The sequence below is a fragment of the Camelus bactrianus genome, chromosome 14 (genome assembly GCF_048773025.1).
Source record: "Camelus bactrianus isolate YW-2024 breed Bactrian camel chromosome 14, ASM4877302v1, whole genome shotgun sequence".
In the NCBI taxonomy this organism is placed as follows: Eukaryota; Metazoa; Chordata; class Mammalia; order Artiodactyla; family Camelidae; genus Camelus; species Camelus bactrianus.
The window spans coordinates 60,239,319-60,311,407 of record NC_133552.1 but is presented as its reverse complement, the minus strand read 5'-3'; the positions used below and the strand labels follow the sequence as shown (position 1 = coordinate 60,311,407).

The following is a 72,089-nucleotide window of genomic DNA, read 5'->3' as shown; positions in this document are numbered from 1 at the left end:
GATAGATGTTTAACTGTCTATAGGTAATGAGGAAGAAACAAAAAACCTCCACAATAGTTCATATTCTTCAATTCTCCCCACTGGATGTGTAGTATCACTTCATATCATATTTTACTACATTAGCACTTAGTTAACAAACATTTCATTGATTCATTTATTTAGCAAATATTCATTGGACACCTCCCCGGTTGTGGGCACTGCTGGGCTGTGAGGATTCAGTAGAAAGCAAGTGGACCTTCACGGAATTTATAATCTTTTGAAAGAGGTCAGACAATAAACAAGTAAACGGGGTAGATAATTTCATATAGTGACAAGTGAGGAGAAGTGGATAATGGTTTCAAGGATGACCAGGGTGGAGTTGGGTGCTACTTTAAGGAGGGGATGTTTGAGCAGAGATTTGAATGATGAGACAAGTGAAGAAATGGGGAAAATTCCACCAAGCAGAGGAAACAGCGAGTCCCAAAGCCCCAGGGGCAAAAACTAGTCTAGTGTATTCCAGCAAGGAAAGAAGGGCACAGCTGTGGGGGAGTGAGCTGTAAGAAAGGGCCTGTGGGGTAAACAGGGGCCAGGTGACCTAAGACACTGTGATTGTTCAATAGTGTGACTTATTCTAAGTGGAATGGGAAGCCATTGGGTTAAGTAAGGGATCTGACCTGAAGAAGTTTCAAAAGATCATTCTGGCTGCTGTATAGGAAACAGACTGTAGGAGGGAAGCGACGGAGGTCATTGTAGCACCTGAAAGTCATGAGAAGACGGTGGCTCGGACGACAGCCATCAACAGTGTCCTGAGTGGGCAGATTTAGATACTTTTCTTTTGGAGACAGAGCAGGATGTAGGGTGCAGAGGCAGATCCTGGTTTTGTAGGACCTGAAACTCATACAATTTGAGGGCCCTCTGTAAGAAAAGTTAAAATCTGAACACAAAATGTGGTGCCTTGCAAGGCTTCAGTGTGAGGCTCCTGGCAGCTTAACCTTCATGAGATTCATGGTGGATCCTCCCTTGATGGGGGTTAGATGGAGAAATCCAGGATGCCTAGGTTTGGGGTCTGAGCAACGGTGATGCCATTAAGATGAGGAAGTGTTTGCGGTAAGGTCTGGAGAGAGGAGAAGAAGAGTTCGGTTTTATTCATGGTAGGTTTGAGATGCCTAGAAGACATCCAAGTGGTGATGTCCAGCAAGTAGTTAGACAGAGGGACCAGGAGATCAGGAAGAGGGCAGGGCTGGAAATATCATTCATCACATTCATGGCATTTAAAGCTTTGGAATTGGATGGCATTGCCTGGGGAAGAGAGAAGAGGGCCAAGGACTCAGCCCTGAGACATCCCAACACAAGAGGTCAGGCAGAGGAGGTTTCCGACTCATACATAATACAAGGAGAATCATAAGAGGGACCTGGCACAGTGACCATCAGTCACTTTAAATCTAACTCCCTTTCAATCTCTGCTTGCAAGGGTTCTTTAACCAAGGAATCCACTAATGAATGTAAAGAAATTTGGAAGAACAACTAGGCGCAAATGTTAGAGAAAAAGTCAATTGCACAGCATTTTATTTGAGGGGATTCTTTTTCTTTTTCATATATCAGGAGACATGGTATTTACTTGGTGCTTGAGGAAATACTATTTTCTCTAAATCTTCAACCATTCAGTCCTTCTACAATCTAATCTACTCCCCCACCTCACAGAAACCACACTTTAACATGGAATTAAAATAACCATTTAAAGATATTAGATCAAATTGATACTAAGATGTCAAATGCTGTCCTCTTCCCATCTTATTCTATAAGCCCTTGTCTAATTTTTATGCTTAAGTTTTTCCTTGACCATCGGAGATAGTAGTAAGGGTCTTTTAAAGAACGTAGAAAGGAAATGGGAAAAGCAGGAGTGTGTTTTAAGTTCTATCTAAGAGTGATATTGGAACCATGCTAGAAAAATGCTTGTGTTACATGGATTCAGCCAAATATTTCCTCTTAAAACATACCTACAGACAGAAAATCTTGATAGAACTCAGCTTAAGATGGGAATATTGGGACTTGTATCTAAACACCATCATCATAAAGGGATTCCATTATGTTACTATCCAGGCTTGTTATAGTCCGTTACATACATACACAGATGTATATGATTTCACAGGTGATAGCTTATAAGACATATGAAATCAAGGCACAGACAGAAACTGAAAGAGGCACTATTTTTAACAGGGTAGTCAAGGGAGACCTTTCTCAGGAGGTGACAGTTTAGCACCCAAGGGTGGCTTGCTTCATGGAAATTAATTTTCCAAAAGAGCAAAGTTATTTAAAAGATTCATACTAAAAATGCTCAACCATTTTTATGTCAGATTCTAAAATAATAGTAGCTAACGAGATTGTTCTCTTTCAGTGTCTGAGTGCTAATCTTCTGTTCTTTGTCTCCTTTGATCTTCACATTTAACCAGTGAGGCTTCAACTATTTTGTCAAGGAGAAGTGTATTGTGGCCGGGATAAAACTGGTGCCAGCTGCCGTTCCACTACTAACCAGCTATGATGCTGAACTGGGCCATCAGGGCTTCCCCAGGCCTCTGTTTCCTCATCTGTAAATTGGGAGAGTTGGACTGGATGCCTAGGGCATCTTTCCAGCTCCAACATTTGAGGATAATTAAGCCAATTACCTCTCTGTGCTGAAATAAATTACAGAGGCCACTTAGAGTTGCTAGTCCTGAAACAAAATTGCTCTGTATCTCTGGGACTTGAGGTCTTCTATCTACCTGCCTGCTTTTTAGAAGTTTTTTCTTTTTTCTCATTTTTCTGTTGGTCAGCTGCCACTTATTGTAGCGGCCAACCTAAAATGTCAGCTGTCACTGCTTGTCACCTGCTCTCATCATCTTGTTTGCTGTGTGCTTTGGAAACCAGATAACCCAGGACATTAAACGGTACATGAAATAGGCCGAGTGCTGACTTTATTTTCTGTAGAGTTCCGTACGTGAGCTTTACAACAATTGTTGGGCCACAACAATTTAGGGTTTCTTATCTGTGTTTCCAGAAGTTTAACTCTACTAAGGTGCTAACACAACGTGCTGGCACAGAGCTGCCTCCTACTGCTAATGACAGAGGTTCCAACATCTGTGCGTATGAACACTTGACAGAACAATGGACCAAAACTGTTTAGGAAGGCCTAAATTAAACTTTATATAATGAAAGCATTGCTATTGACAAGTCCCTTGTATCTAATAATTTCCTTTGTAATTTTGGTGTTTTCATACCTTGTTAGGGGATTAAGTTTTTAGGATAGATAAGTGGTTAGGTGCGGTAGTCCATTAAGTAAGTTGTCTTTTGACTACTTACTGATTTAGTTTTCCCACAATGAAAATGAATTGAAAATGAAATGATGCCTAGTAGACATTCCAGTGGTGATGTCCCTCCTTGACTTGACTGTGGTCTCTGAAAATTAAGATAAAATGTCCTCAGCCCCTGACAGGAAACAGCTAGAATGTATAGAGGACTAAGATGGGAACTTGAAAGATTTTAAACAGAACTGATTTTGAGTTGCTTGAGAAATTAAAACCCCTAAGGGTCGAGCTGCTTTTAAGTTTTGTTTTGTTTTGTTTTGTTTTCTATAGGAAAGTTGAGTAGAAAATCCTGGTGGATTGGATTTCACTTCATTGGTGAATAGGAAGTGAAATGATCAAGAAATGAATATCATCAGTGTGGAAGAAAAGAGTAGGAGCTTTTTGTTTAAAGGCAATAAAGAATGCAATTAGCAGTGAGCAGAGACAGAACAAAGTATTTCTGATAACGTGAGTCTTACTTGGGTGCAGCAAGGATCCTGATCAGGGGAAACAGCTGTGCCCATACATGGGTCCTGGGAAGGTTTCTCCCTGGAACCACCTAAATGAAATAAAAACACATTCTGATGCTTTCAGGATGGCTACATAGATGGCTAGGACAAGAGTCTACAGTCTTTTGGGTAACTCTAATCATGCGATGCTTCCTTAAGTACATGGAGTTGGTCACCAGCGAATCTAAGACACTATCAAGGAACAACTAGGCAGTCATGGAATTCTCATTCTTTCATTCTTGGTTTCCGTCTAGGACATTCTCAGAATCACTTTTTCTGGCCTTTCCTCCTTCGCCAGTACCACTGTGGGGACTCTGGACAGTGAGAGAACTCAAAGGCCCTCCAGAATGTCACACAGGAAGACTTTCTCTCCAGACTCATCCTAATTTGTCCCTCAGTATGGATTAAGTTCTTACATTTCTTCATCTAAATCTCAGGTCTGCGGATTACTTACCGTAGTCAAAGCTGTTCTCAGCACTGTGGTTGCTCCAGTTGTGGGATGTCATTAATCCCACAGTTCCAACCTCATGGCTTGAGATGTCACCATGGAGACCTGACTGCAATTATGACCCGCTGCAGGGTAAGCCATACCATGTGCTGGCCCACTTCAGTTTGCCCACCATACAAGCTTTCTGGACCGTTCAGCCATTCAGATATTATTGGCTGATCCAACTGTTCCCAAAGCCACAGGAGGAAGGGATAGGGAGCTCTGGCCTTTGAGACTTCAAAACTCATGCAGCTGGGGGTTACTCAGACTGGGTACAAATGTACTATCAATTTCAGTTTTGAAACTTCTCAGTTTCTTTGCATAGGGTTTCATAACTATTCTACTACTTAGTCCTGAAAAGAGAAACTCATCTCTCAGACAGACAGAGATAAATTTATATAGAGGCAAAAGGAAGTTCCCTATGAAATAATTTTATGGCATTTTGGTTTGTTCAAGTTCCTATACATTAATTTATCCAACTTGGCCTAGGTTGTCCTGGTCCTCAATGACCTAGTTTCACTCCATTTAGTATTTCATCCTTCTGTTTCTTACTTTTCATCAATAATTAACAAAAACCAAGCTTCTGGGTTTATAAAGTTGTTTCATAAGACATGATCCCTGTGTAAAGATCACATTTTTTTTTCTTGGTAAAATATGAGGTCTAAGCACTTTAAATGTCTCTCTGCAAATCCTGAAAGTTTTTTCGGCCCCCTTCCCTGCTTCTCTGTCCTCATTTCCATCACGTGTTGTTTGTTCTGATGTTTTTGCTTGTGAGCTGGGGTTGTGGCAGTGAGGTGTCTTCATGGCATTTTGCTTACGGATCCTACCAAGAGTCCCAAACCGGAGATTGTGCAGGTTAAGAATCAATGATTGAAGGATTATAAGGTGATTGTAAGATGTGTGAATAACATATTAAAAGAATTAATCCCCACCTTTCCTCCAGCCCCTGGGAGACTGAGCAGTTGCTGGCTGAACTCGGCTCTCCTGGTTGACCTTTGGGCATTTCAAACCTACACCAAAGACTGGAATCTGGGGACTGTCTATTGATTTCTTCATCAGCGGGTGCAACAGGTAGGAAAATAGTTGAGACAGAAGCATCACGGTGGACATGGGTAGGCTAGAAAATCTGGGGGAGGGAGAACTGCAGTAGATGTGCATTATGGCCATTTTTGCCTCACACCTGACTTTAGCCACAGGTGAGCCCTGAGAATATCTGATAATCAGAAAACTCCATGATCCCATCTTCTTCTCCTTATTTTTCCCCTCTAAGTTCATGAATTTATTTATTTTTGAGAATTTGTAGAAATTGAATTATAGTTGATAGACAGCATTATCTTCTCCTTTTTAAAAGTAAACCTTCCAATGATTACTTACCTGGGGTGTCCTTCTTCAGTTAACAATGGGATCCTTGGAGCTGTCCAGGTAGCCTTCACATTTCCTTTAGTACTATTTGAGATGACGTGCATGTGAGTGATGTAATATAAATGTCTTTTGTTTGTGAAAAAAGAAAAACTCCTGTCATTCATTCTTAAACACTCAGTGAGCTCATACTGTGTTCACGCGATCAACAGTGGTGACTTTAGCGGCACCTGAAGTACCTTTTCACCCTTAACTCCCAAACCTCAAACCACTCCATCTACCTACTCCCAAACTGGTACATGCTCATTTCCTTCCTACCATCATTAGCCTTATTTTTGGGAATGTTGAGTCCGCAGACCTTAAAAAATAATTTAAATTAAAAAAAAGTTCATCTTTAAGCAACATAGTAACTCAGAGATGAGGAAAGGCCTGGAAGCAAAGCCCTCCCAAGGCTGCACCCTTCACGAACATGTTCATACGGAAACACTGTTGAATTGCTTTCCAAGCTACACCATATATTTGTGAAACAACTTAGCTATGCTCTTAGCCATTGAAGATGGATCACCCCATAATATAATTCAGACAAAAGCTGGGTTTATTTTTTCAGGCAATCATTTCAAAGGCCACAGGAAATGAAGCACATTTGCCCACTGGCTCCTTTGTGGCCAGATTTTGCACCAATATGGAAAGTCTGCTTTGTAGGACTAACCATTCAAACAGAGGACTTGCCTGGAATGCGTCTACATAGCTCCTCTAACTTGAAAGCTCATCTCTATAGGAAGTGGGGAGCTTTTTCAGCATTTTATCCTTCAGTTTCCATTCTATAAAAATCAAACTTAAGATAGGGGAATTCTTCCAAATTGTAGATTCATGGAACTAGAAAGGATTGGGAGAATTCAAACTCATACAACTAGGACTCATATAGAGGTTTAGATCTCAAGCAACCCAGAATCCAATCTGAACTTAACCTTTCAAAAAGAAAATTTTTATGGGCAAATGATCTGAAGAGCCGTTTCTCCAGAGATGATATACAAACCAGCAGTAAACACATGAAAATCTGTACAACATCATAAATCATTGGGGAAATGAGAATCAAGACCATAATGATACCACTTCACACCCACTAAAGTGGCTATAACCAAAAAGTCATAATAACAATGCTGGTGAGGACGTGGAGAAATTAGAACCCTCTTACACTGCTGTATGTAAAATGATGCAGTGAATTTGGAAAACAGCCTGGCAGTTCCTTGAAAAGCTAACCGTAGAGTTATCATTCAACCCAGCAGTTCCACATCTTGGTATATACCCAAGAGAAATAAGAACTTATGTCTGTACAAGACCTTGCACATGAATGTTCTGAGCAGCATTATTCACAAAAGCCAAAGGTGGAAACAACTCAAATACCTATCAACTGATGAATGAATAAATGATATGTGGTATATCCGTGCAATAGAGTATTATTTGGTAACAAAAAGTAAAGAACTGATACATGCTACGACATGAATGAACTTTGAAAACATGATGCTAAGGAAAGAAGACAGTCACGAAAGATTACATATTATATGATTCTGCTTACATGAAATGTTCAGAATGAGTCAATCGATAGAGTCAAAGTAGATTAGTGGTTGCCTGTGGTGGGAGAAATTAGGGGACAGGGAATGAAAACTAAAGGGTATGAGGGTTTCATTTTGAGTGAAAATGTTCTAAAATGGATTACATTTATGGTTGTACAACTATGAATATACTAAAAACCACTAAATTTTACACCTTAAGTAGGTGAATTGAGTGATATGTGAATTATATCTCTAGGTTTCCTGTCTCAGTTTTTGATTATCTTGGCTACCAGAAAATTCTGTTTTATATTTAGCCTCATTCTTTTCACTCACTCTAATCAAAACTCACTCCCTTTTGTTTTGTTTTTGGTAGAGACAGAGAGAAGTAAAAAACTTCCTTGTTAAACTTCCTGAATCATGATTGTTCTAACACTCAGAGGTCCTTATTAAGTCAGCTGCTTGGAGGAAACAGTGTTGGTGCCTCTAACCTTTTCTCATCGGATACATTTTTACACCATTGTTTACCTTGGAGCTCCTCTGGGAGCTTAACCACTCTGGGCCTCAGAGTCTTCATCTATAAAATCTGAATGTTGGACTAGATTTCAGGGACCCCTTCCTGCTCTAAAGTTCTGTGAAGAATGTCAATATCCTTTGAGACAGAGTAGACATATGAAATAAGGATATTTTCCTGAGCCATTGTAGGCATACCTACAATCAACTATGAAGAGAATCTGGAAATGGATTCGGGTAACCAAGGGTTAAAATCAGCGACCACAGCATGAAGGGGCCACAGCAAAAGGCTAAGTCAGGAGACTTGATTCCTGCTTTTATGACGTGTGGTGAGAATTTGGAGAGGTCACGTGAGCCCTCCTGTACATTTCCTTTTGTGTAAAATGGGCTGCATCTAACTTGCCTAGCTCCCTCTAAGAAATGTTTCCATTGCATGAGTAAATGAGCAGATATCGTAGTGCAAAGATTTTAACAATAGTTTGTAGACCAAAATAAAAATACTGGCATTGAAAGACCTTGTTCTGTGGAGAAAATTTATGTCACCGAATTTTGGTGGGGGGGCCATTTTACTTTGGTCTTATCATCTCCTCTTAAAGCTTAACGCATACGGTACAGTGAAAATTGAAGTAAGCATGAAAATAAAAGCTTAATGAAATCATGACAAATGTAAAGCCAAGAAGAACCTAAACAATTAACAAAATATTTTTCTTTCAAATTTAGCCTAAAAATCTACATCAATTATAAAAATTGTTAAGCATATTTCTGGCTGACCCTCCCCCCACCTGTCTATTGATTTCTTTGTTAAGTTGTCTCACCTTTCTGGTCAGACCTCAGAAACCAGAGGTCAAGGGGCCATGTCTAATTTCTCCTTTGTAACAACATCTCAAGGCCTCTAACAGAGCGGGTACCTGCTATTTACTTATCAGTACTGATGTTATTTGTTGCCTTCTGACAGAGGAGGTTAAACTGCTAAATATCAATGTGACACTAAAAATTTTGCAGTCCAGGTAGAATTTCTTGATGGGGATAATGATTTCTGAGAACTGTAAAGCTCATTTAAAGCATCTTAGGCAATGCCAAATATCTTACAATAGTCATGAAGTCAACTCCATAATAACGAGACTTAGAAAACTGAACAACATGCAACTGAAGCATTGTGCTGTACACCAGAAATTGACACAGCATTGTAAACTGACTACACTTCAATTAAAAAATATATATATATAAGAAAACAACAACAGATACTAGAGTTTACACACCTGAATAAGTGCTGGTCTTCGAAGTAGAGAGACTGGATGCCTTTTCCAGTGATGGCACCGTTGTTCAAAATGGCATGTCTTCTCCTCAGGGAACTTTGTTCAGAGTTAGACTGCCATCTTTCAGGAGAACCAACCTCATCACTTACGGTCACACAATGTGGTTAATGGTGTTTCTCTTTCCTCTCTTTTAAGTGACTTGATTTATTGGCAAATAAGATGTTTTGTACAGGTGGCAATGTCACCGTACCAATGACTGTGTAATTGGAGTCAGAGATGGGCCTGCCAAAGTAAACAAACATCCATCTAGCTGAGGTTGACACTGTTCCGGATGTGTGATTGCATCCTTAAAACAACCCTTGGAGATAGGTGGTGCTCGGCCCGAGAATCGGGGTGCATTCAGGGACATAGACCTAGATCCTGGGCCCCGAGCGAGTCCAGATGGGCCGGACAGAGTCTGAAGCTGCTGATGGGTGTCCCTCCTGCTGAGGGTCACCTGGCACGTTGCTCTCTGCTGTTGGGAGGCCCTCTGGGGACATAGCAAAACCACTGCAGCTTCTTGGCATAGCAACAAGAAGCACTTACAAACGGCAATGGTAGTTATTTACTTTGGCTGAGGTCCCAGCCCACCTTCCAGGAGCCGGGACTCAAGGTGTTCACCTGGACGGGGGCCAGGCCATCCTAAAGAGACTCTGCTTCTGGAGGAGAGGAACCTCCAGGAGTGGGGGACTCCCCTTCCCCCCTCAACCCTTCCCAGAGTTCTCATCCTCTGCCAGCGGTCCTGTGAGCTCTTGTTTAAGGTTAAATTTCATGGGCAGCCTCTTCAAAGCTTTGCTTTTTGACTCTTTCAAAAAAAAAAAAAAAAAAAAAAAAGAGGGAAAAAAGCAAGGAGGGAAAGAAAGAGAAAAAGAAAGAAAAACCTCAGGTTTTGGCTTTTGAAACTACTGCTACATGTTTGGGTCAATCAGAAAAATTTGAATGTAGAAAGACAGATTGTGTACTCATGAAAACAGATTACAGAACAATCGTACAGGATAAGGCTTTTTTCAGCTCATTAAATGTTACATTGAGGGTCTCTGATGTTCATAGCAGCACTATTTACCATAGCCAAGACTTGGAAACAGCCTAAATGTCCATTGACAGATGACTGGATAAAGAAGATGTGGTTTATTTATACAATGGAATACTATTCAGCCATAAAAATGATAACATAACACCATTCACAGCAACATGGATATCCCTGGAGAATGTCATTCTAAGTGAAGTAAGCCAGAAAGAGAAAGAAAAATACCATATGAGATTGCACGTATGTGGAATCTAAAAAAAAAAAAAAAACATAAATACAAAACAGAAACAGACTCATAGACATAGAATACAACCTTGTGGTTGCCAGGGGGGAAAGGGGTGGGAAGGGACAGACTGGGAGTTCGAAATTTGTAGATACTGACAGGTATATATAGAATAGATAAACAGGATTATACTGTATAGTAGTACAGGGAAATATATACAAGATCTTGTGGTAGCGCACGGTGAAAAAGTAGGTGACAATGAATATACGTAGGTTCATGTATAACTGAAAAATTGTGCTCTACACTGGAAACTGACACAACATTGTAAATTGACTATAACACAATTAAAAAAATTTTTAAAAATGTTTCATTGAGGGTCTCTGGAAGGTGGAAATGTAAAAATTTTATGTATTTATTTTTGCATGCCTATTTTCTAATGTTTTTGATGCACAGATATTGCTCCTTTTTATATTAATAAAAGATGACAGTTGACCTTTGAACAGCGCGGGCTTGAACTGCACGGGTCCACTTACACACGGATCTTTTTCAATAAGTATAGCACCTGTATTTTCATTTTACAGATCTTTAAATTAACGAAATCTGGGGGAAAGTTTGTGTTTGACTAGGGGGACACAATACATAGAATCAAAAGAACTAGGATTTGAGTCCTGATTCTACCCGAACTGCTTCCTGCCCTTGGGTGAGTCATTTATCAATTCCTGTCATTAGTAAGGCAGAGAGAGCTATATGTTCTGGGTTCAATTTCCAGTATCGCCATTAAAAAATTAATAATTTTTTAAAAATTAAAAAAAGTTAAAAAAAACCTAATTACTACCCCCCCCCCCCAATAGGGCAACCACGAGTAAGACACTGAGGTCACCTGGCTAGTGGCAGGTAGCATAGGGTATCAGGTGTGCCTGGTATGAAGCCTGTACTGTTTTCATGTGAACACAGCACCTCCCTGTAAGACAGGCTTCTGAAAATCAAACCTCCTTCCAAAGCAAACTGACATGGAGTAGTTTAAACACAGGAAAAAAAATTCATTGCACATATGCATAGCATAGGAATTTCAGATACTGCAGAGGTGAACATTCATATCAGAAAAATCTGCGTAAAAAGGAGAAACTCAGTACCTCTTTTCCAGGTAGTTGGAAAGGGCTTTGAAGAAGTGGAAAGTGAAGAGTCCTTTAAAAGGCTCCTTTGGGTGCAGTGAGAGAGGGGACGGTGGGGCAGGAAGGTGTTACTGGTCATACTTCGGTGCTGCGTCTTACTTTGATCAGAAAAGAAAAAGACAGGACAGATAGAGGAAATTTGGCACAGTGTCTTGTATCCATTTTGTAAAGCCGCTGTCACAAAGTATCACCAACTGAGGGGCTTACACAACAGAAATGTAGTGTCTCACAGTTCTGGAGGTTAGAAGTTCAAAATCAAAGAAATTAGATTCCTATATCTAAGAAAGATGCAGCAACAGTTACAATAAAGTTTCACATCAATGTCAACAAAGTAACTTTTTATAGTTCCTTAGCGTATGATAGGTGCTGTATGAATCCCCCCCAGCTTTATTGAGATATAATTGACATATAACGTGTTACATGTGCAACGTGATGACTTGTTATGTGTATTTATAGTGAAATGATTGCCACAATAAAGTTAGTTAACACATCCATCACCTCCTATAGTTATTTTTTTTCCTTGTGGCGAGAAAACTTAAGATCTACTTTCTTGGCAACTTTCAAGTATACAATATATTTTGTTAACTATATTCATCAAGATGTACATTCGATCCCCAGATTGAATTCTTAAGATCTATTCATCTTTATAACTGGAAGTTTGTACCCTTTGATCCCAGTTCTGCCCAACCCCTGGTGTCACAAATCTCCTCTCTGCTTCTATAAATTTGACTTTTTTAGATTCCACATCTAAGGGATACCATACAGTATTTGTCTTTCTTGTATGAATGACATTGATATTTATCTTTTTTTTTTCTTCTAATATCCCCATTCTTCCTTTGACTTATTTTCTAAGGTAGACATATTTGGGAGACAGACATATTTGGGAATCACAGAGTTAAAGATGACTACGTTTGTTTAGAAATTATATAAACCATAGGAGTTGGCCAGTTGTTGGACTTTTCCTGTTGCTAGATTGATAAATGACCTAAAAGATAAAATTTCCTTGAAGAGACTACCCAATTTTCAACAATGCTGCACTATTTCCCTTGATCTGAGGCTAGGCCAGCTCTGGAGACATGAGCACAGAGATGTCAATAGGACTTGCTTCAAGTTCTGAATTCTGATATAATTTTGAACTTTGAAAAAAAATTTTTTCTGCTTCCAATTTTATCTTTGGAAAGTGATACTTTCGTCAGATCATGGCCAGATTTTGGTGGTGTTAACTCAAGTTTGATTGAAAATTAAACCGAGAATGCCTTCTGGAGATGGAGATGCCTTCTCGGATTTGATTTTTGCCTACTTACAAGCTAATAAGTGAGTCCGTTGCAGTTTCATGAGTGCTGACAACAGACAAAGATTCCTGGGACTGAGATACAGGACTTTTATTATTCATGGCAGAGCAGGCAGCATGTTCATCAGCATATTTGCTTCAGTTCTCTTTGCCCGGAAGTCCTGTGGGGATGATGTGATATGGCCCAGATGAATGCTCTCCACGCAGCGGGTTTGAGATGCAGCTGAGAAACATTGAGCTTGGGGAATCCACTGCTTTTAGAGCAAGCAGTAGGCAAGCCTGCTCCTTGTCCCTGGGGAGATATTACCCCATTGCTCAAGGTAACCAGCTGAATAAACAATCTTGCCCCGGAAGGAAAGTAGATAGTAATGAGAAAACTTTTAGGAGGGGCTGAATTAGTGGAAAACTGACTGTGGGGATAGAAAAGCAGTGAGGAAACTACACCAGCAATCTGGGTAAAAGGCAAGCAGCATTATGTAGGGCCAGCACAATTTGCAAAACTGTCGTCTGTAATAAAAGACGATTTATAACAGACGATCCTCAAGATAGGAAATGCTACTAATAAGCTTTTGGATTTGGCTAAAGGAATCCCCAGGGACAATATTGTAAGTGTCAGTTTGTTGGTCCCCAATGCATATGATAAGATATAGGAAGAGACAGGTGAGGTCAAAATGCAACTGTTTAATTTGCAAGCAGAATTTAGAGAAAATATAAGGTATCCAAGATTTGCTGGGGTGCAAAATAAAACAGTTTATTCTTCCTAGGTCCACAGCAAATAATATTCTCAAGATGAAATGAGGCCTGGGACCAATGTCCAAATTAAGCACATGGCAGTGATGTCATACTTAAGATCATTGAAGGTTTTAAGGCAGTGCCACCTGGACTCTCTCGGAGGCGGACTGAAAAAGCTACTCAGCTGCAAAATGGGCCATTTCTGATGGAAAAGTAAATTTGTCTCAGAGGGCTGAGCCAAGAGTCTTCCAGAAGAGATGGTTTAATATGCAGGGGGCAGCAGTGGACCCTGATCAAGAGACCATTTCTCCCTCTGGTTTAGGGGGGCCTGGAAACATGCCCAGCTGTATTTTAGAACTGCCACAGAACAGTGACTTCTGCACACCTCCCAACCTCTATTCTTGAATAGGATTATTCAACTGTGATTATTCTGCTTACTAATGTATTTTGGGAGGGTGGGGGTGGAAAATTTGTCTTTTTGTTGTGCAGTTGTCCAAATTGAGAGGAGCCACACCTGAGGATGGGTACCTAGGGAACCTCATTTGGACCTGACACCGGTGATGAGATTGTAGACTTGAGCAGGATCCCGTAACTGGATGACACAGGTGGGGTTACTGGGGTAGGGGTGAGCATATTTTGCATGTGAGAGGAAAATAAATCATTGTGGTCAGCGGGGAGATGATGGTAACTTGAAAAAAAAGAAGAGGGCATAGTGTTGTACTGGCTTTCTCATCCAGAAGTGGAGTCTATCATTCTGTCTTTGAACGTGGACTGACCTTGTGACTTGCTTTGACCTACAGAATGTAACAGAAGTGACGAGGTACGGCTCCTAGCTGAGGACTCGGGGAGTAATACAGCTTTAGCGCTCATCCTTTTGGAGTGCTGCCCTATGTGAAAAGCACAAGCTGGCCTGCTGGGTTCATATAGCTCAGCCAAGACATAAGTGGGGACATTTTATCCCACTGACCCTAGTCGAGCTGCCAGATAATGACCCTAGCAGAAAAGCTGATTGGTTCAGCCACCCAAATTGCTGACTTACAGAATCATGAATCACAGCAGCTAAATAGTTGTTTTAAGCTTCTATATTTTGATCTGGTTTATTACAGCCCCTGGAGTAATAAAGACACCAAAGTTCTTAATGCAAATTCACCATAAGCATAACATCCTTCCAGAAGAGTCTCCCAGTACAGTGACTTTGGAAAACTGAAGTAGTGTCTTAAGTATGACATTTCTGCCATGTGCTTAATTCGGACATTGGCCCTAGGCCTCGTGGGCAAGTAGACTTCATTATCCTGTAGCTCTGCTCCCAGGTATATACAATAGAAAGGTGTATATAATCACTAAAAGACGTGTAAAATTATGTATATAGCAGCATATTTGTGGTAATCATTAACTGATAATATCTACATTTCCATCAATGGTAGAATAGATAAGTTAATTCTGATACTCATACAATGGAGTGCTATGCAGGAAGAAAGCAAAAAACCTACCTCTGTGCACAGCTGCATGGAAAAATCTCACAAAATTAATGTTCAGTTAAAAAAAGCCCAACACGAAAGAGTACATTGTACGATCAGCAGTTAGGATATTGGAGGCTTCTGCAATGCCCGGAAGGCAGCCCTACCAGGGCTGCCTGGTCACTTTCTGTTTCTTGATCAGGGTGGGGATTACAAATGTTGGCTCCTTTTGTGAAAACTCACTGAGCTGTGAACGTATGATTTAGGCACTTATCTGTATGCATGATGTAATTTAAAAAAAAAAAAGCATTTCCTTTTTAAAAAAGAGGGCCTCAGATTAATATGGGAGTTTTCAAAACGGAGAAATTTGTTTTTATCTGCAAAATCTAGGACTTTCCAGTTTCTACATCCCGATGTCTTCAGGAGAGAACTTGGTTTTATCTTGTCAAATATTTTCTCCGTAACAGCTCTGATCATGCTTCAATAATCTCTTTTCTCTCTTATCCCTAAATCTTGTTTTTAATCTTGATTATATTGGTCAGATTTGACTAGCATCCTTTAATAATCTGTACATGTTATGGATTTCAGGAGACCAGAACACATTTACCGTGGATGATTTGTACTAAGCTGTCTTGTGGCCAGTGCAAAAGTGCTGGAGGAAGGAGCAGAAGATGAAGGACAGAAACAGCCTGGGGCCTGATTATGAAACATCTTGAAGATATGCAAGGTTTTGCACTCTATTTTTTACGCAACAATTAAAAAACAACAATTATTCTGTGTTTTCTAAAGATATATGTATAAAAATCTACAAAGATGACATATCTGTGTTAAAAATAGCAGAGTAAGAGAGTTTTTCTCCAGTATCCTAAAACTACCTGTGAACAAAAATAAATAGGAAAGAAAACTCCTTATTTGAATAAATTAAGAGACAGCTGGAAAGCTGAGCTGCACTATAGGAAGTAGGGTGGCCATTTATATCAAAAGTTAAGAACATAACATCTATGTAAAACTTTAAATGCATAGTTACCTGTTTTACATTTTGGATTTTTATAGCAATGGGTATCTCACTCATTTTAAGGAACAAGCAAATAACTTATTTTAAAAAGAAGATAAAATGTTGGCAGGAGAATGGACCATGAATTTGAGGATGTAGATAAGACTTGAGATGGGAAGACTAGACATATCTAGTTAGACCAGGTAAAGTTAGAAAGGGTGGCACTAGAGGATGGGGGTAGTAGTAAGAATTGAACCTTGTCCTAATAAACTGTCAGATATAACCTAAAAATACATTGTTGTCTTATTTTAAGCCTTATTTCTTTTTGTAATTTTGGATTAAGGTAAAGGAGAATTTAAAAAAAATTATTTATTTATTTATATTTGGCACGGGGAGGCAATCAGGTTTATTTAATTATTTATTTTAATGGAGGTACTGGGGATTGAACCCAGGATCTCGTGCGTGCTATGCATACACTCCACCGCTGAGCTACATCCTACCCCCAGGTAAAGGAGAATTTGACAAAAGTCTTAAACATTATGAGATTCTTCTTCTTTCTTAAATATATATATTATATTATGCTGATTTTTGGAGAGGGGTAAGTAATTAGGTATATTTATTTATTTATTATTAGGTTTTTTTTAAATGGAGGTACTGGGAATTGAACCCAGGATCTCATGCATGCTAATCACTCAGTTTACCACTGAGCTACACACTCCCCTGTGAGATTCTTTTAAAAGCAATTTTTTTTCCTGTTTTTCCATTATTAGGAATAAATATTCATAGCAGAAAACTTGAAAACATGCACAAAAAAAAAAAAAAAAAGAAAGAAAGAAGGGAAGAAAATTTTCTTTAATCCCAATACTGTGGGACAGGCAGGGTTACCATTTTGTATTTATCCTTCCACCATCCTTTCCCCCTCAAACATGCATGCATATTTTTTAGAAGCATCACATTATACACAATTTTGCGGCTTTTAAAAACTTGTTATATTGTATCTATTTCCCAATGTTATTACAAAATACTCTTCTGAAACATGATTTTTTATGACTACATATTATTATAATTCTTTATTGTGGGACATTTAGATTGTTTATAATTTTTTCACTTACAGCATGGTGATGAATAACTTCGTCCATGCAAATACACTCACATCCCTGATAATTTCTTTATTACCTAGTTCTAGAAAAGGAATTGTTGGGACAAAGGGTCTACATTTTTAACTTTTGATACTTACTGCCCAACTTTCTTCCAAAAAGTTTGTACCAATGTTATAGCTCTAGCAGAAAAGCTGTAGGTATGAAAGTAGAAAAATACAAAGAACGACTTCCAGTCTGAAAATCCCTTCCTGTAGTGTTGCCCGTCCTCCTCATCTTTGTAAATTTACTTGGTGAAAAAAATGCTTCCTTCTTGTTTTAATTTGGATTTCCTCAATTATAAGAGACTTGGAATTTTGGGTACATTTTTGGGTCAATTATCATTCTTGCTCTATTGGCTATTCATTCTCAATTTTCTTCAATTTAGAGAAATGGGTCTGGAATCTCTGGTTTTAAGAACGAACAAAATTCCTTACTGTCTCAGCCATTTTTCTGTTGGATTTGTATTGCTTGCGAGGCAAAGCATCTAAAAGATGCAACTACCGAGGCATTTGGTTTACCCAGAATGCACCTGAAACTGTTGCAATCACTATTTTTGTTTGGAAGTTTAAAATTATTTTTGATAACTATGTAAGTTTAAAGAGCTAAACCTCTAAACTGTTCTTAGAAACAATGAACAGTGCATAGATGTAAATTTAAAAAATAAGTGCAGTATATTGTATGTATGTATTTACGTACAATATATTGTATATGTGCAGTCAAATTGTAACAAGTCTACCTAATAAAACTGAAAAATGAAAAAATTTATTTTTATTGTAGTATAATTTATGTACAGATACACAGATCTTCAGTGATCAATCAGATGAGTTTTGACAATTGTAACTGTGTACACAAACCTGAAAAAAAATGTACATTTCTATCGCCCTAGAAATTTCCCCCACGCCTGTCTCTAGTCTATCCCTCAACCCCAACCCCGGCAACTACTTTCTGGTTTCCAGCAACATAGATTAATTTGGCTTGCTTCTGAGCTGTTGTTATGTGATCAGCAGTTCACTCCTTCTTATTGCTGAGTAGTTTCGCATTGTATGGATCTACTGCAGTTCCTTTGCCCATTTTCTATTGATGGACATTTGGGTAGTTTCCAGTTTTAGACTATTTGGTTTTATTTTATTAAGGGTTTGTTCCCCCGAGTGATGGGGTAATTCTCCCTGGAGAAGAAGGTGCCAGTCTCACGAGAGAAGGGGATAGTCTCACGAGAGATGGCAATTTTAGACTATTAAGAATAAGGCTGCCTATTGGGAAAATTTGTAGGAGTGGAAATACTGGGCATTATACCCATTTTTAATTTCCAGATGGGAAAACTTTGAATTCTCGACTATTGAAGTAGGAGAAAAGTGGTATAATTACTTCACTTAGAAACTGCTTGAGATTATCCTGAATTCATCTTGGTTTTTTGTTTGTTTGTTTGTTTGTTTGTCTGGTTTTTTTTGGGGGGGTGGGAGAGGAAAATTAACCATTATCAAAATATCAGAGGACATCATTACTATGTACCTAATTGGCACTCCAGGCACCTTACATCATACACTATTGCCTAATGCTGTTATTGACTAGCTGTTTGACCTCCGGCAAATTACTTAACCTCCCAGATCCTCAGCTTCCTCACATGTAAAATAAGGGTTAAAAATAGCACCTACTTCATAGGGTTTTTGCAAGAATTCAATGAGATAATGCATATAAAGTACATATCACATTGTGTGACACACAAAGGCACTCAGAAATGGTAACGATTATAATGATCATGATGTAGCCTTTCACAACAACCCAATGAGATAAGAATTCATACCCCATTTTCAGAGGCAATATACAGCTTGTCCTAGTTACAGAACCAGCAGTGGGATTCAGATTTAGGTGTACACTGGCCCCAGAGCCCTGGCCTCTCCCACCACACTGTTACCAGGAGGTATGTTATTTACATGGTGTATCTTAATCTTTACAGTGATCCTATTAGACGATTCATGCCATCGTGAAAGGAACAAGAAGGCTGTGAAGGAAAGAATATAAGGAATCAGAAAAAAGAAAGGTCTGAGACAAAGTCTCAGAGAAACATGGAATAAAATTTGGTGTGCTGTGTGCGTGTGTGTGTGTGTTTTCAAATAGTGAGCTATAGATACCTAGCATACTTTTTCAAGCTTTCTAGGGCTCCTTGGGGGAATTTTGCAAGTAAAGATAAGATTTAGGAGGGTGCGTTTATGTGTGTGTTTTGTTTCTACTTTTCTCAATATTTAACCATATATTCCACTTGCTTTTTCTTTTTCTGATTTCTTCTCTTTCTTTAGTATGATTGGTGCCCCTATTGTAATCATGGCAGGATTACAGATGGCACATGCCAGTGGGCTTTGGGGCATTTTAATAAAAGGATTATTTACGAATGTGTGGGCAGCTAAGGAGAATCAACAAGACATCCAAATAGGAGTATTATGGCCCCAGCACCAGAAAGGCAAGGGAATGGTGTGGTTGCTACCATAGGTAGGGAGGACGTTGCTCTGTCTGTAGGAGGCGACTGCCCACCAGGCGTTGTGAATGTTGGTGGAGGGAATCAAGACATTTGTGATGTTTGGCAGGGTGGAAGAAAGGGAAATGAACATTCTGATCTCACGGTGTCTATCGGGTGTTTGTGAAGGGGATGGAGGAGGCGGGAGAATGAGCAGGGTGGTTGTGTCTTCCAGGTATTTGTGAACAAGGTGTGGGCAACTCTCTGAATGTGACTACTGCAGTTAGATGTTTCTCTCCACATCTAACAGATGTGAAATAGACTTGGGCAGTTTTAGTCACTTGCCCAAGGTCCTAGAGCTAGTAAGTGAGGATAAGTTGAGATTTAAGCCTGGGTTTATTTAGTTCAGTGGTTCCTAATCTTGCCTGAATGTTAGTGTCACCTGGGGAAAGTTTTTGAAAGTACTGAAGTCAGAGCTCCACCCTTTGAGATCCTGCCCTAGGTTGTCTGGCCGGCTGGGCAGCGTGTTAAAATCTCCCCAGGTCATTCTAATGTGCAGCGGGGGTTGGAAACCCGAGGTTTGGCTGAACTCCAACATCTGTGCTGTTTTTGCTGTAATATGAGCTTCTATGGGCACAGAGCTAGTGACAAAGAAGTCACTGAGCTGAAGGACCCGCTGTCTCATGCTAAGCAAACACAATACCGGGAGATGCTGGAGGCAATCTGGAGGAGTGAGGGGAGACTGCTCAGAGATCAAACTTGAGCTGTTTGTGTGGTTTTCCCACGTGCTGGTCATTGCTCCAAGTACTTTTTAGTATTAGCTAATTTAATTCATATCACCACCCTGTGAATAAGCAATATTATTATTTTAATTAATCAACCATTGCTAATTTAATTAACATAATTTAGCATATCGTTATCTCCATTTTACAGTTAAGGACATTAAGACACAGAGAGATTAAGTGTCTTGCTCAAGGTCACACAGAGGTGTAAGATGGCTTGACCCGAAGCCGTTTGTCCTGAGAGGCCACCTGCATTAACACTCTGAATTAGCAAAGGTGACCTTGGGGTCAGAGAATAGGGAAGTCAGAGGCAGAGGAAGTGATCTTCCAGGCAGCATCACGCTGTGGGAAGGACGAAGGCTGTCAGGCAGTAGAGGGCATTTAGGAGAATCTTGGCTGATTGGAGCTTGCTGTGCGTGGGGAAGAGGGGAGGGCAGGCACCCAGACCTCTTTCCTGGCATGACGCTGTATGAGGATTTTATTCTCAAGGCAGTAAACAGTCACAAGAGAGTGACTTGGTCAGATGGGAATTTTAGAGCTGGAGAAAGGATGGGACTCTAGCCCAGCAGGAAACGAAGGGAGGTGGGGGCCCATGGGGAACGCGGAAGGAGAAACAGGTTTGGGTTTGGCTCTAGGGAGTGAGAAAGTTTGAAATAATAACGAAGCAGAAATGCAGTAGAATTAGTTCTCAACTGCTACTTGCCGGTCAGGCATGCCACGAGTTATTTATGTTTATAATAAAGCATTGATGTCTGACAACGATTTCCTTCAGTAGGAACACAATCTAGCATACTCCACGATAGCCTCATAACTGTGGCATTCTTCCTTGTTTGGGGGGTGTCAGGCGTGGGGTGATGGGCAAAGCCGAGTTGCAGTCATAAAAAGAAGGCAAGGATAGATATGAGCACATTAAAATCTGCAAAGTATATGCCATTAAAATAAGTGAGGTTTCTTTATACCTGTATTTCAACATTTAAATCTGTTTCATTGATCACCTTTGGTGTGGAAGTCTGGGAAAAAAGAGAGTCAAGACATTTAAAAAATAAATTTTGTTTTTGGGGATGTCATTTAATCATTCATGGTTATTTTATTTGTCTGTAGTCTCAAAAGTCATGAGAAACGAAAGCTTTCCCCTCACCAGGAGAGGAATGGAGAGGTGGAGGATGTGGAAGTGGAGGTCAGGTGGCATCCCAGGGTCTATAGAAACAGCTGGCAGGATTCTTTCCTGGAGGAATGTACCTGCTGATATATTTTAAAATGGGCATCACTGTGGCTGACTAAGGCTGGCAGCAGCTGGGGGTTCTGGGGAGGATTCTGGGCACAGGCTGAGCAGGAGAGAGACCCCTGGGTCTGCTCACTGAGAAGATCCCGGCGGCATTCCAGAGGGAGCCCCGGCAATGACGTGAATGCCCTGGACCAGCCCCTCTCCTGGTTTCCGACCCCAGGATTCTTACCTAATTCCATGAACCGTGGAGAGTTCCTCTCCTGACCTCTCCTCTCCAGCCTTGGGAGGGGGTGGCCAGTGGGACTCTAAGTAATTTATTTGACTTAGAAAAAGAGAAAAATGGCAAGTTTCTCCTACTCAAGTGTTGAGTAAATGTCTCACTTGCCACAGAGAAGAGAAAGGAAATTTTTTCTTCCTTTTTTTTTTCCTTTCTGCTGAGCTGGGAGGCAAAGACTTAAGGGTAGGGGTGAGATCACAAGATCAATTTCCCTTTTCCCCTTGGAGGGCTGGCCCAGAGGTTGAAATCTTAGCATAAAGAAACTTAAGATCTGGTAGAAATGTGGCTGAGATAAACTAAAGGAATGTGAGGTCAGATTTGTAACATCAGTATAAATTGGAATTGGATACATGTTCAGAAGGCTCTAAAGAAATGAATTCCAAAAAAAAGAAAAGAAAGAAAGAAATAAATTCTAAGATTTGCAAAAATGCCTCTTAGACAGAAGAAATGGACCCACCCTATCTCCCCACCTCAAGCTGGCCTCTCCCTGAGGCACCAGCAGGAGGTACCTGTGATTACCTGGTGGTGAAAATGTAACTAACTTTGCTTATTTCTAGTCTTCACAACCGATGAGACTGGTTCTCATCTAGGCCCCCTGGCTGATTGAAACCAATGGATCAGAAGCTGAAATCAGTATTTTGGTTTAAACTTTCAAGTTCTCAGCCCACAGGATATCTCAGGGCTTGGATCTCATCCCAGGGAGAGATTTTCTTTTAAATTAATTGATTGGCTGTAGATGGAAGGGCTGTGTGAACAGACCTCTTTACGTAAAATAATGAAATGCACATTGGCGCTGCCTCCGAGGCTGTGGAAGCATGTTACCAGGAGGCCCAAAGGCACGGAGGCCTCGTGAATTCAAAGAGGCCTATTTTACCCACACAAAGGCAGGAAAACATTTTAATCTTCTTCTTGAGTTCAAAACAGAGGTCTGATTTTCTCTTCTCAAGGCAAAATAATCTCATCTGGCCATAAATATGCAAAATGACTTTCCTTTTGCTCCAGCTAATTGCTGCAGAACAGATGAGCTATTTCTTACATGGATAGAAAGGCGGAAAGAATAGTAGAAAGGGCACTGGTTTCTAACCCTCTGGAATTAACACAGAAGATTTTTGTTATATTTGTCACTTTGTTTTTTAACGAAATTAAATATTGCAGACGAGCCTTAAGTGACATTTGACCTCTTGTCCCATTCATGTTTCTGTCACCACTATTATGAGTTTTGTAGGTATTTGTTCAATTCTTTATCTTCTTTTGACGTATTTATGTATTTGCAACCAATATATACAACAGTTTGGTGAGTAGGTTTTTGCTTTCAATTTACGTAAGTGGTGTTATTTATCTTGATCAGCATGTAGATTTTTCCACTCAGCATTGTTTTCCAAACATATCCATATTCATACAGCTGGATCTAGTTCATTCTGTTTAACAGCTGCACAGCGGGTGTGCCTTACTTCATGCATCACTTTCCCTGTTACTTCAACATTACTGCAGCGCACATCCCTCTATGAGTTTCCTTGTGCCAGTGGGTGGTGGCTTCCCTATGGTATAGACTGGAAATGGAATTTCGAGGTTGTAGAGTACATGTATTTTCAATGTGTTAAGAGTCTACCAAAATCTTTGTATCAATTAATCTTTTACCAGAGGTATCTTAATACACAAAAGTTAGGTAATCTGGAATCATCCAAACCCACAGTCTCTACAGCCTTCCTTCCACTCACTTTTAGATGAAACCTAAACCCTCACAATGGACAACTAAAGTCTGCCATCAAAGTCCTTCCTCGTCTCTCCAACCTCAGTCTGATCATATTAGACGGGGCGGACGAGAACTTGGATAAGGCTGTGACTGGTGAAGAAGCAGCACTCACTGTGGTTGGCTAGGCAGGGAATGTTTGGTATTTTGTGGGTACAGAGCAACCCTGTTTTTGTCTTTCCTTACACATAGTTTAGATGTAGGTTCCTTTTGTCTCACTTTGAATGACCTTGGCTGATGTTGGTGTCCTTGTGATCTGGTTTATGCCTGACAGCAGAACACCATGATCTAGCTGGGTCAAATTCCTTCCCAGGTGTACTCTTTTCTTTTTAAAGCTTTGCTAACAAAACACAGAAATTCTTTGCTCTGGGCTAAGAATTCATATGTTGAAGTCCTCATGCCCCAACATGACTATATTTGGAGATAGGACCTTTAAAGAAGAAATTAAGGTTAAACGAGGTCATAAGAGTAGGGCCCTGATCTGATAAGATTAGTGCCCTATAACAAAACACCAGAAAGATTTCACTTTCCTTGTGCATGCACTCCAGGAAGGCCACGGGAGCACACAGTGGGAAGGTGGCCATCTACAAGCCAGGAGAGAGCCTCACCAGGAGCTGAATTGGCTGGCACCTTGATCTGAAACTTCCCAGCCCACGGAACTGTGAGAAAATACATCTCTGTTGTTGAAGTTCCCGCATCTGTGGGATTCTGTCACGGTCACCTGAGCAGATCATACACCCATATTTCCCTGCTCTTCTTGGTTCTTCTTCCCACTGGCAACCCTTTATGACAGTTTCTTCTGGCATTTATTCTGTCCTCTATTTTTGAATTACATATGGTGCCATCTTTTGACTCATCAATTTTAGACAATATCTGTTAATTTCCTGTTGTGGGACATAAGTATTTAGCTTTGTTGTACTGCTTCCTTGCCCCGATCCTCCCACTCTAGTTACAACTTTTGGGTTAAATCAAAATGTGGAATTTACATTACTTTCTTAATTATTGGGAAAATTGTCAGGACAACACCTCTTGCCCGTGGTAAGTGCAGACATCCCTGCAGAGGCAAGTTGCTTATCATGTGGACGAGGAGAAGACTCGCATCCTGAGAACAGGAGTACGCAGAAAGAGTGCGTGACGGTGGCTCAGTCACTCATGTTCATTCCTTTCCCCAAACTCATCCATCAGAGACCATACTCCTGTACCCTAGGGAATAGTTTGTAAAGAAGGAAAAACAGGCCAGAAAAATTCTTCCTATATTTTTGCCTCCAGGGGAATGAAAAAGGGGTCCCTCCCTCTTTTTTTTTTAAAGGAGATACTGGGGATTGAACCCAGCATCTCATGCATGCTAAGCATGCACTCTACCACTGAGCTATACCCTCCCTCTAAGAGTTCTCTCCCTTTAATGAAACCTTAAGTGGGGAATAAATGCTCCCTCCTCTACAGGAGCCTGCAGCAGTAACAGTGTTAGGGACTCAGCAATGCCAGGACCCGAGGCTTCCCTTACGCTTAAGCCAACTCAATAGTTCACCGGTAGTTGAGTGTGGCAAGTAGGTACCGAGGAATGAGCAGCTTAGGAAGTTCCAAGTGAACTGTGAAGCCAGTCAGATTTCTCAGTTGCTTGCTCTTTGAATTGGACTCCACCATGCATCTGCCATGTTCAGTGTCCTGCTGAACAATAGACTTTAAAAATGATGCACACACAGCCCTAAATTTGCTGAGCTATTCTCAGACTCAGCCGAGCTCGTTTCAGAGCATTCAGACTGTCCCGCAATCAGCTGCTGACACCATCCTGAAATAATATAGAGCCAGGCCAGTAATTATACACTGGAAGAAACTATGTATAGAAAATCTCATTAACTTGTGGGGTGGTGCAATTTCTGAAGTGGGAGCCTTTCAAACAGGATGGTAGTGCCCATGTTGGTGTGGCTGAAAATCCAACTGCAAATCCTTAGCTCAATATTTAACAACATCCTGCTGAAAAAGCATCAAAGAGCTTCTCAGGGTTTCTGGGTCAAGTGATTAAAAGGGTCAGGCCTTTCCCTAGTTCACCTGTAGGTGGCACTGTAAGAGTAGTCCGGGGAAGACCCACACTAACCTACCAGTCTTTAAAAGGGACCTCAGTCATCAATCAGGGTTGTCGCCATCATCATCATGTCAGCATCATCATCATTGGTCATTATTATAGTCATTCTGAGCATTGTTCATTTAGGAACTCGGTGCATGTGGAGTCATTCTAGACCCCATTTCCCTCTGTTCTGTAACCACAGATTTATACTCCAAAGGACTTTTACCTCACACATGTATGCAACAGTCTCCTGGGGTTCCTTTGTAGCCCTTGCCCCACTGAGCTCTCCAGAATGGAAGGTAGCCCCTGCAGGCCTGTGGCCGATCTTTGACGCAATCATCTGCTCTTTTTTCATATATAGAATCTTTCCCACTCTCACTCTCTTGACATCGCTTGTGAGCTTCTAGAATTCAGGGGCATTGTCTTATTTTTTGTCATATTCCCCAAACTTGGACACATAGTCAATTCTCAACAAATATCTGGTGAATGAATGAATGAAAGCAGTGGAGGATTAAGTAAAAAGCCCCATCAGTTACTTTCTTAAAGGCAGGGATGCAGAGAGGGGAGAGGAATCTCCAGTCTTACTCTCACTAAAAATTTAACCTTGTCTTTGGGGATTTCTTGGGGGAAGGAGGGAGAAGCTACAAGAAAGTCTCTTTTTCGAGGAAAGAATGTCACATTATCCTCTCCAGAGACAGGCATGTTGGACAACAGCCCTCAGAAATCTTGACAGAGCTTTGAATTTGTGGCTCCTTCCCGATCCCAGAGGTCAATCATGAAGAATTTAAGTGACAGTCCCCATCGCATTGCTAGGGAATGGTTTAGCCTTGAATTCTGGCTCATGAGATCTGAGGGTATCCTATTTGGAGAGTTTGGGAGAGATTTTTCTCACTAAAAAAAAAAAAAAAGAAAAAAAAACCATGTGGGCAAAACACTTTATTCTTGAGTAGATGTTGTTGGATTGGTGTGTGGCACCTGGAACATCTGCAGCCATCTTGTGGTCCAGAGAGACCTTGCTCTCATGCCAGTGAGATGGAGCACTCCTGGCTTTTGAGGGTGTCATGAAATCATGGATTTACCTTATGCTAGAAACTGTCTTTTTTTTTTTGGACTTACTGAAAAATAGTAAATCCCTTATTTAAACTTCTATTAGTTGACTCTACTATTTCTTACAGCCAAAAGTATCACAATTGACAGAACTCACAATCTTTCTGTAGTGTTTTTCTTATGGAATGTGCTGGATAGCTTCCCTCTGCCCTTCCAGATACACTTTCCACTCTTTTCCATCCTGCTCTCTACTCTGAAAGGCTGACCTATATCTACTCTCTCTGTCCTCTCATCTTACCAACAAGGGTAAAAACCAGCGCCTTTCTGAGTTTGCAAATTGTATGCCAACATATTATTTCTCATGAAAAGTTATGTTACTGAAGTTGCCTTTTTAATTTTGTTTTTTGTCCAAAGCTAAATCCAAATTTGGTGGCTTATAATTTGATTCCACGTATCACTCAGGGTCCCAATAAGACAGAGATCGCTTACTCAAATTCGGGTAATTCAGGGGAGATATTTTTAAACAAAGGTGTGGGCAGGGCGGTGGTAGCCACAAGGCTGGTCGGAGTTAGTCAACCATACTCTCTGCTTGAATCCAACTCAAGCTGATCCAAATCCAAAATCAGTTAGAAGCCTAGTTCTTCCCGGAATTTTGTTGGATCCAAATGTTGCCTTTCTCCACCAACACCTTCTCTCAGCCAAATTCTTCTCTTTCTTCTAGAAGGATTCCAAGTTACACTTTTTTTGGAAAGCCTCCCTGTTCTTGATGAGCCAGCATTTCCTGAGCCTTCATTTAGAGTTACACCACCTTGTTATTCATGCTCAACATTTATATTGAAATTCCTTGGGAATAGAGACCACATCTGATGCTTATAAAACCTACTGCTCAATAGAGCAATACCACCATTATAACACATTATTACTTTTCTTTTGATAAAATATATGTAGTGTAAAAACTTACCATTTTAACCAGTTTTAAGTGTGCAGTTCAGTGGCATTAAGTGCATTCACATTATTGGGCAGCCATCACCACTGTTCATCTCCAGACCTTTTTCATCATCCTAAATGGAAACTCTGTACCCATGAAACACTAACTCTCATTCCCCTCTAGCCTCAGGGAACCCCTATCCCCCTTTCTGTAGTCCATACTTTATTCAGATTTCCTCAGCTTTTATCTAATGACATTTTTTCTACTCTAGAATTCTCTCTAGGAGACCACATTGCATTTATTTGTCATGTCTCTTTAGGTGACTCTTGGTTGTCACATTTTCTTAGATTCTTCTTATTTTTGATGACTTTGATAGTTTTGAAGGGTACTGGAATTTTGTAGGATGCTTCTTTATTGAAACTTGCCTTATATTTTTCTTATGTTTTACTGGGGTATGGGGTCCTGGGAGGAAGATCACAGAGATAAAAGTTATCTACTAATTAACAAAATTTATGACTACTGAGGTTGACCTTGATCATCTGGAGGGAGGAGTGTTTGTCAAGGTTTTCTACTGAAAAGTTACTCTTTTTCCCCTTCTTTTTCCATAGTATACTTTTTTTGGAAGGAAGTTAAGAAATAGAGAGTAATGGAGTTAATTTTTAAATTACTGCAAGAGACACTTTCTGTGGCATCTGCCCAGCTCACGTGGTTCCCCATTCTGGGGGAAATTCCCTCCCCTAAATCCGCAAGGGTAGCCCTCCACTGCCCCCACCCTTTCAACACCTTTTCCCTTCAGCCACCAGATTTGTTCTAGGAAGCCCTGTCTCTTGGCAACAATGTTTAGAGAAAGTCGAGTCAACAAAGTCCCTTCTCCAGGTGCTTGGGCAAGTCAGGCTCTCTGCATGCCCAAGCTCAATACACAGCTACTAAATTAATGACTGTTTAACTACACCTTTCACTTGACTATTAAAAATGCGAATGCTGTAGCTCAGACGCTTTCACATTGGTGACTGCCTAGCTAGTGTCCAGGCCTCCCTCCTCTAGCCTTTACCGCACACACCCAATTTTATTTCTAAGACTGTTTCTCCTGTGCAACACATGTGCCCCAAGGAATGGAACCCACCCCCAGCTCCAGGAGTGGGCCTAATTGCTCCAAGAGTAATCCCATCTTCCTCATCTGTGATAGGTTCAGAAACAGGCATTGGACTCAATTAAGGACAATGAGATGTGTGGAAAATTCGCTTGGGCCACCTGGGAGATGGTCTTTGCTCTCTTTGGGGTAGTTGGGAATGGGCCCTCTCTCCCTTCGGGATGTTGTCATACAGAGACTGGACCATTGCATACAACACTATACCTGCTCCAAAGGCAGCTGGAACACAGAGGAAGGCAAACTAGAGAATGTCAGGGAGATGGGGCAAGAACTGTGCGGACGCCCACCCTGCCTCTAGACCAATGCGATTCAAGATGGAGGGCGAACTCTTTTTTACATTGTGTGGTGACGTAAACACAGAAGGTGAGAGGAAATGTTTAGAAACCTTTGTAGTGCTTTGACATTGCCATGACATCTAAATGTGTGACCAGTGAACCTGTGTCATTGACCAGTTTGAGTGCCGTCCCACAGAGGTGACTTACAAGTGGTGCCAACTGTGCATAAGTCTCGTGCATGAGGACCGGGTGGCAGTCTGCTCTGGATTGGGAACAAAACCCCAAATAACAACACGTCCACCAACTGTCCTTCAGCACAGATAGTGTGTGAGGCACTGGTCTAGACTTAGCGATGACATGAGTCAATTAACTTCCCTATTGTTTAAGACAATGTGGATTCTCTTTTCTTCAATTCACACCCAGATGCATCTGAACTGATACAGTGAGCGAATCAAATAAAAAGATATGAGACCACATAGACATTTTGGACACTCTTTGTAGGGTATACAACTTGTTAAATTAGTGTGTGTGTATTCACCCAGCTCTGTTTCTGGGTAACCATTTCTTAATGTTACTGATTGCAAAAATTTCAAGAAGAGAATAACGTTTCTTTGGTGCCTTTGCTGGCTGCTGGCATTTCCCAGCCCCAGTTCTTTGATTTGAATGTGATGTCATCATAAAACACACGGAGAGATTCTTGAAGAATCAAAATTCTACCTAATCTTTCTGTCTGATCTCTAGGGGGAACTCATAAGAGGAAGGAGGGTTGACTTCATGCATTTCTCTGATTATGTTTTTACCTTTGTATTTCAAAACATTTTTAATATTGGGAGAACATCAATGAGATTTTTATAACTTTTATTTTTGGTCGCAGCCTTTAAGGAGGTATCAGAATTATAAGTTATAAGAACATCATTTATAAGTTACAAGTCGATCTTTTCCTTTTCTCCCCCTAGTGGATTAAGAAAAGGGCTATTATGAAATGATTACTTTGGGCATATAAGTAGAATAAATATATGGTTAAAAGATGTAAAACTTACTATGATTTTTTTTGGTGACTCTTCTCTTCTGATATTATTTTGTTCCCAAAGGAATGGTTTTAGAGAATTTTTGTTTACCATCCCAAAGATAATCTTTAAGCTAACAAGATGAAGAAAATTGCTGTATGAAATTTAAAAAATCCGAGTATTCTTGTAACAGTGATGAAATGAGCCCATCTCTTTAGCTTGGATGGGATGAAGCCACCTGACAATGAATTGATGGTACACGTTGCCACAGCCATTAAGAGCTCTGGACGTCCTCCTGGTGTTGAAGGATGGGGCAGATGGGGTGTTCTAAAGAACAACTAGAGGGTGTATTTTGGCTTCAGAGCTGGTTACTATTATAAGAGACAGCAAACTGGGCAGTAGCAAGCTGCAGCAGAAGGGATGGCCTCAACAGATGAGCCTGAGATATTATTTTAAGAACTTTCTTCCAAAGCCAAGTCATGGCACCTCATAGCTTTATATGAAGTAGAAAACACATTTTCTTCATAGGAATTGCTTTCTCTTGAAACTAGTAAAAACTAAATTGCAGAAACTTAGCTCTTATTCTATATAAAAATGGCAGAGCTCTTGATTCAGTGATACAATGAAACATGACATCACTGTCATGTACCTTGTTGGTACAGCCGTCTCTCTACATGAGTAGCATTCCTTGACTGATCCCTTCATTCATTTTTTAAAATTCAGTTGTATGGCAGAGCCAGCAATACTCACCAGATGTCCCAGGGGCTCCCCTAGTTCTCAGCCTCCCTTGTGATTGATTTGGGGCCAGATGTCTAGATTTAGGCTAATGGGCCATGAGCAAAAGGAACTTTTATCACTTCTGGTCCCAAGCAGTTAAGAACAAGTCTAGGTTTTCATAATCTTCTTTCCATTGGTGGTGAAGTTTAGACATGATGGAGGCACGGAGGGAGGCAGCCTCCGTCACTGAGTCACCATGTCAGGGAGAAGAGCTGCGTTAGACATTTTGTAAATAGGAAGGGCAACTTTCACTTTGAGAAGCCACTGAGATTCTGGCATTTGTTTGTTACTATGGCTCAGGCTAGTGTTATGCTGATTCTTGTAAGTCTTACAGCCATGACAGAATTGGGAACTACTGACCCGTTCACCACTTGCAGTGTTGAGATAATCCCAGAGGCAGGGAGACACACATCCGATGTAGATGTGGGCACAGGGTGCAGCCCCTGGGGGCATTGCTCCTTTGCCTCCATACTGGTTTTACATGAGCAGAACTGTCGCAGCAACTTTTGATATAAACAACAACAACAAAATTATCTCAGTCCCAAATCAATGCAGTCCAAGGTTGAGTAACATACACTTCCTGCCTCAGTAAGCTGCAGTCTGGTGGGACAGATATAGACAGGACAGGCACCAAATAACTAAAATATAGGTTGACAAAGAACATTTTACAAACTTGGGGAGATTATAATTTGTAGATTATAACTTAGCTGTTGAAGACAGGTCACTCACATAAACCCAATTAAAAAAATAACACGCAGCCGTAAGTATTCATGTGTCAGTATGCATCTTCTAGGATATAGTAGTACTGTGTGAATTTGAAGACTGAAGGTGTTGTTATGAGATTGAATTATTTTTGCAGGATAACTTGTGTTTCTCTGCACAGGAAAGTTAGCATTGTTCTTTTATCCCAGTTTTGCAGCAAGATCTTTAGCCTTGGCCTTTCCATCTCGGCAATGAGAGGCACAGGTTTTTTTTTTTCACCTCTGATGTTCGCCTCCCAGCGATGGTGGATCTCGGCAGATCTGTGAAGAATGATTATAAAACTGGTCTTCAATTTTCTACCAGATTAGCCAAAGCTTCCTGGTTTTCCAAGTTAACCTGTGTGACAGTGATGGCGGTGTCGGGTCTTTCTGCAGACAAGGCCTCCCAGGGAATGAACTGGGGATCTCCCACGCTACAGCCCAAGGCAGGAGGACAGCGAGCCCAGCAGCATCCACGTGTGTGCAGGAGCCACCATCTGAGCCTCTCTGTTGCCTACAAGGTGCGGACAAGATTAACACCTGCTCAAAGGACAGCTGGTCTCAGTGGGGACTAACCCTTTGTTGGCAGCTGTCTGCTAGCTGGGACAAGAGCTTCTGCTTTTCTTGTTCTTGCTCTGGGCTGGACTTGTGGGCCAGCATAAGCAGCTGAATAGCCATTTGACTCCCCCCAGGGCCTGGGTGAACTGGTTAACAGAAGGGGGTCCTTTCAGATGATCAGAGAGGAGAGCCTTTGTCACTGAAAAAGCAGAGGGCACAGGTGATTATGCGCCCCATTTTGCAGGCCTACCTGGAAGTAACAAGTGGCTTTTGCTCTGAACACTTTAAAACATTCGGGTAGCGTTTAAAGTCTTGGTCAGCATCACACAGGTACTTGTTTAAAATCTATGGGCCCTGTGCCAGACCTTCTGCCACCCTGAATCGCATGATGGTTTACCTTGTACAGGGGCTTTCCAGATCATTCTTGCGGAAATACATCTGACCACTCCAGGGCGGTCTAAATCTGTGCTTCTAGAATTCAACGTTCGTGATATGACCACAGAATTGAGGGTTTCCACCACAGTGGACTTTTTCTTTTTTTTCTTAATTCAGAGGAACAGATCTCATCAATTTTTATCCCTTTTCTTTTTGCTGAGAAAAATATGAATTTTTCATAGGGTGTAAAGACAGCACCAGACCATTTTGTCCCCTCTTGAATAAAACTATGATGTTAGTAGCTATACTATGAAATTTAGCCTCAGGAGTCTGTAAGTGATTATACTAAAAGACTGTGGTCTTTTGTCTGTTTTAGCTCTGTTGTCCCCTCTTACCCAACATTTTATTAATCTACTAATGAAGAGAGAGAAGAGAATAAAAATTAGGGGACTACGCTATATATATATATATATACACACACACGCACACACACACACACACAGACACACATGTATGTATGTGTATATATATATAGGTCATATACTTTTCATAAAAAACTATTATTATAGGATTGTTTTAAGGCCCTATTATATATGCTCTGAACCAAACTGTCTAGTTTTTGTTATGTTTTCTCCTGGAAAGATAAATGAGGCCCTCCATAACAGAATAAAAAAGATTTGGCTTTTGGGATTTGGGAGAGTTCTGGTGAAATGCCAAATGCTGAGCTGCAGGTTTTCAAAACTGTATATTTTCAAACCCACAGATGTAGGAAAATATCACAGAGAGCCTCATGTCATGGCTTCTGACAGGGAAGTAGGGCAGCTGCCCAGGTGGTGTCTAAGGAAAAAGCCCACAGAAATAGGTAATGGATACATCTCGTTTTTGGCTCAGGCTCTTTTTTGCTGTGTAAGAGGCTCTGCAGGGTTGAAAATCATTCATTGATTATAGTCTCTCAGGCTGATGGTTTTTTATGATTGCGGTCACAGTTATTGAAAGATCTGACTTTTTTTAAACTCTGAGTACTCTAAAGTAATGCAGTACTGATATATCCATAGTAACCTATAAAAGCAACTCTTGTTCCCCAGGGGTATAAGCCTGGATCCCTTTCACTAGCAAATCCATGTGGAATTCTAAATGCCACTGCTCTGACTTTAGCTTATATGGTGAATGAACTGAACACCTATAATGTGGGAGGCACCAGCGGGGAGCACAGAGGGAGGGATGGAAATTTCTAGACCTGAATCTTGCCAGGTAGAAAAGTGCAGGAGGAGGTCCAGGGAGCACGAGCCCCCGCCCCCACCCCCCCCCCCGAGATGGAGGAAAAGCTCCCTTGGTCTTCTTTTCCCAAATGGGGAAAACACATTGCATTAGCAGAACCAACATGAGCTGTGTTCTTTATCCGCTGGATGGATGATGTAATGTAAGGTGAATTGGCTAAAGAAATGGGGAATGACACAGTTTTTGAGCCATTCTAGTTTACAATAAGTATTAATGGGGGAGGTCACTGCAGTCAGGGAGTGCTCCAGCCATCAGATATCTGCAGAAGACAAGCTCCCCTCCCCTCTCCCTTTCTGGAGGGGAAGGGGTCAGGGAGGTAGTGGGTGGATTCTGAAGGAGATTCTGGGATCCAAGAATATTTAGAGTTGACCCTGAAAAGGGAGGTTCCCAGTATACAGGGAAAGGATTTCTGCAGACAAGTCTCTCACCCCATCTACATAGCTACCTAGATCACCCAGATAAGATACAACTTGGAGTTCAACGTGTCTCTTTAGAACTCCATTCAACATACAATTTTACTCCAGGAGAGGCAAAGCTCAAGAATCTAGTAAAGGTATATCAGTTACCTAAACTGAATGGTCAGAAACTTCTAAGAGTTTATGTTTCAGAATACAGCATATACTCAAGGGATAGAAGTTAAAAAGGGGGAGATGTTTGCAACAAAAAGAATCTCATTAACTATAAGGGAATCTACGAACATGTCCAGTGCATAGGCTAGTCTAGGCTGGAATATTACATCACATATTCTAAATATTCCCCCAAATATCCAAATGTTTTTGAGTGCTAGCTGGATTTTGCTCACAAATTCTTATGGCTCAAATGAGGCACAGAAAATTCTCACCCTTTTTACAAGTGGACAAACTATGGCTCAGAAGGAGCTGAAGAAGAAAAGATGGTCCAATGTTATGAAATAAAATGGAAAAAACAAGATCAAAAATAGATTTAACTGCATTATGCTCAGGCAGAATATTTTTAAAATGGCCAACTGTTTTTGTTTTAGAAATGTGTTCTCACTGAGTACATCAGGTAATTCTCCAAACTCAAAAAACTTCAAGAGAAAAGAGAGAAGAGGAAGTCAAGCAGATTGTATCTCAAAGTTTTGTCGGATTTCAATTTTTAAAAAAGTTTATGATACTAATATTAATAATTTTCTGTTTTTTCAAAAATTGAGGTATAACTTAGATAACACCAAAGTATATAGCTCTTAAGTGATTAGCTCAATGAATTTTATACACCTCTGTAACCATCCCCTAGATTAACTTTGGACTATTTCCATCATACCAGAAGGGTTTCTTATGCTCTCTCCTAACCAGTACCCCCAGTACCCCCCAAATAATCATGCCTCTGGCCTCTCTCTATCCCCATAGATTAGCATTTCCTGTTTTTGAACTTTTTATAAGTGGGATTCTGGCTTCTTTTGCTGAGCATTATGTCTGTGAGATTCACCCGTGTTGTGTGTAGCAGTAATTGGTTCTTCTGCATTGCTGTGTGGCATTCCGTTGCATGAATACACTGCGTTTATTTATCCATGCTTCTGTAGAAGGACCCTTGGGTTGTTTCTGGCTTGGGGGCCATTTTGAATAGTGCTGCCATGAATGTTCTTATACTTGTCTTCTAGCAAAGATAACCACTTATTTTTGTTGGTGTTATACCCAAGAGTGAAAATACTAAGTTACAGGGCATAACTCTCTTTACTTCAGTAGATGCTGCCAGATGACTTCCAAACTGGTGGAAGAATTTATCCTTCCATAGTACTGTATGAGAGTTCTAGTTGCTCCTTTTCAACACTTGGTTTTATCTGCCCTTTGTTTGATTTTTAGGTGTTGTGGTGGGTGTGTAATGGTATCTCAATGTAGTTTAAATTTGCATTCCCCTAATTATTAACAATGTTGAGCACCAGAATGAATATTTACAAAAAAATCCATAACCTTACTATTCTATTTTTATTTTTCCTTACGTCTTTCCAGTGCAGCCTATATATTTACATAATTATACTCAGAGTAAATCTAGAATGTTGTGTCATTTTACACTAATCACTTTAAAGTTTCTTATGGCCTTCATACTTATCTTTTAAAGTGGTTTCTTGATATCCCACTGAGTTTATAATTTGCAGTATAATTCACTTAGTTACTTTCTTCCTGTCGAGCATTAGGCTGCTTCCCATTTACCTCTGGCTCCTCGTTCAGATAGGAGGACTAGAGATGCTTCACTGCAGAAACTATCATTCATGGAGCATGATGGGCTGGCTGGGTGTGCTATGTGCTTTGATAAGGTTTAAATTCCATTTCCAGTAGCACCTTCAGAAGTAAGTGTTATCTCTACTTTCCAGGTGAGGAATCGGATACCAGGCTACATAACTCGCCCACCATCACATGCTGACTAGGTGACAGAGCAGGATGTCATCCCAGGTTAATGGGTGGTTGTGGAGAGTAAATACATACTCATGAAGAGCACTCAGAACAGCGCCTGTCATGGAGGCAGTGCTAAAACATTATTTACTGATGGGTACGTTTGCATGTGTGTCTAGGTAGAAATCTTCCAAAAATATTTGATTTTGTCACACTCATACTTAAAAAATACAGTCTATGATTACAAATTATAATTCATGAACTAGTAAATGAAATTATAATTGATGACATGAGAAACTTTGTAGTCCTGCATGACTTGTCCTGACCCATCTCACCAGCTCACGCTTCCACCCGTCCTGCATACACACACATATACACGTGCTGCAGCCACAGCCAAACTCTTGGATCCTCGCATGCTGTTGTGGCTTCATACCACCTGCCCCTCTCCCCGGGGTGGCCTTCCTTCCCATCTGCCCTCCAGAGAAGCAGAGGCAAGAGCTGGAGAGTTTCTCCTAGTTTTTGGCTGCTGCCACTTCCAAAAGCTCTGTTGGGTTCATTCTCTCAGGTTCTGTGAGGCACCCCTGTAGACACTTTCGGCTTAAGTTGGGTTGATGTTTCTTACTTACAGCCAAAGAGCTCCATTACTCTACCCGCCCCCTGTTGGAGAGCCCGCGAAGCGTGATGAAGTGATTCATGACAGGTGTCTATCACAGTGCTTTACGCACCCTGAATGTTTCAACAGTGTTATTACTATTATGTGCTCCAACTTGCTGGTCCTTGGTGAACCTATCCATGTGAATAGATGAAAAAATGAGCTTCTTTCTTCCTGGAAGGTAATTCCAGGCTGTGGATTTGGAAAAGGATTAAGTGCAGAAATCAGAATGAATGTAAGGTGATCTGACTCTGGCTCCTTATTCCTAAAAGGTCCACTCCTATGTAAAATGCCAATATTGGTCTAATTAAAATCAGCTGATGGAATCATGTTGCCCTTGGTAAACACAGCTAACACTTCCTTCTGAATCTTGATGTACATTTATTTTTTAAAGAGTAATAGTACTCTGGATGCCATGGACTTAAATGTGGATTTGTAGAGTCAGAATTAAATTTTGTTCTTTATTGGCCCAAGGCTGGTCTTTTACCTGCTTCAAGAGTCAGTCTTTGGGATGTCCTTAGCATGCATGAGAATTCTTTACTGGCCTGGCCTGGTATAATTTTCTGGCCTCATCTTCCCCTACTGCCAAGTGTGTACACAGGGAAATACCATTCCCCAGATACTCCATATTCTCCCTGCTTTATCTTTGAACATGATGTTCCTTTTCTCTGGAGTGTCCTCCCCTGTTGGGCTAACTGCCATCTATTTTTCAGGACCAAGTTCCAGTGTGTCAGTTCCTCTGGATGGCCTCTCCTGGCCCTGTTGGCTGCCCTCCTCTGTGTGCTAACAGATTACAAACCACTTTTGTTCTGTTGTGGAGGCTGGTTCTCTTACATGGCTTCCCCACTAATGGTGAGCTCTTTGAGGTTGGGAGTGTAGAGTAACTGACAGCATAAGGTAAACAATTCATAAATATTTGCTGAATAAGTAAAGAATAAATGAATTCTTCCTGACAGGAGAGGACACATACTACAAAGACATTATCAGATAGTAGTGGTCAGTCCCAATCTAACCTCTGTTAGTTAGGAATGAAACCGTGACCTTTAGTAAGTGACTTGCTGAGATTCAGTAGCTTTAAAGTAAGTTTCAGTAAGGTGCCTTTTTTTTTTAAAATTGAAGTACAGTCAATTACAATGTGTCGGTCTCTGAGTCATGCATGTACATATATTCGCTTTCGTATTTTTTTCCATTAGAGGTTTCAGTCAGGTACCTTTGAACTTGAATTTCTAGTTCTTTTGGAATTTAAAATCCCTTTACCCACCTTTTGATTCTGAAATAGTTATAAACCAAAGACAATCTAAAATTTGATCTGATTGGGTTATTATATAAAACTACTAGTTGTTTCCAGGCTTGTATTTGAAATTATAACAATCATATACATTATTAAGATTTGGAAAAGACATTCCAGACCCCAATGATGCAAGGTTGCTACTACCCTCATTAAAAAGAAAGAGTAAACTGAATAGATACTTGCTCTTTATTCTTATTTAGAAAATGTTCCCATCTCAATCTTTATTAAATAGAGATAGACATTAGCATTGTTAAGTTTTTAAGTTCTTTAGCCCTTCAAAAAAATGATTGTTATCCACAAAGTGATTATAAAGGAAATGTACCTCAACATAATAAAGGCCAATAAAGGACAAGCCCACAGCTAACATCATACTCAGTGATGAAAAGCTGAAAGCTTTTCCTCTAAGATCAGAAGCAAGACAAGATGCCCATGCTTGTCACTTTCATTCAACATAGTATCAGAAGTCCTAGCCAGAGCAATTAGGCAAGAAAAAGAAACAAAGGCATCCAAACAGGAAAGGAAGAAGTAGAATTGTCACTCTTACCAATGACATGAAACTATATATAATATAGAAAATGCTAAAGATTCCACCAAGAAACTACTGGAACTAATAAATGAATTCTGTAAAGTTGCAGAATACAAAATTAATACACGGAAATTTACTACATTTCTATACACTAACAACAAACTATCAAAAAGAAAAATTAAGAAAATAATTCCATTTATAATTTCAACAAAAAGAACAAAACACCTAAGAAAAAATTTAACCAAGGAGGTAAGATCTGTATACTGGAAACTATAAGACACTGATGAAAGAAATTGAAGAACACCCCCCAAAAATGGAAAGATACTCTGTATTCATGGATAGGAAGAATATTGTTAAAAATGTCCATATTATGCAAAGTAATCTACAGATTCAATACAGTCCCTATTAAAATTCCAATGACATTTTTCATAGAAATAGAACAAACAATCTTAAAATTTGTATGGAACCATAAAAGAACCTGAATAGCCAATGCAAATTTGAGAACAAAGCAGGAGGCATCACACTTAAAGAAGAGAGAACAGATTGTTGTCAGAGGTGGGGGGTGGGGAGTAGGCAAATGGGCGAAGATGGTCAAAAGGTACAAAATTCCAGTGATAAAATACTTAAGTCACAGGGATGTACTTTACAGCATGGTGACTATAGTTAATCATACTGCATTGTATACCTGGAAGTTGCTAAGAGAGTAGATCTTAAAATTTTTCATCACATGGAAAACAAATTTGTAACTACGTATGGTAACAGATGTTAACTAGACTAATTGTGGATCATTTCACAATATATACAATTGAATCATTATGTTGTACACTTGAAACCACTATAATGTTATATTGCAATTATATCTCAAAGAACATCTTAAATTTCAAAAATTAATACTAGTTTCTTTGCTTTTTTTCTTGAACCAGAACCACATATCATCATCAAAATTGCCTAGTCAGGAAAAGTTTGTAATGAGTTTATATGATGAGGTTTTATTGCGCTAAATATCTCCCCAAAATAGCATCCTTTGAAAAACTCGAAGTTCAGATAGCTGTTCTTCCTTTGTTCATTTGTTTTCTAGTGAAGTAAAATTCCTGTCAGTGAGATTTATTTTTATTGTGTTGGTGGTGGTGGGGAAGAAATTTTATCTATATTCTATTTTCTATTGTTCAGATATATCATTTCCCTATATTAACAGTGCTCCCTGTACTTGTCAGGAATTTAACAAAATATACTCTAGTTTCTAATTGTGTCTGTGGGTCCATGTTGATCATGTCATATTAAACTCTGTGTCAGTCATCTATAGCTGCGTAACAACATCAAAATCTCAAAGTCAGACAGCAATAGATGTTTATTTCTTGCTCATGAATTTGAGTCAGCTGAGACAACTGTGTTTCATGTTGTGGGCCAGCTAGGGGCTCTGCGCCATGCAGCTCTTATCCTTCTCCTGGTATCAGCACGCTGGCCAGGGCCTGTTGTTTCTAAGGTGATGGAAGAATCTGAGAATAGGCCTTAACATATAACCACATATCAAGTTCCTACTAACATGTCTTTGGCTGAAGCAAGTCACAAAGTCACGTAGAATTTCAAGGGATGGGGAAGCTCACACCATCTTTTGTGTAGCAGTAACTGCACAATCACATGACAAAGGGAATAGATACAGGAAACAGGGAGGAGCTAGGACCAATTACTGAATCTGTTTCAGCCTTGCACTTTTAAACCTTTTAGATGGCATGTGTATGCGTTATATACCAGAATCCACACTAGATTATGCAAGTACCAGGAAAGACTGTAATGTAGTCTGTGTTGTTTCTCCAAAATAAATTACTTTAAAACAGTATAGTAGGGTCACAGATTTTACTCACACTATTCTCAGATGTTTCTTAATTTTCTCCTATAGCTATCCTAGTTGCCCTCACAAACATCACCACAATAAGGAGTAGAGAAAAAAAATATTGTCTAATCTAGTACTTGTAAACAGGTCCGAGAGTAAGTCAATGTTTTACAACAGTTGCTTGTTTGTCTGTTTCGATACTATTCTCTCCCACTGGTCCCAGATGGTTGCTGGATGTGTGGAGCATGGGGTGACCTATACAGCTTCCTTAGGTGCAGGTTATCCCTGGTGACTCTGCTTGCCACACCCCCTACTGGCATTTGCATCTATGGTCTTGGTGGGAATTAATGTCTTATTTGTTCTCAGGCTAAGTGGAGCCTGGTAGCCCTCCCAGGTGACCTGGCTTTGGATCTTACTGATGTTCAAAGAGCCCTGAATTTCTGCATTGGTCTCCACCTGGCTCCCTGTCCAGTGAGTCCACTCCAGGCTCTGCGGCTGGTTGTTCCCTCCCCTCACCATGCAGGCCCATTGCTCCTTTCAACTCAGCTTCTGAATCCCCACTTAGGGACTATGAGAACTTCTTGGTTCTACCTATGCCCTTGGAAGTCATGAGTAGCTTGGGGGAGCAGAGTACCAGGGTGCTCTTTGGCTGAACCACTGTGTCAGTCAGGGTTCCCCAGAGAAAGAGAACCAGTAGGAGATGTACACGCATATAAATGGAAATTCATTACAAGGGGTTGGCTCACGTGATCTGCTACCTGCAAGCTGGAGACCCAGGAAAGCCGGTGGTATAAGTCAGCTAAGTCCAAAGACCTGAGAACCAGCGGAGCCAATGATGTAAATCCAAATCCAGGAGCGGAAGATGAGGTGAGGGGTCCCAGCCCAAGCAGTGAGGCAGGGGAAAAAAAAAGGGCAAATTCTACATTCCTCCACCTTTTGTTTTACTCAGGCCCTCACTGGATTGGACGGTGCCCACCCACATTGGGGAGGGTGATCTACTTTACTGAGTCCACTGATTCAAATGCTAATTTCATCCAGAAGGAAACACCTTCTAGACACATCAGAAATAATGTTTTATCTGGGCCCCCCATGACTAGTCCAGTTGACATAAAATTAACCATCACAACCATGTTGTGTTTCTAGATTTACTTTGATGTGTTCACACCCCAGACTAGTGCAGGACAACCTATGGGGTGGCCACTTTTCAGGGTTCATGATGAGGAAAAGGGGTAACCCTCCCCCGACCCTTCCTCTTGCCACCTCTACTGACTTTCCAGGTCACCAGGGCACCTCAGTGAGCCGTCCCCTGGATGGGGAAAACCCCCATTCTCCCTGTGCTCTGAGGGGAGTGGCAGCCCTGGTCATCAATTCTAGGCAATGTTCACTGCAAATTCCACTAAGACCTGGGTTATATGCTTCTTCTAATCTAGTTTCTCCCAAAGAGCCTTGTCTTTGGGAAATTGTTGGGCATTTTCCAAGCCATTCATCAAGCTGATATTTTGACTGTTGGTTCTGTCTGTGATTTAGGTTGAACTCCTTGCATGCTGACATTTGACCGTTTTTGAACCAAGAGTAACAGCAATTCCATATGGTCCAACCCACTTGTTAACTAGTGGAAAGCCCTGAAGAGAGGGAGGGTGAGGCTTACGCCCCAGCACCCCTGACCCTGTCACACTTCACATTCAGAAGGTCTGGGAAATTTCTAGTGAGGGATGTTCTAACCAGGCCAAGAGGAAAAGGGACCAAGCCTGAGGTTGTCAGAATTGCGGATAGGTGGTGGGCAGGGGCTGTAGAGAGTTGATGCGTTGACTGGCGTCTCCATGAGCTGCCAGGCCTCTCCTGCCCCTGGGGTTTCTGACTGTGAGGCTGTACTCCCTGGCCTGGGGACAATCAGGTGGGAAGAGAAGTTGCAGCTCCAACTCCACCCAGGAAGTCTGCTGCAGGTGGGGTGACGCATTCTGACTTTCCCAATTTTGAAGGGTGAGCTGTGCCAGTGCGCGCATGCGCTCGTGCATCTGCGATGGCAGCCAGAGGCGGGCAGTCGGGCAAAGCAAAAGCCACACCCCCCAGTCCTTGGTGCCCGCTGGGTTCGCGCCAAGGTTTTGAGGACACGCTGGGCCCCGCGCAGACCCAGTTTCAAAGATAGCTCAGGGCGGTCAGGGAGGGAAGGTGGGTCAGGCACATCTGTCCTCGCAAGAGCTGAAATAGCTCTATTCCCTGTACAGTGATGGCGCAGAGAGAGCAGCAGAGCAGACGTGGGCCTTTTTTTAGTTCTTTTTCAAATTGTTTTCAGATTTGGGAATTACGATTTCTAAGAGAAATAGTGCAGTGGCTCGCTGCCATCCGAGAGAGCCGCAGAGATGTGTTTATTATAGACTTAAAAAGAGCTTGATCTGCTGCTCACCGTGACAGCAGGCAGTAAATCTCAGTTCAGACCAGCTGGGGAGAGGCTGGGGAGACTGCGTGGAAATTCTGAATCGTCGACTGTCTTACAAGCAGTGGTGCTGTGTTATATTTTATTTTGCAGGTATATACAGAGATTCAAGCAGTTTCCAGAGTCGTTGTGAGTAGAGGGCCTGCTGTACCTTCTCCCTACCCCTCCCACCTCCCTGCTGCTAAAACTGCGCTCTCTCACCTGTGCTGGTTATTCTCCTTTGCCACAGGCCCATCCTCCCCTCATCCCCCCAGGAGGCCTCACCTGCACTCCCTTGACTTCTGGCTTCTAGTGGAAAACGGCAGAGTAAGAGAAGAGGAGGGGAAGGGGGTGATGGAGGGAGGGGGTGATGGAGGGAAGGGGCTATAGAGAGATGGGGGTGGGGGGAGGGTGAGGGTAGAAGCACAGGGAAGGGTCGGGGAGGGAGTCAGCGGCACTGGTTTCTACACACCTGCCCTGAAGCGCTGGGCTTGGCACTGGCTGCCTCTTCTTCTGAGCCCCCACCTCCGGTGGATGGCCCCTCCTCCAGTCTGTTTCTGCTGGGCCCTGGAGAACCTGATCCCCTTTGTAAGCCCAGGGGTGGTAGAGGCTTCCTGCCGTTTTCAGTCCCAGCGAACTTCACCTCTGCTACTTTCCCATAAGTGTGCCCCAAGCCTTGTAAATAGTCTCTGTTAAACTCTCTTTGGAGCTGCCGTCTGTTTCTGCTGGAACCCTGATCATGGAACCCAAGGGCCTCTAATCTTCTAATCACCCAGAAGTACTTCCATTCTAATCATCAATACCGAACCGTGGACATCTCTGCGGTTGTAAATCTCTGCCCCCTCGGCTGGCTTTCCCTTCTCCCCGCAACCGGGGACCCCACCTCCTGGCAGTTCCTGTGGGTCCTCTTCCTGTGAGTGTCGGTCTGGCCCTCCCTGCACATGCTGCTCAGTCTGGGCCCTTCAGTTTTCACTTTTTATTCTCCCCCTGGGTGCCCTTAATCACACCCATGCTTCAACTTAGAGGAGGAAATGAACCCTTATTGAGGAGTCTATGAGTGACTACCAGGTGGTTTGTTCTATTGATCATTTGAATACTGGATATTTATTGAGTGTCTCCCATGTGGCAGGACTGGTCTGGGGCTGGGCATATGTGATCTCTTTGACTCTTCACAACAAAGGAGGTACTATTATCTCCCTTTTATAGCTGAGGGTTCTGAGCTGGTAAGTTAAATAATGCACCCACCCAAGGCAGAGCCAGGACTGAGGTCTGCTTTCCTGCTTGCAAAGCTGGAGCTCTTCCTCCCTGTATTGCAATGACAGTCAAATGCCTCTTCTTTACACCGTTGAACTTGAGTTGAACTTCGCAGAACCTTTACGGATTCTAAAAACAGCACAGTCTGACTCCAGGGTTTGAATTGAAGTAGAACACATTTTTTTGCTAACTCATTCATCAGAGACATGTGCCTTCCTCTGACTTTGAGCCTCGGTTTGCTCTGTAATTCACTGTGATTCTAAAAATTACTCCTGGCTCCCCGAGTGCTCTATTTTAGAATCTAGTATCCTGACAATACAAGATTAATTCAAAGTCAGAGCAGTAGGATTTATTTGAGAGATCTCTGCTCATAATAGAAATTAGAAATAGCAATACTTGTTTGCATTTTCTTCAGCCCTGAAAGGAGGAGATGCAGCTCTGCCTTTTCCTGGGTGTAGGGACAGCCTGTGTTGCAGCCTCGAAAACTTGATCTTCCTGAATAATCGATTATCCATTTAAAAGGAACAAGGAGAGATGCCAAGAGGGTGGAGCCTCCATGTGGATCAAGACCTTGAGCTGTGGAATTTAATAGACCTGACTTCAAAACCTCACTGGGTGATCTTGGACAAGTTATGTCACTTCTCTGAGCCTGTTTCTTCAGCTGCAACATGGGAGTAATAGAGCTGAGTAAACAGGATGTGTACTGTTGGCAGTGCTTGGCGATTCAGGTCCTGAAACCTCAGCCAGCTTTTGGTAGAGACTGCAAATATCACTCTGGAGAAGATGTGAATTACTGCTGGGTGGGGGAGCCCTTCCCTCGGTCTCCTGCCCCATGCCTCTTTTGCAAAGCAGAGTGCTAGATGATTCTACGACAGCTTGCATACAGGGCACTGGACCTTCTGGGCGGGAAGGGACTAAGACCCTAACCCCTTGTCCCCAAGAATCAAAGTTTAGAACGCTCTTCTGGATGGCCCAGGGGACCCTAAGCAGGACGAGGGTGATAGAGATGCTGAAATGAAATTACCAATGAGGTAGAAAGAGGTGTGGCCCAGACGTGGTGGTGGGAGCTGCCCACAACCTGAGTTACTGAAAAGCACAGAGTCCAGGTGTCTCTCGGTCCCCGAGGAAGGTGATCTGCTTTCCATCTGCCTCTACCCAGCCTTCGTGAGGGCAGAGTTGGACCTCAGAAAAAGCACCACTGAGGAATGACCTAAAAGGGAACCCTGTCTAGTTTGGGGTGAAGTGCTTTTGGTTGAATTTTAGCATGAGGAGAGGCAGCCAGCAGAACTGTCTGGAAGCCCCCTCCCCCCACGGAGTGGAAATCAGGTGTGGGGAGCACTTCGCTGGTGGAGGTGGGCACTGGACTTCCTGCTGGTCAGGGTGACTGGGCAGACAGCATTCTGTGTTGACTGTCATGTCAGGTACCAGTTACAAAGATCAAGTTCTAAGCCCGGGCCTGGCACAGAAATGCTAGGTAGTTGTGAGTATTGTTATATTATTACCAAGAGAGATCTTGATGAAGCAAAGAATGACCATTTCAGGTGAGGGAAGGCGGGAGCTGGGAGGGTCACTACTCATTCCATTACCCGTGCTTGGTATCTGCCTCCAGTGGCTGTCACCCCCGGCAGGGGTGGAAATGGTCTGCAGAGTTTTCCCTGTACTTTGCCTCCAGTGGCTGCCTCCCTGTTTCATTGTCCAGAAGCATGGTTGAGAGGGGTTTGGTAATGCCCAACTCCTCAAAATGCAATATTTAGAGTCTTAGAATCTTGGAAGGAATTTACAAGCCATCTACCAGTGGTTACCAAACATTTTAAAGTAGTAAAGCCAGTTTCCCCACTTGAATAAAGTTTTATATGACATGCTGATATGTAAAACACAGTGAAATTTTGCTAATAAGTTATCTTTTTGAGTTGAAATGTATTCTGTTGACTTATGTTAGCATCAGTCAACTAGAATAGTAAAACAATTTTGACAAATCCAAAAACTCCTAATTGGGGCTATGGAAGCTGGTTTCAGTCTTCTATCAGATTTAGTCAGTATCCATAAAATTCAAATCAAAATGCAATTTAAATCTCAGAAGTACCCGATGATATTCAGCATGGCTGTAATCTAGTTCATTGTATTAGTCACAGCCCTAGCGGGAAAGAGTTTGCACTCTCAAATTAGGATGCTTCTGGAAGGCTTTAAACTTGCTAAAGCATTTCCAAAGTACAGGCAGGGCTAGGAAACCATACAGTATGGTGTAATACCCCAGGGCTAGTGACAGTGGTGTTGTTACCGTCAGAAGACCTGAGCGGTAAGCAGAGCGGAAGTTATCAGAAGCTGGGAGATGACTGTGTGGAGGGGGCTGCCGGGAGAGAGCAGTGACCTTCAGGAGAGGCACCTTGCCACTCCTAGGAGACCCTGCAGCAAAAAATCAGGGGATGAATACCCAGTCTCACTCTCCTTCCTCCTTCTAACCTCTTCCGGGGTCTATCCATTGGCAGACTCCAACCAGAAGCTAGAAGGCAAAGGAGACTTTGATGTCATTCCTACAAGTCAGCCTCCCAGGGCAGAAAGCAGGTTGGAGCAGGGTGGAGAGCAAAGCCAGAGTTGCCAGTGGACACCATGTAGGACATGTCTGCCCCTGCTTTTAAAGATAGCAAGAACAAAGGCTCAGAGACTTTAGCTGACTTGCCCAAGGTCACTAGGTTAAGGACGATGAGAAACTGAGACCTCCAACCTCGGTTCAGCCCTATTTCCACTAAACTTTTTCATCACTCTAGTCCCAGGACAATTCTTGATTCAGGAATGCTGATATCTGTCCCTTGGATTTGTGGATCTGGAGTTAAGGGGACAGGCTTAGCCTGGTCCAGTAATTTCCTTTACTGGGGTCAACTGTGTTTCACTGTTGCTGTGTGGCTTTTTGCAAGTCTAAAGACAGACCACAGCTATTTAGGGAAAGAGCACAGCATGAAGCTCTTTGGAGCTTTTATTCTGCACTCTCAGGTCAGCCACTTTCTCAGAAAGGGCAGGAAGAAGGTCAGCCAAACAACGTAAGGGAGCACGTGGAACATGGGTACTAATTCTGGCCTAGAAATATCCAAGAGGATCCGTGTCTGTGGAAGCCGAACAGCTGCAGAGAGCGCTTGGATCCCCGGTGACATCTGTGCTATATTCAGCATGCCTCCCAAAGGCTCCACCCTTGGCCCGCTTCTTGCAGAACGTTGGACCTCGCCTAAAGGGACATTCTCATCAATGTGGTGGATAACACCTGTTGCCTAGTCTTCTTCGCTATGGTTTGGGGGGAAATAGTGGCGAGGATCCCTTGACCCATTGGCAGTTTGAACTGGGTTATGTGGGGTTGGTGTCTTGTGATTTCTTTGATTTAGTTGGACACTGTAGATGAGCAAGCTTTGTGGTGAGTGAGGGCCATTTACTTACTGACAGATGTGGGTGTAGCAGTCAACTCACAAAAAACCACACGACTCTGAGCATCTTGGGTGTTCCCTTGCCTCGGGTAACCATCACGTGGCTGCTCCCAGCCAACTTCACCAGACTTCCCCAGGATGCATTCTCATCTCGTCTGGCAGTTGTATCCCTTCTCCATGGTTGTTACCCCTCCCTGTATTGTTGGCTGCCTCCTTCAGTTTATGAATGTTCTATCTGTTAAAAAGCTGTTTCTCAGTTGTGGGTGACCGAGGTATGTGGACATAGCCTTTCTTTCATGGAGTGTTTAGGACACTTGGGCAACCTTAGTATCCCAGGCAACTGAGGGATCATTCTGTCCTTCTCTCCTTCTCTACTCTTCTGGAAGGGTAGCTCAGCTTCCTCTTCATAGTTTTCAGGTTAAACATCACCAATCTGTGGCTTGGGCAAGGCTGGTTCTTATCTGTGCAGTGAACACCGTTCACCTGCAGCTGTGCATGGTTCTAATAGGATGGTGCCATTCAGGAACCTTATTTTAACCTAGAACTTTACTCATTGTCCAGGATTATAGTGTGGTACTGCAGTAAACCATTTAAATTCTTACGGATTTGACCACTAACCAAGAAACTTTCTCTGTAGTGAACAATTTGGCTGTATACGGAGGCTTCTTAGATATAATCCAAGAGAATTCTGAACCATCCCCTTACACAAGGCATCACCATAAGTTACTCCCATAGGGTGAACCTCCAAGGACAGCATCATTCCAATGCTCAGTCCTAGCCATGATCTGGCCTATGATAAAGTCACACGGCGCAATGGTAAAACCAAACACCAAGCCGTGTTTCACCATCACAGCAGGCATATCAAGAGAATCAAGGTCTTCTGCATATTGCTGTGGTTGAAGTGGGCTACTTGACCTTGTTTACATATGCCAGGGAAAGAAAAGGGTGACTAAGTCTGGCTCCCTGCTGTAAAATACACATTCTCTTACTTAATTTAAAAACAGTGAAAAAAAAAAGCTCATTAATAATACAATTAGCATGCAGGTCTTCTTGCTGATTCATTCACCATTCTTCATTGCTGTGTATGACACCTAACATCTAACGTGATTCTGATGATGAATAGAAATGAGCCACTCTGTGCTATAATCACATCTATATTTTGAGTATCTTTTATTTATTTTCTTCTGCTAAGACCCTTAAGCAAATGCCTTATTTACACTTAAAGGCCCACACTTTCTCTCTCATCTTTTCCAAATTAGCAAGTGCTACATAGTACATTGTTAGTAGGAGATCTGACCTATCTATTCAGTTAAGTTGTAATTTTATTATATAGATTGGGACTTAGGAATAGATTTTTAATTGTTTGGTATATATTAATAGTTCAGTAATTTTTTTTATTAAAAAGACATATTCCACAGTTACTAAGTAGCCTCTCTAGCCTAGTTGAATTTAATAAAAACTAAAAAATAAACCTTCTATTTTAATGACTTTTAGATTTAAAGAAAAATTATGAAGACAGTACGGAGAGTTCCCGTACATGCTACTCTCAATTCCTCCTATTGTTAACATGGTACATCAGTATGATACAGTTGTTACACTTGACAAACTGTGTTTGATGTTAACAACTAAAATCTATACTTTATTCAGATATCCTTAGTTTTTACCTAATGCCATTTTTTGGGGCTCACCTAGGATACCACATTACATTTAGTCATCTAGTCTCCCACTCCACTTGGCTGGGATAGATTTTTCTCATTTTTGATTAGATGAGGTTTTGAGGAGTACTTGATCGTTTTGAGGATTACTGGTCAGATATTTTGTAGAACTGGTGTCCTAATGATGTTTTCATGATGAGACTAGGATTATGGGTTTTTGGGAGGAAGGTCCCAGAGGTAACGTGTCATTCTCATCACATCAAGGGTACGTATCATCAACATGAGTAGTAATGGCTGATGTTGACTTGATCACTTGGATGGTTAAGCACTTAGAAGCATGATGATGGATAAGGTAAGACCGTGTTTGGCTTTGCAAGAAACTGCCAGACTGTCTTCCAAAGGGGCTGTACCATTGCCAACAAAAACCACAATGAGATGTCACTTCTAAAAAATCGAAAAAATACAACAAACTAGCGAATGTAACAAAAAAGAAGCAAACTCACTGATACGGAGAACAAAACAGCAGTTACCAGTGGGGAGAGGGAAGGAGGGTAACAAGATAGGGCTAAGGGATCAAGAAGTATAAACTATTATGTCTAAAATGAGTTACAAGGATCTATTGTACAACATGGGGAATATAGCCAGTACTTTATAACTATAAATGGAGCATAACCTGTAAAAATTGTGAATCACTATATTGTACACCTGTAAAAAATAAAACATCAGTACTTTAAGATCAGAGCCATATATGAAATATGTCCAACTGAAAACAATAACATACGCAGAGACCTAGAGGCATTAATTTTTTCCCTATTTATGTGTACGACTTTATATTAGGAATGAATGTTGTCTTTGCAAACACAAGTTTGTCTTGCTGGAGCAGTGAGTTTGAGTGGCCCCTGTGCACGAATGCAGCCTGACAGAGAGGGCTTACTCACTTCGGGCTGCTTTAATCTGATTTTTGGTCTTCCAGATACCAAGATCGCATTGGGAAAGATGGTACATGTGCTATTAATCATCTTACTATATAAATCTACCAGAATTAGCAGTAATAATCTGACTTAAGGAGTTCTGTAACTTTTGTCTCTTTCACCGTTCTGTATTTTCAAAAACATGCAAAGGGGGAATTTTGATTTTAGCACTCAGAAAAGAAGGTATTAAATTATAAATAATAATTTCTACAGATTCTGACATGCTTTACTGTTTGCAAAGTGCCTTTATACCTGCCACCTCCAGTGACCATCACAGGCACCTCCTTGCTGTCTGTGATTTGTCTGCTTTCTGGTAGACTTTGGCCCTGCCTTAGAGTCTCTTCTCTCCCTGAAGTCCTGCTCCACAGTTCTCCCACCTTCTCAAATCCAGAGATCTTCACCTCCACTCCAGTCTGTCACCCTCCTCTGTCATTGAATCTTAACAAGCTATGGGTTAGAGACACTTTAGAGACTTAGACGAAAGCTATGAACCACCTCTCTGGGAAAAATTATCTTTTAGATGGTACACAATATTTTGCATTTAGTTTCAAGGGGTTTGTGGAACCCACCCAACCACTCTTGCCTAAACTGGAACTTCTCTGACTCAGATCTTGTTGGCTAAACTAGCATTCTTTTTTTTTTAAAAATTGAACTATAGTTGATTTGTAATAATATATTAGTTGCAGGTGTATAGCATAGTGATTCAGTATTTTTGCAGATTATATTCCATTATAGGCTATTATAAGATTTTGGACATAATTCCCTGTGCTATACAGTAAATCCTTGTTGTTTATCTATTTTATGTATTCTAGTTTGTATCTATTAATCCCATACCCCTAATTTGTCCCTTCCTGCCTGCCTTTGGTAAGTTTTCTATATCTGTGATTCTGTTTCTGCTTTTCATATACATTTTTATTATTTTTTAGATTCCACAGATAAGTGATATACAATATTTGTCTTTCTCTGATTTATTTCATGAAACATAGTATTCTCTAGGTCCAATCACATTTCTGCAAATGGTAGAATTTCATTCTTTTTTATGACTGACCAGCAGTCCATTGTATATCTATACCACATCTTCTTTATCTGTTGATGGACATTTAGCTTAATTCCATGTCTTGGCTACTGTAAATAGTGCTGCTATGAACATTGGGGGTGCATGTATCTTTTCAAATTAGAATTTTTGTTTTTCTGGATATATACCCAGAGTAGAATTGCTGGATCATATGGTAGTTCTACTTTTAATTTTTGAAGACCCTCCACAGTGTTTTCCACAGTGGTTGCACCAATTTACATTTTCACCAACTGTACAAGTAACCGAATCTGCTTGAGCCACAATTTACCATTCTGACTCTTCCCTTCTATTTACACCACGACACATTTACATGTTTTCTTTGACATCATCAAAACTTCTAGACTCTTGCTCCTGGCTTTTTAAAATCATGTATCAGAGCTCACTTGTCTTAATTTCCTTCCCCAAGTAGCTTAGACAACAGGTAAAGGCTGTCCTGTGCACCCAATTCCAATGTATGGGGCAGGATTTCCTACACCAACAACAAGCAATTATCCAACACCAGCAAGGTGTCCTACAATTCAGCTTAATTCTGACATAATCTACCCAGAAAGAGCATCAGATCCCCCAGGTTAAGGGCTCAGTCCTACGAGACTGCCTCACTGTTTCAGGCGCCAGTTGCAAGCTCAGGTTGTTACCTGTGCTTCTGACTGACCTGCTACAGATTGGAAGTTCCCATGATCCTTTCCTTAGACTTCAGATCCTGGTCATTATGTTCAGGTTACCTGTACTTCTGAGCAACTGGATATAAATCGGAGGTTCTGAGGACCCCACTCCTTGGGTTTGATTAATTTGCTAGAGCAGCTCACAGAACTCAGGAAACCAGTTTACGCACTAGATTAATGATTTAGTACAAGGATAGTAAAGGATGTGAACCAACAGCCAGATAAGGGGGTACGTAGGACGTGGTCCCAAACGAAGGAACTTCTGTTCTCGCAGAGTTTGGGGCCCAGCGTGGTGTCACGTGGAAGCATTCTGGTTCGCCAACCTAGAAGCCCTCCACACCCTCTTCCTTTTATGTTTTTATGGAGGCTTTGTTACACAGGCATGGTCGATTAAATCATTGACCATTGGTGACTGAGTCAACCTCCAGCCCCTCTCCCTCCGCAGAAACCAGGCGGTGGGACTGAAAGTTTCACTCTTCCATTCATGGTTGGTTCCCCTGGTGCTTTCTGAAAATCACCTTATTAGCCTAAACCCAGTTGTGCTGGAAAGGGTTTGTCATGAATCCCAATACACTCATTTCCCCTTTATGGCTCTGAAGCATTTTCAGAAACTGAGGACTAGAGACCAAACATTATAATAAAAAAATGCTCCCATTACTCTTTTCACTCAGGAAATTCCAAGCATTTGGGGGACTGTGGGCCAGGAACCATGCATAAAGACCAAACACAAACAAGACATATACTTGGGTCACCTGAACGACCAAATCTCTATTTCTTGTAAATTATAATATTGCACCACCGTCCAATATTTCCCTTCTTCTTGCCCCTTCTTTTCATTTGACTCAGGAAAACTCGAATTCTGAATCTAAACCACCGCTCTTCTCCTCTTACACCTGCGCTTCCCAGTCATGCTGGGGAAAGTCAGAGTACGGATAAAATTTTGCCACTACAAAAGTATGGTCTCCAACCACAACCGCACTTTAAAAGTGACCCAGCCATCCACCTGAATCCCTAGACGCTTTGTCTCTTCTTTTCTACCACATCTGATTCAAAATTTCACTATTCTCAAGGTCCCGCCTGCCCTCCAGGATCCCAGGCATGACCTGGCCCTCTGCAGGCACCACGCGCGATTCAAGTTGGCTATGACTTACCAGTAGACGCCTTCTATTTCTTTCCATTTCCAAGGCATTTGGGATAACGTAGAAACATCTCAGAGCAGTGATTTTCAACGCGTGGTTCCCTTGACCAACAGCGTCAGCACCACCTCTTTAGAAATGCCATTCTCACGTTCCTCCCCAGATACACTAAACCAGGAACTCTGGGAGCTGGCCAGGACTCCGGGCTTAACGAGCCCTCCAGGTGGTCCTGATGCAGCTAAATTGGCACGAGAGCCATTGCCTTAAAATAAGATGCAGCTTCTGCTTTCTTCTTTAGCCTCGTGTCTTGTCAACATAGCCAACTCCTCCATTTTATTGTGCCCTCTAACCATGTGGAACTGTGGTACTAATCATTCCCTAATCGGATCAAGCTTTTTCTTGGTTCAGAGATTTGCAAAAGCTGCTACCTCAGCTTGGAAGTCCCTGTGCTCTCTATTTCTCATTATCCTTCATTTCTCAACATTATGACCTTTAGGGACTTCCCACATCCTGGAGCTAATGTAAATGTGAAAACAGACTGGGGACACGTCTCTCACATAATCAGCAAGGACCCCATACACATGTAGGATACCGGCTCTAGGTGTGCCGACCTCCCTGATAGGTGAGTAGAAGGATGGGTCTGTGTGGAGGAGCAGGCAGCCGTTATAACGATCTGTGTCTTTTCATTATTGTTCTGCAATAAAGGAAGGTAACTTACAACCCAGTCTGCATTGCCAATGTCACTCTGTTCAACTCTTGCACGTTTGGTTGGCTGTTGTTCAGTGGATGGGTTCTCAGCTTGGTTCAGAGAACTTCAGGTTGGGTTAGGGGGAGGGAGGGCAGGGCCAACTTTCTCCAGGAGACCTAGGTGCCCTGTGTTCCTTGTTTATGATTTCACAAAACAGCTTTCCCAAATGTTCTGGACCTCCCTGGGTAGACAGCACCCTTGTGTCATTCGAGTCAATTCCAGTAGAAAGAAGTATGAGTAAAGAAATTAATTTGAGATAAACTGCTCACCTCTTTGGGCTAATTTGCCCCTTTTACGAAGCCAAACAATCAGCCAGAGCTAAGAAAATTATTTCCAAGTGCACACTCCAGTTTGGTGTGACTCCACTTATGTCCTGAGTGCATTTGTCTCACCTGGCTGCACTGCAGAACCAGGCCCATCCAGTAACAGTCAGTCACCAGGTATTTTCGATCTGATTAATTTCCTTGCGGTTTCTACCCAGCTCTAAGCAAGGCCAAGTTTTGTTTTTCTCTTGAACATTTTTTGCTTCCCTGTAAATGGGAGACATGCCTGTGTTAGAACCTGATGGCATTCTTCAGTATTTTCTATGCCATTTTTAGTTAGGTGATGAGGTGACCTGAGACCTGGGATCCAAAAAGAACAAGCATTCATCATAGCCATTGCGACTCATTAATTGAGTTGAATGCACAATTTTTCAGTTGTTCCAATTCAGACTCTTACTGTAATCACATGATCTTTCGAATTTGATATTTTTCTATAATATCATGATTATTTGAAAACTTTTATGATAGAATTAGCTATAAACTATAGAAAAGGAACAATGGGATTTCATGTTTTGAAGCATCATGAATACTGTGTGGCATTTTTCAATTTTTCTTAAAATGTTCCTTTTGTGTCATGATACTTCCCTGGATTACTTTAAGCACAATCTTATAATTTCCTTTTGTTTAAAACTAAAGCAGAGTGAATAAAAGTTCAGTGGGTTCTTTCTGTACTGTTAAAGCTGTAATTATGTGTTTGGATTTTCTGTTTCTTAATTACTCTTTGCCTACTTAATCTATCAGTTACTGAGAGGTCGGTTAAATTTTCAATTCCTCCTAGTAATTTCTTTATTTTTGCCTTACATATCTTGTAAATTACCATTTTAATTGAAATTCGGTTAATTTACAATGTTGTATTAGTTTCTGGTGTACGGCATAGTGATTCAGTTATACATATATATATATTCTTTTCCATTACAGGTTATTACAAGATATTGAATATAGTTCCCTGTGCTCTGCAGTAGGTCCTTATTGTTTATCTATTTTATATATAGTAGTGTGTATATGTTAATTCCAAACCCTTAATTTATCCCTCCTTGTCCCCTCTGATTCCCCCTTTGGTAACCTAAGTTTGTCTTCCATGTCTGTGAGTCTATTTCTGTTTTACAAATAAGTTCATTTGTATCATTTTTTTAGATTCTTGAAAATAGCATGTAACTGGATTCCCTCCTCTTTCCCCCCCTCTTCCTTCCATCCATCAGCAGGAAACTCTTCTAGTGCAATTTTAGTCATTTAACATGTATTCTAATGACAGAGTAATTACAGGTGTATTTCTACTATCTACCTTATTTCATATTTTTATTTTGCTTCTCTGCCCTCCACTTCCTAACTGCTGGGTTAGAAGCTATATGTTTTATTTCTAGTCTCTAGATGATTACTCTTAAAATTTAATGTACGTACTTGATATTAAAATGATCAAGGTTAATCATTTTCTTTACCCTCTTCCTACACATTCAAGAAACTTTTATATCTAATCCCTCCCCTGCCATCAAAAAGGCAGTTGTTCTCCAGCATCAATTTTTGTCCCTGTATCAGTTTCCTAGGACTGTTGTAACAGGGTACGACACACTCTTAAACACCAGAAACATACTGTCTCACAGTCCTGGCTGCTAAAAGTTTAAGATCAAGGCAGGATTGATTCCTTCTAAGGGCTGCAGGAGAGAATCTTTTCCATGCTTCTTGCTAGCTTCTGGTGGCTTTCTGGCAATTTTTAGGGTTCCTTGGCTTGTAGAAGTGTCATCCCGATCCCTGCCTTTATCTTCACATGGTGTTCTCCCTGTGTGCATGCCCCTGTCCAAATTCCCCCCTTTGATAAGACACTAGCCATTTTGGATTAAACCCACCTGAAATACCCTCACTTTAATCTGAAGAATTACATCTGCAATGACCCTATTCCCAAACAAGATCACATATCTCCCTGTTACTTTAAAAACTAAAAACAGAGTTACCATATGATCCAGCAATCACACTCCTGGGCATATATCTGGAGGAAATATATCTAATTTGAAAAAAATACATGCACCCCTGTCTTGAGAATGTGTTTTTCAATTGAAATGTGACAGAAGGTATATATTCTGTGTTAATGGATGTGATTCAAACATATGGTTCATACACTGACTTTTCTGATACTGTCAAGGGTTAGGAATTTGAAAGATCCATGAAATCATAAACTTTACATTGACACATTTCACTACATATTTATTGTATACAGATATAAACACAAAAAGAAAGAGGTAAGACAAAATTACCATTAGACAATAATGGAAAAGATGACATTTTAGTTACAACCCTCTCCTCTGAAAACGCCCCCTCCTCCCCACCGACACTGACTGGATAACTGACCAATCCAGGATGTCAGTTGCTGGTTGGGTTCCAGGTGGAATGTTGGGGTGTCCCCCGGGGCTTGTTGTGGCTGGTGGTGCCACAGTAACTGGGCAGAGCCCTAGATGGGTCAGTGCCATGGAGGGGCTGCTGTCCTCTGTGGAGCTTGGCTTTGGGCTGATCCTTAGGACACTGAGTGCTGTCCTGGTTTCCCTGCTGCCCAATGGCCTGTATTCTCAGCTCATGTTCCAGAGCCGCCACTGGGAGACAGCGATAGGGTCTGCCTGTCCTCACCTTATTGGTGGCTGTGTTATTTACTTTCAGACTTATTCAGTCTGTTAGAAGTCGACTTAATAGAAGACATGAAAAGCAACTGGCAAAAACACTGGCTGCACAAATCGAAGAGAAGTGCCACCTCATTGACAAGCTTTATGTGGCTAAACAGGAGTGTGCCAGGATGGAGATAACTCTTAAGAACGCCAGGCTAGAGAAGGAGCCAGTAAGAGCACCCAGCCTTGCTGACACTCACAGGAAGTTGATGACGGTCAACCTGAGCTCGAGGAAGGAAATCAATTTTCTCATCCAAGAACTGAAGAGAGAGAGAGAGACCCCTGCAGTCTATACAAAAAGAGATGGCGGAGATGCTAGCAGTGCTCAAGTTCCTGGAGGAGGTCACGAGAACGAGCACGTAACAAGGGGCTTTTACACACCAGCCAGGGGACCACGCACCAAGTCCTGATGGTCCCTTTCCCAGGAGTGGGCCCTCATGTTAAGGCTGTGCTGTTCCCTCCCCTCCACTCTGGCCTCCCAAACTGCCAGGCTGCATTCACTCAGAGTCAGGTCTCCGCCTGAGCTGCACTGAGGCCAGTGCATGGAGGGCAGTCCCCTCCTCTGGACCAGAGTTCCTCCGACTTGACCAGTGAGCGCAGCAGTGAACTCCTTCGTGGTCAACATCTCTCATTGAAAATATACTGGGATTCCCAGAACACACCACGAAGTATGGGACTTTTTTATATTCAGCAAATGTTTGGATTATCTCTTATTAGTTGTGAAAGAAATGTTGTAATTGAGAACGATCTTCTTAGTTTGAATTTATATCAAGCCCCATTTCTCAAGACAGTTTGGGTAAATATTATATATCAGCAATGTAAGTGAAGTGTATAGATAGTTATTCTGTGTACAAATATTACATTGTAATTTGAAAATTTATGCATTTTGTCCATATAAACTTTTAGGTGGCCATAGTATTTATTTCTAGAGTTTAATTCTGAAGTCATAAGTTTAAGTCAAAGAGCCTTTTTTCACCTGAGTATGTATAGTTTAAAAAAAAATAGATGAACTTTTTAAAGATGAAGTTAAATTGTACTCCTAGAAGAAACTTTAATCATTTAATTTTTATATTCTGCTATAACAATATCCATAATAAAAAATAAATTTGATAAGTTACAAAAAAAGAAAAGATACATGCACCCCAATGTTCATAGCAGCACTATTTTATAAAGCCAAGACATGGAAGCAACCTAAATGTCCATTGACTGGTGATTGGATAAAGAAGATGGGGTATATTTATATAATGGAATACTACTCAGCCATAAAAAAGAATGAAATAATGCCATTTGCAGCAACGTGCATGGACCTAGAGATTATGATAGTAAGTGAAGTAAGTCAGACAGAGAAAGACACATATCATCTATCATTTATATGTGGAATCTAAAAAAAATGATACAAATGAATTTATAAAACAGAAGGAGACTCACAGACATAGAAAACGAGATTATGACTATTACAGGGAGAAGGGTGGGGAGATAAATTAGGAGTTCAGGATTTGCAGATACTAACTGAAAAATAGATAAACAACAAAGCCCTACAGTAGGGCTTAGGGAACTACATTCAATGTCTTGTAGTAACCTATCCAGAAACTTTCAGGTGCCTGAATTCTCATTCCACGGCAGCCCTTATTCTCTCTCTCCAGGTTTTCCCATCAGATAACATATCTTTCCAAATGATGTGCATTCTTAATTCTCCAACAAAGCATTCCTACAAGTACCATGCCCCTCGAATGAGCACATTTGAACAAATTCTCCCTAACATGTGAATGATGGATAGCTTCTCCCAAAGTGCATTGGACCGAATCACAGGGCAAAACCCTGGCAGGGAGCCCAAGGAGCAGCATCCTGGGTGCATGAATGGTGCAGGCAGTGTGGGGTGTCAGCGAGTGTGGGCTTTGCAGCCGGATATTCCTGCCCTCTGACTACACGAATGAGTGCAGCGATCCTGTCCACAAGGACTCATCCCTCTAGATCCTGGTCTTCTTCTCTGTACAATCAGGATAATGACACCTGGCAGGGTTATCATGAGGCTCTTTTAACTCCTGTTATATATACTCAAGGCTTATTTTTGTTCAGATTATGGGAATTCTGTGGTTGTTAAGAGGCGTAAGTGAAGCCTCCCTCCCCACGTAGAACTTGTAGATGTGGAAGATTTTGGTTCAAGGGATTTGCCCAAGGTCTCAGCTAGCCAAATTGGAAATCCATTTGCAAAATTTAGTTTTAATGGTGAATTTTATGGTAGAATCCACTGCAACATACCATAGCTCATCTGTGAGGCAATATGAATTAATTACTAAAGGAAGACTATTGCTCCAAAGTCCATCAGGGTAGATCACTGAGGAAAGGACTGGGGTTACTTCCAATCCTTTCATTTATTACCTGTGTGACAGTTAATCTCTTTAAGCCTCTGTTTGGTGCCTGGAAGAAGCCAGAGCCAGTATCTGCTTTGCCTGCTAGAGTATTATTCCAAGTGTTAGTAATGGGAGTTACTTCACAAACTAGGGGTGCAAACATGGTCTCATCACTTTAAAGAATTAAAACTACCCTAAGATCATATGTTCCTGACTAGGAGAAAAGTCAGTATCTCCTTCTTGGGGCTCCCTGCTCCCTGCATTGTTCAAGAACCTGAGGGACATAGAGTCCTAAGGTAGAGGGTACGTGTTTGGTGGCAAAGTCAAACTTTAATCAGTTTTCTGTTGCCACCACTCCTCCTAGCTGCACGTTGTCACTGGCGGGGCCACCTCCAAGTCCTCCCGAGACTTTCTACAATCTAGAAAATGATGCCTCCATTGGGCAAACACAGCCCCTTGGACTCTAGGCTTGGCCAGTGAAGCCTGGGCTGGATTTCAGTCCCCACTTGCTGCTTCGAGCCATATCTCCCTCACCTCCACGAGTACAGGACACCTGGTCCAGCACCACCCGGCGGAGGGATGTGGTGCGGTGCTGACTGAGGGAGGACCAGCCCCCGCCTTCCCTGGGCTCGCAGGGACACAGCTCATACTGCTCAGCTATTTCAGTTCCTGGGGGCAAGAGGCACCCGGGAGCGCTTGCCTGGTCTCCTCCTGCTCCTTGGACACCACAGCCCTGACCCTCAGAACACAGAGGCTCCGAGGTCTGCCCCTTTCAAGAACTCCAGAGCAAACTCCTCTCCACCTCTCCCCTTGTTTTAGAGCCCTGTTGGCAACTTACCTTCCCAAAGTTGACACACGTGACTTCTAGAAGATGCTACAACAGAACAAAACAACAGCAACAAAATCAATGCCAGTTAGATCTCCCTCCAGACGTCTTGATGCGTGTAGGCGTCGTATTGTATTATAATCTTTTTTCATTAACCTGCAGTTATGCTATCAATCAGATTGATTGTGAAATAAGTTGGTGGCTTCATAATCTTCAGCAGGAGACTCCAAGGATCCGGACCTTTCAGGAAACTCAGACAAGCCTTTCTCGGATGGATTAGCCGTGGCTGTCATTGGTAATGTGAAACTGAGGCACTGCCTCGCCCTCCTAGTCTCCCTGGCAGCAGAAGCTGGTTGCTGCCACTCTCATCTGGCCTCCCTTGTGACGTATGATTTGTGCAGACAGATGCAAGGAGACTTGGGAGCCCGACCTGGGGTCACAGACTAGAATCACTTTGCCTGGGGTTCATCTGCCCACCTGGCTGTCTTTTCCTCATTAGCATTCCTTCTTTCTTCTCATCTGAACTAAACAACCCCCACAAACTAGTCCCCCTGTTAGAATCCACAGGACTGCTGAGCCCACGGTAGATGATTATAAACAAGGAGGTTTATTTTCCTTTGTTTAGGGTTCCAGCAAGACTGACCAATTAAAACAACAACAATTCTTAAAGCTCAGTTCAGTCAAACCAAGGATTAAGTGAAAACACTGGCCAAAAAAATCAATAAATCATTAACTTGAACAGACCTTAGAGACCTGTTGCCTGGCTTGCTTTGCCAGGTGACAGCAGGTACAGTGACTTCAGATGTGGAAGGAAAGTTGGTAATGCTTTCCCCGAGCTGGAAGTCATTTGCTAGCGAAGGGCTGGTAGCGGTGCTATGTCACCACCTAGTGATACATACATGCACATCACTTACGATGCACAGATGGGCTCCAAGGTTGTCACAGCATTCCCCAGATAACATCAGTGCACTTTGGTGAAACTAACTGCAACAAATCACACGTGACAGAGACCAAAGGACAGGCATTCTGAGACTTTCCCAGCCCTCTGGTTCCCATGCCTTGATTGTGCTGATGAGGGGGAGGAAGTAGGGAGAAAACCTGGGAGTCTTGTAATTTACTCGGGAAGCTGGGATTTGACTCTGCACATGAGATGGCAGAAAGTGATCAGGAGGAGAGGAAAGACGGGGGTGCAGAGGGGGCGGCGGCAGGAGCCAGCTCAGAAAGCTCTGCTGATGTTTGGTGTTTGGAGAGAGAAGAACAATTAGGGACTTCAGGGAGATGGAGTCTAACAGGTGCTTTTCGGGAATCTTGCCATTTTCCCTTCAAGGCTTCTTGTTTTTTGATTTGCAGTGGGTCATGGGACTAAGCTAGATCCCACATCAGTGGCAAGCAGGCCAAATTTCTTTTGGGTTACACAGAAAAATTTCACATCTCATACTGTTACTTTGGTATTTTGGGTAGCTTGGGGTGTTACAGATTAGAGGGGATAAACCTGTTCTGAGAATGGTGGGGTACCATTGATGAGTATTGATGGATATTTATCAGGTCTTCATTAAGTACCAGGCACCCTCCAAATTGTGCTCTGATGGAAAAGAAAGCCATGACATCGTGAAGGGCTGGGGAGAAGCAGGAGTGAAATGAGGTGGAAAGGAAGGTGAACTGAGGCCATAAAGCAACTGAAGGAGACCTGAAGGAAGTAGAAAGTAATGAGCCAAGAGCCCTTGTAATGGACCCCTGACCCGCATCTGCCTCATCAGTGCTTGATGTCACACCACTGAAGGGCAGGAGGACTGTGTAAACCAGAAGGAGGGTCTCCTCCTGGGATTTGCAAATGCACGTCATATGTAAGTCAAATAAGCCGATATTTTTCTCTGTAGATTATCATTAAAGGGATAGCTTTATCATTAAAGGGATTATCATCAAGGGATAAATTAGGAGTTGGGGATTAGCAGATACAACTACAATGTATAAAATAGATAAACAACAAAGCCCTACAGTATAAAAACAGGGAACTACTTTCAACATCTTGTAATAACCTATAATGAAAAAGAATATAAAAGTGTTTATATACATAACCGAATCCCTGTGCTTGACACCAGGAATTAACACAATGTTGTAAATCAAATACACTTGCAATAAAAAACGTCAAACATGCCCATTATGTACCTCTGTACCAACTTTCCAGCATTTTAGCAGTCTCTGAATGCCCATCACTCTTCCCATCCATCTGCTCATTGTCCATCTACCCATTCACCCATCCACTCATGCAGTCATCCTTTATTTTTCAAGCATTCAAGTCTGAATCAGACAGTATGTTAAGCCTTGACTATTCTTTGATGCCCATATTCCAGGGAGTTCATCCAGCACCAGCCACATTCTTCTAGGCTCCAGAGAAGATGTTTCCACTTGCACTGGGGAGGGACCATATTCTTGTAGAGCATCGGGCTGCTGGTGGCCCATGTCACTCGTGGAAAGAGCAGAAGGCACCTCTCATGCCTTCTGTCTCTCACCTCTGGGATTTCCTTGTCTTAGCTGAGGCACAAAAAGCTTTAGGACTTTGGGGGCTCCTTTGTACTTGCATTGGCTTGCCCAGCTGGCCTGAGGTATCACAGATGATATGTAAGCTGTTAGGAAGTATCACTGGCTGGTGCTGAGGGAGCTGGCTTCCCAGTGGTTCCCTAGAGAGACAACACAACCTAAGGTATGGGGATTTAATGTCCCATGGGGTGAAATTTGACCACCAAGAAACAGGAGATTGGAAGGAGCTGGTGGATGAGTTATCCTCCCTTTTTGCTGCTGGACTGTCCTGAGACTCAGAGCATCCACATTGTTTCTCTGGATGTATCTTCTATGACAGCTAGAGTTTTGGTGTGTGGTCAGCTAGGTAAGGCACCACCTTATTTTTTCTATACCTTCTTTCCAGGCTTGCCTCCCTTTTTAGTTTTTTTTTTTTTTCCCATCTTGGATTCTGGGGCTTGTGTTCCTCAACAATGTGTGCACATCAAAGTTTTGTCTCAAGCTCTGGTTTCTAGGGACCTCGAGGTAAGATGGTTCACATGCCCATCCTGGAACCAATTACTGGGTCTAAGGTATCCAGATGCCCAGCCATATGGCAGTGGGGAGTGAGGTGCTGTGATTGGAATTCCTGCTAGGATCAGGTGTAATGGGGGAGGGGTTGCCCAGAGGAAGGAGGAGAAGGATGGAAGGGAGGGTGAGCTTGCTGCAGCCCACTCCACCATTCCTCTCCCCACCTCCAGCGGGGTTCATGAAGTGGCCAAGCAATGTTTAAGTCCTTAAAGGCATAGTGTCCTACCTTCACCACGTGATCCACCTTAACATCACTCTAAAGGGACCACCTGACATCATCCCCCTTTGATGTGATACTTATGAGTCACATAGAATTACCCATGAAATACTCTCAACCCTATCAAGACTTAAGATGTAACTTTCAAATTATAGGAGGTAGAGGAGCTAGAGAAACAAGTTTAGTGATACTGCAAGGTGAATACTTTCAAATCTAGAACGTGGACTATTCTACAAAACAACCAAATTCATTTCTGAAGGCTGCCATAACAAAGTACTGCAAGTCTGGTGGCTTCCATGACAGAAATGTATTCTCTCACAGTCCCGGAGGCTGGAAGTTCAAGATCAAGGTGTTGGCAGGATTGGTGCCTTCGGAGAGCTGTGAGAAAGACTCTCCATGCCCACCTCCTAATATCTAGTGGCTTGCTGGCTGTCTTTGGCATTCCTTGACTCGTGGAAGCATCATCTTGATCTCTGCCGTCATTTTTACATGGCATTCTCCCCATGTCCAAGTTTCTCCTTTTTATAAAGACACTAGTCACATGGGATTAAGGACATACCCTACTCTGATATGACCTCATCTTAACTAATATCGTCTGCAGTAACCTATTTCCACGTAATATCCTGTTCTGAGGTCCTGGGGTTAGGATTTAAACATATGATTTTGGGGGCAGAACACAATGCAACCCAAAACACTTGGCCTGAGTGTGTCAAGTCTGGAAAACCCTAGGCTGAGGGCATTTCAGGGAGAGCATCGTTGCTGAAGACTCTTCTGGCTGGTGCCTGGTCCGGTGAACTTTACAAAATAGGATGGAAATGAGCCTAAAAGAGTCAGTCACTTTCTCAGTTGTTTCTTTAATTAACGGCAGAACTGGAATGAGAACCCACATCTCACACAGAGAGCCACATGCTCTTTCTGCCATTGCTCCTTTTGTACCAACTGAGAAGTCACTGAGGGAGCGGGGCCAGCTCCCTTTTCATCTTCTTTGGCCGACATCATGGGAAATAGCGAATCACTTTCATTTCAGCCTGCCTGGCATCACTCCTCTTTCTTCTGGGCCAGCAGTCATGTCTTCCTTTGTTCTCAGTTCGTATATTCAAGAGGAACTGACCCCATCTGCTGAAGCTAGGCGTGAGCTTTTCCCCTGTCCCTGGCTGGTAGGAGTGTCCTGTCCATCCCCCGGCCACTATAATTGGTTGAGAGATGAACACATGAATTGTCCTGCCCAGGAATTTGGAAAGAGACACTCTCTTTTGATTTGGGTGGTTAACTGGTCACTGTTAGCCTCACGCTTCTGAGACCAGACGGTGGACGAATTCTGCCTACGAATGAAGCCGGAGAAACTCAGTTCTGAGATGTAGCGTAGGAGGTACCTGCCCTGACGTTCTGGGTTGAGCCCCTGAATTTAGTTGTGTCTGAAATCAGTCATGGACTTAGGCCCCTGGATGGGATAGTTATTCCAAGAGCCAATCAGTTCTCTGCTTTGACGGAGCCAGTTTAATTGGGTGTCTGTCAATGGCACCTGAGGGGAGGACTGACCAAAATAGAAAATGTCTTGGTTTGATGACTCAGGTTATTAACATGGTATTAATGTGACCTTAGTTACTAATTTAGTTACCGCACGGTCCAGTTAGCATCACTGAGAGAAAACTATGCTCCCTAACCCTCTCTCACAAAAACAAGATTTTTCAAGAGAGCAGAAATGCCTAACCGCAGACCCTCCTTCGCAGCGGGCAGAACAATTCAGCGCATTTCCTGCTGACGATGAATCAGCATTGCCATCTCTATAAACACAGAACTGAATGTTCTGGAAGGATTCTGGGTGGCACATTTGAAATGATATGTTTTCAAATGAAAAAATATTTCGACACTTTAGCCAACATGTATGCCGAATAGCATTGAAATAATTAGTGCTGTTAAACTGCTAAGAATACTGAACGGATGACTGAATTATAAGAATCGAATGGACTATGGGCCAAATATATTTTGCAAAATCATAGTGAGATTTTAAAGGAAGGTGGGATCCAAATCCTTCAGAGGAAGTAATATTAACACTGAAAAATAGTATGGTAGATACAGAAATTAACATCGTATTGTAAACCAACTATACTTCAATACAAAAAATAGTATGGTAGTAATCTATTTCCTACAAAGTCATTGCAACAATAAATGGAAATCTTTCATCAACATCTTTTGGTATGAGTAATGCCTAGTACTACTCTGCTTTCAGAATTCTGTTCTTTCTAAACAGTTTATAACAGAACCAATTTCAGTGATGCACATTGATACAATATGTTGTAAGAAGAAAATTAAACTTATGACACAGAGGAGGTGTGAAATGTGTTCTATGAATAAACTGGAAACTTATCTGCTTGATCTGAAGACAGATTGGGACGTCTATCAATAACACCAGGGAAAAATTTCTCCCTGGCCTTATAATCAAATAAAATTTTTGAATTTATATTTCTAGAATGTGGAGGCTGTCAATTCTGACAGATTTTTAAAAATCAATATTTCGTATAGAGTTTGAATTGAGGTCCTGAAATGATTACATTTTTGAGAGCCATTAGGATTCTGATAGCATTAAAAATAGGATGTGACCTAACTTTAACACATGTTTAAGGGAGATTAAATTTACATGTAAAATATTCTCAAAGACCCAAGCATCTTTGATCATGATGCATAAATCACTCATCTCACTACAGCAGTCTTAAATTTTCCAACAACTGAAAAGTAACTCACTACTTTCTTTAATAGCATATAATTACTGGGGGGTGAAACATAGTTAAACTAGTAGCCCCTCAGAAACTTTGATGACAAGTATACATAAAGTTTATGAGCCTAGAAGTTACATTTCAAGTCATGTTAATGATATTGTTTGAATAAAGCACCTAGACAATTAAACATCATTTGATCAGACTTTGGAGTGTCTTAAAAGAAAACTTTTGTTGTAGTTTTACCTCATTAATCATACTTAGTTTAGGCTGTTTTACACACAAAGATCACTTTCTTTCTCCAATTCTTGTAGGATGGATGCTGAATTCCACACAGTCTTGGTGTATTTCAGACATGAGAACTACATTTTTTCAACTCTAGCAAGTTTGGTAGGTTTCCTGTGGAACACTGTTTCTATTACTCTTTATAACCTCACACAGTATCAGGTATAATTTTATTTACTTATTTAATAAATATTTATTGGGCACCCATGATTAGACAAAAAGATGGAGGAAAGAGTGACTCAGGCAGAGGTAATATCGCCCTCAAAGATCCAGAGTTGAAAGGGAAGAGGGGGAATTCGGTGATCTGAAGGAAACCCAAGATGATTAGAGAGTGGGTTTTAACATTAGTCTGGATGTTTCCAGGGTTGAGATTTGCTGATTGGTTGATGTGGAACAATAAGCAAAGGATTCAGGAGGCAGGCAAGAGACTGTCTGAAGTGAAGAACCATGAAATGGAAATCGAATTGGAGAGGAAGAGCTCTCAGGAGCTGAGGAGCTCTTGAATTGACCATTCACAAAGGATTCATTGAAAAGTGGGGAATGAAGGGCACGCCCTGAAGACATAAAGCTGTAAAATGGGAAGCAGTATATCATTAAAGGAATGAGCTCTGAAAGTCAATAGACTGGGTTTGAGCCCTGCTCTTTATCATAAATTTGACTTTGGGTGTGGTACTCAACTCCTCTAAACTTCATTTCCTTATCTGATAATACCTACCCATAGGATTGATATAAAGTAAACATTTTTGATTGCATGTAACTAACTTTATAAACCATTTGTCTGTAGGAGCCATCAACCCATAGTAAACAGCTACTGCCACCTACTTAGCTCTGTAAGGGATGGGTCAGTCAGGTTCAGTGGGAGAGTGCTTGTAGATCGCTGGAATGAAGGAAGCTTCAAATCTACCTCTCTACTGTTATTTACAGCACCGAGAAAATGCTTGTACATAGTATATGTTCAAAAAAAATTAAGTGACTTAATGATTGAGTAACAAATAAGTGATTGAAACCAGTACAGTCTTTTGGAGAATATTTTGGAAACACATTGCTTAGAAATGTTGATATTCTTTGCACCAGTGATTTAATTTATGGGATCCTAAATAAATACCTCCAAATATGTAAAAAGCTAAATGCACAAAGACGTTGATTGTAGTGTTAACGATGATAATGAAAAACCAGAAACACCCTAAATGTCAATGCTAGGGAACTGGTGAAGGAGTCTTTGGCATATGCCTTTGATGGGATATAAAACGTACACAAGAAATTTATTTGCAAAGCGTATGTACTGTTATGGGAAATGCTTAAGAAATACTGTTAAATACCATGAAAGAGGCAGACAAACTGTGGCATTATCACATACTGGAAATATATAATATTCTTTGGGCAAATCAAAACCTATGCATAGAAAAGTTAGAAAATACACAAAATGCTGGTGGTAGAGTTCTAGACGATTTCCTCCCTTTCCTCCCTTGCTCTTTCCTCTTTTTTTTTCCTTCAAAATTATACAAATTCTCTGTAAAAAAGTGTACGGTTAGCTTCATATAAACAACAAACACGCCCATCAGGTGAGAAAGGCGGTCTGGGTGGAAAGGCTTCATTTACTTCGGGGGGATGCAGACTTCTCAGTCCTATGAAACTCTTAGTCCCATGTTACAATGTCATCAAGATATAGAAACACTAATCCTTAAGCCTGGAACCTGGCCACGACTGTGGAATTGGTGGGTTTCCAGTCTCTTCCTGTTCTGTGTGTTGGAGTCCAGGCAGATGGAAGAGTGGGAGTAGGTATAACGGATGGGAAGAGAGAGAAAGGCTTTCTATTTTCTGAGCCTCTTTGCAATTTGTTTAATGCTTTATAGCCAAAAGAGTTTATTTTATACTTTCTGATGAATAAAGAATTCTGTTTCTAGGATGATGTTTGGTAAAATTTCCTTTATTTTTAACTTTGTTATATTTCTATTATAAACTTGGTCTGTCTCTGAGAAATTAATAGACCTACATGATATTAAAAATATGAAGAAAAAAAAGAAAAAGGATACACATTGAACTATTTGTTTAGCCAATGTGGGAATAACAATGGCTTGACTGCTTTTTGGAATCAGCTGATTTTTGAACAAACTGGTTATACCCATAACAAAGTTACAATCTGATATTCTCTTCACTTTGATGAACCCTTGTGGCTTTTAAGTGCATAGATTAATACTCTTACTGTACTGTCCAATATTTTAAATCTGGAGTCTGATAGGAAAATTGGTGGGAATTCTCAAACCATTGCCTTTGGCGAGGATTGCCTTCTCAAATGTTTAAAATGGTCTTTTTTCATCTTATTTATCCCTTGGTGCTGTGTTTACTCACGTAGTACTGTTAAGATTTTTTCTCACCCTTATTTTTCATAAAAACCTGTTCAGAGGCTTTATTTATACTCCAGTGAATATGAATCCAGAAGGGTGTTTGAATAGTGACAAGAATTATACCTTTCATCTAAAGGGACAGAACATATGTAAAGTAAAATGTGTGACAAAAATTGCATAAAAGATGGGGTGGGAGGGGATGCAAGTATAATGTTGTAAGGTCGGTACACTTCAGGTGAACTGATACAGTATTTATTACTTGAAGGTAGGCTGTGGTAAGTTAAAGATGCACAGTGTAAACCCTAAGCCAATTACTAAGGAAACAAAACAAAGACATACAGCTAACAAGAAATAAAATAAAATAAAGTCATAAAAACCTAATTCACCCCAAAAGAAGACAAAAAACGAAAAATGGAGCAAAGAACAGATGTGATGAATAGAAAACAAATATCAAGATGGTAGATTTAAACCCAACCATATCAATAATCACATTAAATATAAATTGTCTTAACATTCCAATTAAAAGGCAAGGATAGTCAATTGATTAAAAATAAAATAACAGCACAAGATCCAAATAAATGCTAGCTGTTAAACAGATAGGTCACAAGAAAAAGGATGGAAAAATATCCAGGCAAACATTAATAAAATGAAAGCTGAAGTGGCTATGTTACTATCAGACAAACATGATTTCAGAATAGTGAATATTTTAAGGGATGAAGAGATTCATTACATGATGATAAAAAGGTCAATTCATTAGGGTGATGTAATAATTCTAAATATTTATGTACAAAATAACAGGACTTCAATATATGTGAGGCAAAAACTGACAAAACTGAATAGAAAAACATAACTAACTCCACAATTATAGTTGGAGATTTCAGCACCTTTCTGTCAATACAATTATTTAAACAACTAGAGAGAATATAGAATATTTGAAAAACATCATCAACCAACTTGACCAAATTAACATTTATCTATAACTGTTTTAACACCTTACCCAATAGCAAGACAACTTACATTCTTTTCAGAAGTGTACAAAACATTGAAAAAGATAGACCACATTTTGGGCCTTAAGAGAATTTTTAACAAACTTAGAAGTATTGAAATTATACAACATGTGTTCACAGACCATAAATGGAACTAAGCAAGAAATCATTATCAGAAAGATATTATGAAACTCTTTAGTATTTGGAAACAAAACCACACACTTTGGAATGCCTATGGGTCAAAGAAAAGATCACAAGAAAAATTAGAAAATATTTGGAGCTGAATAAAAATGAAAACACGACATCATTATTTGTGGAACGCAGTGAAAGCAGTGTTAGAGCAAAATTTAAAGCACTAAATACTTATATTAGAAAGTAGAATAATGTAAAATTAATTTTCTAAGTTTCCACATTAAGAAAACAGAAAGAGAAGAGAAAATTACATGCAAAGGAAGTAGAAGAAAGGAAATAATGAAAATCAGAGCCGATATAAATGAGAGATAAAAAGTAAAGAATAGTACAAATCAATGAACCCAACACTAATTCTTTGAGATGAATAAAATCGGTTAACTGCTAGTCAGAATAATGAGAGAGAGAGAGCATGAACAGAAACTACCAATTCAAGAATGAGAGAGGGAACACCATTAAATGAATATTAAAAGGATGATAAGAGGATATTATTAACAACTCCACTCCAATAAATTTGAAAAGTTATATGAAAGCTCACTTGAGAAGTAATAAACTGAATAGCCCCACATCTATTATATAAGTTAAGTTATAGCTAAAAATCTTTCTAAATTTTTTTTTTCATGACAAAGTGATTTTGTTGGGGAATTACACCAAATATTTAAGGGAAAAAACAGTGCATATTGTAAACAAACTCTACTAGAGAATAAAAAAGAAAAAAAATTCTTCCTGACACATTCTATGAGTACAGAATTTCCCTGAAACTGAAACAAAGTCAATATAAGAAAAGAAATTACAAAGAACAATATTCCTTACAAATTTAGATAGAAAAATTTTGGAACAAATTTTAGCAAGTCATATCCACCAATGTACTAAAGGGATGATACATTATGACCAAATGGAGTTTCTTCTAGTGGCGTAAGGTTGGTTTAACATTTGAAAATCTATCTACCATATTAACAGAATAAAAAAGTTTATGGGAAATCTATATATCTTTCACCAAATTTTGCTGTGTATCTAAAACTGCTCTAAAAAATAGTCAAGTGAAAAAAAAAAAAAAGGAAATCATGTGGTCATTTTAATAGGTAGATTAAAAGCATGTGACGAAATCCAGTATTTATTCATGATTAAAACTTTCAGAAACCAAGAGTTGAAGGAAACTTTTTCATTCTGATAAAGAACATTATGAAAAACTCATAGTTAACATAACACTTAATGGTGAAAGAGTGAAAATTTTCCCCCTAAAATCAGAAACAAGGCAAGGATGTCCTTTCTCACCATGTTTACTCAACACTGTATTGGAGGTTTTAGCCAGTGCAACAACACAAGAAAAAGAAACAAAAGGCAAACAGATGGAAAAGGAAGAGAGAAAAATTATATTTTATCTAAACAAAATATCAGTGTAGGTGAGGATTTGTAGCAACTGAAATTCTCATACGTTGCTGATGGGATGCCAAATGATACCACCATCTGGAAAACAGGCAGTTTTGTAAATGCTATACATATACCAACCACGCAACCCAATAATTCCACTCCTAGGGATTTCTCTCAGAGAAATAAAAGTAACTGTCTATACAAAGACTTACACATGTATATTTGTAGCAGCTTTATTTCTAGTAGCCAAATACTTCAAACAGCCCCCAAATTCATCAAAAGTGACTTGATTAACCAACTGTGGCTTATCCCTACAATGGAATGTTACTTACCAATAAAGAGCAACAAAATATTGATACATGTAACAACACGGAGAAATTTCAAAACTGCAACGCTGAGTGAAAGAAGCCACACTACCTGATTTCATTTTTATGAAGTCCTAGAAAACGCAAACTAATCTCTATTGACAGAAAGCAGAGCAGCGGTTACCCGGAGATGAGTGGGGAGAAGATGGAGATGGATTAGGAACGGGCATGAGGAAATTTTCAGGGTAATGAGACGTTCATTATCTTGATTGCGGTGACTTTTTTGTGTGTGGGCATATGCTGAAACTCATGGAATTGCACAGTTTATTCAATATATGCAATTTATGCCATGTCAATTGCATCTCAATAAAGCTGTTATAAAATTAGCATGCATGAAGTAGAAGGTGGAGGAAGATGTTTTTGGGTTTTTCCTGATGCTCCTGAAATTTCATCAAGTCAGCTGTTACCTGCACTGCCTATATCCAGGTTTGGCCCTATTTTGGTGTAGAAAAATAGCTAATTATAACCCAGGTTTCCTGCTTGGGAGACTTCTGAATATGCGGTATGTTTATTTCAAATGGGCCAACTGTCTCCGTGTTACCTTGCTGTACCCAGTCCCCAAGAAGGAGCTGGCAGTCACTTCAGAGCTAAATTCCTTAATCCAAATGCCAGGGAGTCAGGTGTGAGGCAGCTCAAAGAGCTTTTAATTTTAATCTTGTTTCTTCTGCAAATGAAATACA

At 41.1% G+C, this 72,089-nt stretch overlaps 2 long non-coding RNA genes across 4 annotated transcripts in view; one reads left to right on the top strand and one right to left on the bottom strand.

Annotated features, from left to right (window-relative positions):
* LOC123618248 (uncharacterized) overlaps nt 1–9,145 on the bottom strand; it is a 14,067-nt gene extending 4,922 nt beyond the window's left edge. Inside the window, exons 1-2 of the long non-coding RNA XR_006726668.2 lie at nt 8,977–9,145; nt 3,779–3,858 (exon numbers count right to left, since the gene is read on the bottom strand). This is a non-coding gene — a long non-coding RNA (uncharacterized LOC123618248). The remainder of the gene's footprint in view (nt 1–3,778; nt 3,859–8,976) is intronic.
* A 33,389-nt stretch (nt 9,146–42,534) lies between these two features.
* On the top strand, nt 42,535–58,153 carry LOC123618245 (uncharacterized). 3 transcript variants are annotated; one of them, XR_006726662.2, is made up of 3 exons: nt 42,535–42,941; nt 43,042–43,118; nt 56,669–58,153. It is a non-coding gene; the product is annotated as an uncharacterized LOC123618245 (long non-coding RNA). The 3 variants fall into 3 exon arrangements; XR_012511756.1 differs by lacking the exon at nt 56,669–58,153 and adding an exon at nt 44,461–53,736 and having other exon boundaries at nt 42,535–42,905; XR_012511755.1 differs by lacking the exon at nt 56,669–58,153 and adding an exon at nt 44,461–53,736.
* Nucleotides 58,154–72,089: the final 13,936 nt, after the last annotated feature.